General features: G+C 44.1%; 3 protein-coding genes and 1 pseudogene across 7 annotated transcripts; 3 read left to right on the top strand and 1 right to left on the bottom strand.

Moving 5' to 3' along the window:
• The first annotated feature begins 16,660 nt into the window (after positions 1-16,660).
• On the top strand, positions 16,661-20,579 carry LOC125530979 (uncharacterized). Its single transcript, XM_048695385.2, has 7 exons — positions 16,661-17,852; positions 18,065-18,394; positions 19,049-19,229; positions 19,331-19,550; positions 19,883-20,007; positions 20,108-20,146; positions 20,248-20,579. The coding sequence occupies exons 1-7, from the start codon at positions 16,753-16,755 to the stop codon at positions 20,299-20,301; spliced, it is 2,049 nt and encodes a 682-aa protein (XP_048551342.2). The 5' UTR covers positions 16,661-16,752; the 3' UTR covers positions 20,302-20,579.
• An 11,508-nt stretch (positions 20,580-32,087) lies between these two features.
• Positions 32,088-33,252, top strand: LOC125547935 (uncharacterized). Its single transcript, XM_048711666.2, has 3 exons — positions 32,088-32,503; positions 32,587-32,685; positions 32,834-33,252. Exons 1-3 carry the CDS (start codon positions 32,159-32,161, stop codon positions 33,023-33,025), a joined length of 636 nt encoding a protein of 211 aa, XP_048567623.2. The 5' UTR covers positions 32,088-32,158; the 3' UTR covers positions 33,026-33,252.
• A 946-nt stretch (positions 33,253-34,198) lies between these two features.
• Positions 34,199-36,810, top strand: LOC147978536 (uncharacterized; annotated as a pseudogene).
• An 18,927-nt stretch (positions 36,811-55,737) lies between these two features.
• On the bottom strand, positions 55,738-63,072 carry LOC125542820 (uncharacterized). 5 transcript variants are annotated; one of them, XM_048706023.2, is made up of 19 exons: positions 62,710-63,072; positions 62,435-62,457; positions 62,154-62,329; positions 61,595-61,702; positions 61,320-61,332; positions 61,113-61,240; positions 60,738-60,833; positions 60,255-60,309; positions 59,779-59,863; positions 59,278-59,455; positions 59,025-59,184; positions 58,912-58,949; positions 58,375-58,444; positions 58,198-58,305; positions 58,047-58,072; positions 56,780-57,905; positions 56,589-56,698; positions 56,331-56,482; positions 55,738-56,108 (listed from the first exon to the last, which is right to left on the bottom strand). In XM_048706023.2, exons 1-19 carry the CDS (start codon positions 62,749-62,751, stop codon positions 56,055-56,057), a joined length of 2,748 nt encoding a protein of 915 aa, XP_048561980.2. In that variant the 5' UTR covers positions 62,752-63,072; the 3' UTR covers positions 55,738-56,054. The 5 variants fall into 5 exon arrangements, with proteins under 5 accessions (XP_048561980.2, XP_087402490.1, XP_087402491.1 ...); XM_087546364.1 differs by lacking the exons at positions 61,320-61,332; positions 61,595-61,702; positions 62,154-62,329; positions 62,435-62,457; positions 62,710-63,072 and having other exon boundaries at positions 61,049-61,249; XM_087546365.1 differs by lacking the exons at positions 61,320-61,332; positions 61,595-61,702; positions 62,154-62,329; positions 62,435-62,457; positions 62,710-63,072 and having other exon boundaries at positions 56,780-57,902; positions 61,049-61,249.
• Positions 63,073-72,089: the final 9,017 nt, after the last annotated feature.

Here is a 72,089-nt window from a genome sequence, read left to right as displayed (position 1 = left end):
CTGTACGTGCTCAACAAGTACACGAACTCCATCGACATACTTGACTCACTGAATTACAGAGACGGAGACAGAAAAAAAACATGGAAAACACACCATAAGGATCACCCAGAACTAGTACGTCAATTCAACCTTGTTTTCTAATTGGTTTTACAATTCCTGCATTCTCTTGTTTAATGCCAAAACCCAACAATAACACCAAACCGTAATCACAGATTAAAAGGATGCACGCACTCATGAGGAAGCATTACGGCGAAGCGGAGCTACGAGCCAACGGCGAACCGAACTGGTCGAGGATAGCAGAAACACCTAACAGAGTTTGCGTGCCAAAACAGTAGGGTACCCAATGCGGACACTTCATGGTTCAATTTGCAGAATACTGGAATGGCATTGATCTCATAAAAGATGAGGAGGATTTTGATGTAAGTGAATAGTACGAGAGCATCAATTTTAATTTTTATAAGCAGCACTACTTGAATACTTCAATTATCTCATGAAAGAAAAATAAAAAAATATCCAATGACCTCCATGCAGCAAAGCAACGTTGATGCCGAGTGGAAACCAGAGTTCCTTTTTACAGCCATATTTGGTGAAACAAACCAAGTAAAGTGCGAGGAACTACCTGGAAGAATCAAAAAATTCAAACCAGAAACTTCAAAGTTCTTTTCCACCAACAAAGGTAAGAAAATCATTTCTACTTATCTTTTTTTTTGTAATAACCAACCCATCCCACGGTTCACCAATGTCTTTCGTATCACAAGAGCTTACATATCACATATCTGCTTCCGCTGACAGAAACAGATGAAACTAAAAGGGACAAAAGACAAAGCACCAGTCTATACCCAAAACATACTCATTGCTTCCAACACACAACGGAGGCGTCCAACCTCTTCCATCTAGTCATGAGCGACAGCTGGCAGGAGGAATACAAAAGGTGAGTTGTTTTCTATTGCACCTCAAAATAGTTGCACAGAGGCCAAAAATGATGTAAAAATATGTTTCTCACTGACTGTGACCTCCAAAATTATTTAATCTCCCTGTCGCAGCAAAACTATATTTAGACGCATCCGCACGGACAGTGAAAGCACGCAACTTACTGGAGCCCAACTGAAGGCAGTATTTGGTCCAAGACCAGCACAGACGAACATACCGCATCATATGGAAAAGAGGGTCCTCGATGACATAGCAGAAATCTGGGAAAGCAGACAAGATTCAAAACAGAGTGACAGAGTAATATTAGGCCCAAACTTTGCAGAGGTAAAATTTTAAAAAGCAAAATCTTGTCTATATTGCAACAACTACTCTTTTTATATTGTTACACAGCTCTTTTTTCTAACAGTTTTTTCATCGTAATTATTGTTTGCAACATATATTGGATTTAAAGCATCACAAAACTGGTATTAAAAAATTTAAGACTGAATTGCAAAAAAGAAAGAATCAGCTGGTTCCCATGTATCTCAAGGAAAATCAACGGAAAAAGCTCTCAATAGCAAACATGGTAACAACCCTTTCCTCCATGACAAAATCTCAAAATATGCGTTCTATTAAATTACTTTATATTAAACTGTCATCTAAGCAACAAGTATTTTGTACGCAGATATTCATTCCAATGGAGAAGGATGACCGCTATGTACTATACGTGCTAGACAAATACAAAAACAAAGTTCACATTATTGATCCTCGAGAAACGACTCCAGAGGAATTTGAGAAAGAAAAGATAGACGTAGATAAATTGGATGAAAAAGAAGCAAGTCGAGTTCTTCAGGAAAATGAAGATGCTGAAAAAGAAAGAGAAAGACAGTTTCAGGAATATCATGTTCATAAGTTGGCAATCATAAGCATTTATACATAACAATTTTTTTAGTTTTACAAGTTGCAATATAAAAACAATTAATTACAAAATGCAATATTCCTAGGTACCTAGGTTTAAAAAAGTCTTCAACACCATACTAAGACAAACAATGACTCCCAAGGGTACAAGATGGCAGATTCATACCGTACAAGATGTTCTAGTGGTAGAAAAGGGAGAATCAACATTTGTTGTTTTAAAGCTTGCATTCATCTACATTGGTGAAAAGTTGTCCAAAACCTGGAAGATTTGACAGTAAATTTATATAGATTTACTTATAAACAACTTATATGCACAAACTCTAATAATATACTTCTCTTCTCGGAAAAATTTCACAAGATGAGGTCGAAGATTGGAGGGCAGAGGCAATGTACATTCTCTTAAGTAGCGAGATGAATCAAGTCAAAGCTAGTGAAATGGATGACGAGATTAGCAAGATCTTGAGCAAAAATGAAGACTAAAACTTTTGATTTAGCCCGCGAGGCTAATTCTATCTAGATGTGACAAATTTTTTTATCAATAACTCACATTTCTATGTAATGTAGTTAGAAATTGCGTGTTCATGTTGAAAAGAGAACTATTTTGACAACAATGCCTCTTACATCATCAGAGAGTGCCAGTAAACTATAAACAACAATGCCTCTTCTTATTTGTACGACAACACTGACTCCCAAAACAAACCCTTACGCATGACTCTGGAGACCACCCTCCCGTGCCTCCAGAGGTGACAAGGCCTTTATGCCACCAAACCCTGGGTTACCATGCCCCCGGGCAATATCCACACACACACATACCATTACGCGTGACTCTGAAAACCACCCTCCCGTGCCTCCAGAGGTGACATGGCCTTTGTGCCACCAAACACTGGGTCACCATGACTCCGGGTAATATCCACACACACACATAGCCTTACGCGTGACTCTGGAGACCACACCCCCGTGGCTCCAGAGGTGAAATGGCCTTTGTGCCACCAAACCCTGGGTCACCATGCCTCCGGGCAATATCCACACACACATACCAAGAATGCCTCAACCGTGGCTAGCTTCTACGCACACGTGACTTCACATGCTTCAAACCCGTGCCTCCGCAGGCAACATACCAATGCCTTCGTAGTATACACACATGTGAATGCACGCACAGACCTAACTCGTATACAGACGTGACTGCAATTACTTCAAACTCGTGCCTTCAGCACAACGTTCAGCACAAACTTCAGCACATGCTTCAAACACATGCTTCAAACCCGTGCCTTCAGCACAACCTGCTATATAAAAATTAAACAAACAGGTTCCCTCGCGCCGGAGACGCCGTTCCACACCACGATGAACACACACTTCGACCTATGCCCCCCTTCAAGATGTTTATGAAAAATTGAACGAGCCGAAGGTTCCCTCGCGCCGGAGGCGCCATGCCACACGAGGACGTACAACACGCCGCACGAACCAGCATGCCGCACGACCAACACACCGCACGACCAACACACACTTCGACCTATGCCCCCCTTCAAGATATTTATGAAAATTAAACGAGCCGAAGGCAAGCCGGAGGTTCCCTCGCGCCGGAGGCGCCGTGTCACACGACGACGTACAACGCGCCGCACGAACCAGCACGCCGCACGACCAACACACACTTCGACCTATGCCCCCCCTTCAAGATATTTATGAAAATTAAACGAGCCGAAGGCGAGCCGGAGTTTCCCTTGCGCCGGAGGCGCCGTGTCACACGACGACGTACAACGCGCCGCACGAACCAGCACGCCGCACGACCAACACACACTTCGACCTATGCCCCCCCTTCAATATGTTTATAAAAAATTAAACGAGCCGAAGGCGAGCCGGAGGTTCCCTCGTGCCGGAGGCGCCGTGCCACACACCGCACGACCAACGCGCCACACGACCAACATACACTTCGACCTATGCCCCCCCCTTCAAGATTTTTATGAAAATTAAACGAGCCGAAGGCGAGCCGAAGGTTCCCTCGCGCCGGAGGCGCCGTGTCACACGACGACGTACAACGCGCCGCACGATTGAATGATTCTGGAGACTGCTTTTTTACATTAAAAAGTTGCTTTTCTTCTTTACTTGAAAGTTGACATTTGATAGTGTTGGTAGTCCCCGCCCGTAACTACCCCATAAATCTCCATTACCCGGATATATAATGGGAACAAAAAGGGAAACGGGAAAGGGAAACAGGGAACCAACCGCGCGAGCCGGTATTTTATTTGTTTTTTCACGCGGAAAGAAAAAACGGAAAATTCAGATAGTTCAAGGATCAAACTGCAAAACGCACCAAACCACAAACCGGAAAGGAAAAATCGGAAACCAACCGTGCAACTGGTTTTCCCTTGCGGGAACGCTCCGCGCGCGACACTTGTCACGCGTGGAGCGCTCACGAACCGCTCATTACGAGCGCACCGAAGGAGCGCTCGTTAACTAGTTGCTCCCTGCTGTGTGCCGCTCTCTGCGGCACATTCTCGCCCGCACCACAGGCGAATCCCCGACTGGACCAGCCCATGAAGCTAGTGCCGGTCTACTATAGAGCAAGCCTGTAGCACTGCAAAAAATAGTGACCTCACGAGGAATAAAACTCAGGATCTCCGGTACAAACGTTCCTGAGACTACCAGTTCAGCTAAGCCAGTGTTAATGCTACAAAGCAGTGCTAAAACTTTAAGAACCCGTTCCAGCACCAATCGGAATATTTTAGAAATTTCCAACGCAATTTTTTTTTAAAAAAGTGATTGTTTTATGAAACGGGATCATTTTTCAAATTTGTTACCAAATAAAAAAACTCCAAAAATTCCAGCACGAACATTTTTTCAAAACAGCAACATTTTCTAAAATTTTAAAAAAAATCCAATACGAACATTTGTTTAAAATTGGCAAACCATTTCTCTATCTCCTAAAATTTTTTGAAAACACGAATATGTTTTGAAATTTCTGAAAAAGTGGAACATTTTTCAAACTTGCAATAAAAATTGAAGACGCGAATATTTTTCTCAAATTTGGAGAAGATAAATTGAGAGGGAAACATTTTTCGAAATCTTGAATAAAATGATTGTGAACATCTTAAAGAAAAATATATGAACAATTTTCGAAAAACACTAATTTTTTTAAAGTTCTTGAACAATATTTGCAAAATATGATCATTTTTTGTATTTAGGCAAAAAATATGAGGAGTGTTTTAAAATTCGATGATTTTTAAAATTATAATTGTTTTTGGAAACTAGAACCTCTTTAGAAATTTCTGAACAATTTTCGAAACAGGGGAACATTTTTTCAAACTCCCAAAAAAATTAAAGACGAGAACACTTTTTCAAATTTGCAAACAATTTTTACAAAGGAAATACGTTTCGAAATCTTGGAAAAAAAGATGTGAAATTTTAAGTAAAAAATTATGAACAATTTCTCAAAAACATGAAGAAAATTTGAAATTCCTGAACAATATTTGAGAAATGCGAATATTTCTTGAATTTATGAACAAAATTTGAAAATTCGAACGTTTTTGGAAATTTGGAACAGTTTTTATATGGAAAATAAATTGGAAATAAAAAGTAACAAAAAAACAAAAACAAACTGTAAAAGAAAATGAAAATAAGAAACAGAAACAGGAAAAAAGGAAACAAAAACAGGAAAAGAAAAAACAAAAAATAAAAAACCAGAAACGGTTTAGACCGCTCGCCTCCCTCGACTGTGTTTTTTTAGCAACCCTCGACTGTGCGTTTGGTTGAGAGTTTGCCTGCGTCGCCTTGCACTGGGCCGGCTCGTTACTGTGTACTTTAATTCCGCAGAAATCTCCGGCATAGAGCTCGATAGTATAACCACCCCACCACACAATAGGATCTGATAAGGGAAACGTTTAGGCACGGTGCGCGAGTCGAACGCTTCGGCCGGTCGCTCCACGCGCAAACGCTTCCAGCGAATAAAGCTGCGACATGTGGGTGTGCGATTTGAAGGAAATATGCCCTAGAGGCAATAATAAAGTTATTTTTTATTTCCTTATATCATGATAAATGTTTATTATTCATGCTAGAATTGTATTAACCGGAAACATAATACATGTGTGAATACATAGACAAACAGAGTGTCACTATTATGCCTCTACTTGACTAGCTCGTTAATCAAAGATGGTTTTGTTTCCTAACCATAGACATGAGTTATCAATTGATTAACGGGATCACATCATTAGGAGAATGATGTGATTGACATGACCCATTCCGTTAGCTTAGCACACGATCATTTATTATGTTGCTATTGCTTTCTTCATGACTTATACATGTTCCTATGACTATGAGATTATGCAACTCCCGTTTACCGGAGGAACACTTTGTGTGCTACCAAACGTCACAACATAACTGGGTGATTATAAAGGTGCTCTACAGGTGTTTCCGAAGGTACTTGTTGGGTTGGCGTATTTCGAGATTAGGATTTGTCACTCCTATTGTCGGAGAGGTATCTCTGGGCCCTCTCGGTAATGCACATCACTTAAGCCTTGCAAGCATTGCAACTAATGAGTTAGTTACGGGATGATGTATTACGGAACGAATAAAGAGACTTGCCGGTAACGAGATTGAACTAGGTATTGAGATACCGACGATCGAATCTCGGGCAAGTAACATACCGATGACAAAGGGAACAACGTATGTTGTTATGCGGTTTGACCGATAAAGATCTTCGTAGAATATGTGGGAGCCAATATGAGCATACAGGTTCCGCTATTGGTTATTGACCGGAGACGTGTCTCGGTCATGTCTACATAGTTCTCGAACCAGTAGGGTCCGCACGCTTAACGTTACGATGACAGTTATATTATGAGTTTATATGTTTTGCTGTACCGAAGGTTGTTCGAAGTCCCAGATGTGATCACGGACATGACGAGGAGTCTCAAAATGGTTGATACATGAAGATTGATATATTGGAAGCCTATGTTTGGATATTGGAAGTGTTCCGGGTGAAATCGGGATTTTACCAGAGTACTGGAGGGGTTACCGGAACCCCCCGGAGGCTATTGGGCCTTATGGGCCCAAGTGGAGGAAGAGGAGAGGAGGCCAAGGGGCAGCCGCCCCCCCCCCTTTACTTTCCCCTCTCTCCTCCTCCCCCCCAAGTCCTAATCCAACTAGGAAAAAGGAGGGGAGTCCTACTCCCGGAGGGAGTAGGACTCCTCCGGCGCGCCCTCTCCCCTGGCCGGCCGCACCCCCCTTGCTCCTTTATATACGAGGGCAGGGGGCACCCTAGAGACACAACAATTGATCTGTTTGATCTTTTAGCCGTGTATGGTGCCCCCTCCACCATAGTCCACCTCGATAATACTGTAGCGGTGCTTAGGCGAAGCCCTGCGTCGGTAGAACATCAACATCGTCACCACGCCGTCGTGCTGACGAAACTCTCCCTCAACACTCGGCTGGATCGGAGTTCGAGGGACGTCATCGGACTGAACGTTTGCTGAACTCGCAGATGTCGTACGTTCCGTACTTGATCGGTCGGATCATGAAGACGTACGACTACATCAACCGCGTTGTGCTAACGCTTCCGCTTTCGGTCTACGAGGGTACGTGGACAACACTCTCCCCTCTCGTTGCTATGCATCACCATGATCTTGCGTGTGCGTAGGAAAACTTTTGAAATTACTACGTTCCCCAATAGTGGCATCCAAGCCTGGTTTATGCGTAGATGTCATATGCACGAGTAGAACACAAGTGAGTTGTGGGCGATATAAGTTATACTGCTTACCATCATGTCATACTTTGGTTCGGCGGTATTGTTGGATGAAGCGGCCCGGACCGACATTATGCGTACGCTTACGCAAGACTGGTTCTACCGACGTGCTTTGCACACAGGTGGCTGGCGGGTGTCAGTTTCTCCAACTTTAGTTGAACCGAGTGTGGCTATGCCCGGTCCTTGCGAAGGTTAAAACAACACCAACTTGACAAACTATCGTTATGGTTTTGATGCGTAGGTAAGAACGGTTCTTGCTAAGCCCGTAGCAGCCACGTAAAACTTGCAACAACAAAGTAGAGGACGTCTAACTTGTTTTTGCAGGGCACGTTGTGATGTGATATGGTCAAAGACATGATGCTAAATTTTATTGTATGAGATGATCATGTTTTTGTAACCGAGTTATCGGCAACTGGCAGGAGCCATATGGTTGTCGCTTTATTGTATGCAATGCAATCGCCCTGTAATGCTTTACTTTATCACTAAGCGGTAGCGATAGTCGTAGAAGCATAAGATTGGCGAGACGACAACGATACTACGATGGAGATCAAGGTGTCGCGTCGGTGACGATGGTGATCATGACGGTGCTTCGGAGATGAAGATCACAAGCACAAGATGATGATGGCCATATCATATCACTTATATTGATTGCATGTGATGTTTATCTTTTATGCATCTTATCTTGCTTTGATTGACGGCAGCATTATAAGATGATCCCTCACTAAATTATCAAAGTATAAGTGTTCTCCCTGAGTATGCACCGTTGTGAAAGTTCTTCGTGCTGAGACACCACGTGATGATCGGGTGTGATAGGCTCTACGTTCAAATACAACGGGTGCAAAACAGTTGCACACGCGGAATACTCACGTTAAACTTGACGAGCCTAGCATGTAACAGATATGGCCTCGGAACACGGAGACCGAAAGGTCGAGCGTGAATCATATAGTAGATATGATCAACATAGTGATGTTCACCATTGAAACTACTCCATCTCACGTGATGATCGGACATGGTTTAGTTGATTTGGATCACGTGATCACTTAGAGGATTAGAAGGATGTCTATCTAAGTGGGAGTTCTTAAGTAATATGATTAATTGAACTTAAATTTATCATGAACTTAGTACCTGATAGTATCTTGCTTGTCTATGTTGATTGTAGATAGATGGCCCGTGTTGTTGTTCCGTTGAATTTTAATGCGTTCCTTGAGAAAGAAAAGTTGAAAGATGATGGTAGCAATTACACGGACTGGGTCCGTAACTTGAGGATTATCCTCATTGCTGCACAAAAGAATTACGTCCTGGAAGCACCGCTGGGTGCCAGGCCTGCTGCTGGAGCAACACCGGATGTTATGAATGTCTGGCAGAGCAAAGCTGATGACTACTCAATAGTTCAGTGTGCCATGCTTTACGGCTTAGAACAGGGACTTCAACAACGTTTTGAACGTCATGGAGCATATGAGATGTTTCAGGAGTTGAAGTTAATATTTCAAGCAAATGCCCGGATTGAGAGATATGAAGGCTCTAATAAGTTCTATAGCTGCAAGATGGAGGAGAATAGTTCTGTCAGTGAGCATATACTCAAGATGTCTGGGTATAATAATCACTTGATTCAACTGGGAGTTAATCTTCCGGATGATAGCGTCATTGACAGAATTCTCCAATCACTGCCACCAAGCTACAAGAGCTTCGTGATGAACTATAACATGCAAGGGATGGATAAGACGATTCCCGAGCTCTTCGCAATGCTAAAGGCTGCGGAGGTAGAAATCAAGAAGGAGCATCAAGTGTTGATGGTCAACAAGACCACTAGTTTCAAGAAAAAAGGGCAAAGGGAAGAAGAAGGGGAACTTCAAGAAGAACAGCAAGCAAGTTGCTGCTCAGGAGAAGAAACCCAAGTCTGGACCTAAGCCTGAAACCGAGTGCTTCTACTGCAAGCAGACTGGTCACTGGAAGCGGAACTGCCCCAAGTATTTGGCGGATAAGAAGGATGGAAAGGTGAACAAAGGTATATGTGATATACATGTTATTGATGTGTACCTTACTAATGCTCGTAGTAGCACCTGGGTATTTGATACTGGTTCTGTTGCTAATATTTGCAACTCAAAACAGGGGCTACGGATTAAGCGAAGATTGGCTAAGGACGAGGTGACGATGCGCGTGGGAAATGGTTCCAAAGTCGGGATTAGTATTAGACCTAAATAATTGTTATTTGGTGCCAGCGTTAAGCATGAACATTATATCTGGATCTTGTTTGATGCGAGACGGTTATTCATTTAAATCAGAGAATAATGGTTGTTCTATTTATATGAGTAATATCTTCTATGGTCATGCACCCTTGAAGAGTGGTCTATTCTTATTGAATCTCGATAGTAGTGACACACATATTCATAATGTTGAAGCCAAAAGATGCAGAGTTGATAATGATAGTGCAACTTATTTGTGGCACTGCCGTTTAGGTCATATCGGTGTAAAGCGCATGAAGAAACTCCATATTGATGGACTTTTGGAACCACTTGATTATGAATCACTTGGTACTTGCGAACCGTGCCTCATGGGCGAGATGACTAAAACGCCGTTCTCCGATACTATGGAGAGAGCAACAGATTTGTTGGAGATCATACATACAGATGTATGTGGTCCGATGAATGTTGAGGCTCGTGGCGGATATCGTTATTTTCTCACCTTCACAGATGATTTAAGCAGATATGGGTATATCTACTTAATGAAACATAAGTCTGAAACATTTGAAAAGTTCAAAGAATTTCAGAGTGAAGTTGAAAATCATCGTAACAAGAAAATAAAGTTTCTACGATCGGATCGTGGAGGAGAATATTTGAGTTACGAGTTTGGTCTACATTTGAAACAATGCGGAATAGTTTGGCAACTCACGCCACCCGGAACACCACAACGTAATGGTGTGTCCGAACGTCGTAATCGTACTTTACTAGATATGGTGCGATCTATGATGTCTCTTACTGATTTACCGCTATCGTTTTGGGGTTATACTTTAGAGACGGCCGCATTCACGTTAAATAGGGCACCATCGAAATCCGTTGAGACGACACCTTATGAACAGTGGTTTGGCAAGAAACCAAAGTTGTCGTTTCTGAAAGTTTGGGGCTGTGATGCTTATGTGAAAAAGCTTCAACCTGATAAGCTCGAACCCAAATCAGAGAAATGTGTCTTCATAGGATACCCAAAGGAGACTGTTGGGTACACCTTCTATCACAGATCCGAAGGCAAGACTTTTGTTGCTAAATTCGGAGTTTTTCTAGAGAAGGAGTTTCTCTCGAAAGAAGTGAGTGGGAGGAAAGTAGAACTTGATGAGGAAACTGTACCTGCTCCTCTATTGGAAAGTAGTTCATCGCAGAAATCGGTTTCTGTGACACCTACACCAATTAGTGAGGAAGTTAATAATGATGATCATGAAACTTCAAATCAAGTTGCTACTGAACCTCGTAGATCAACCAGAGTAAGATCCGCACCAGAGTGGTGCGGTAATCCTGTTCTGGAAGTCATGCTACTAGATCATGATGAACCTACGAACCATGAAGAAGCGATGGTGAGCCCAGATTCCACAAAATGGCTTGAGGCCATGAAATTTGAGATGGGATCCATGTATGAGAACAAAGTGTGGACTTTGTTTGACTTGCCCGATGATTGGCAAGCAATTGAGAATAAATGGATCTTTAAGAAAAATACTGACACTGACGGTAATGTTACTGTCTACAAAGCTCAACTTGTTGCAAAAGGTTTTCGACAAATTCAAGGGATTGACTACGATGAGACCTTCTCACCCGTAGCGATGCTTAAGTTTGTCCGAATCATGTTAGCAATTGCCGCATTTTATGATTATAAAATTTGGCAAATGGATGTCAAAACTGCATTCCTGAATGGGTTTCTGGAGGAAGAGTTGTATATGATGCAACCGGAAGGTTTTGTCGATCCAAAGGGAGCTAACAAAGTGTGCAAGCTCCAGCGATCCATTTATGGACTCGTGCAAGCCTCTCGGAGTTGGAATAAACTGTTGGGGAACGTAGTAATTTTAAAAAAATTCCTACGCACACGCAAGATCATGGTGATGCATAGCAACGAGAGGGGAGAGTGTTGTCCACGTACCCTCGTAGACCGAAAGCGGAAGCGTTATAACAACGCGATTGATGTAGTCGTACGTCTTCACGGCCCGGCCGATCAAGCACCGAAATTACGACACCTCCGAGTTCTAGCACACGTTCAGCTCGATGACGATCCCCGGACTCCGATCCAGCAAAGTGTCGGGGATGAGTTCTGTCAGCACGACGGCGTGGTGACGATCTTGATGTTCTACCGTCGCAGAGCTTCGCCTAAGCACCGCTACAATATTATCGAGGATTATGGTGGAGGGGGGCACCGCACACGGCTAAGAGATCAATGATCAATTGTTGTCTCTATGGGGTGCCCCCCTCCTCCGTATATAAAGGGGGGGAGGAGGAGAGGGCCGACCAAGGGGAGGAGGCGCGCCCAAGGGGGGCAATCCTACTCCAAGTAGGTTTGCCCCCGCTTTCTTATTCCAACTAGGAGAAGGGGGGAAGGAGGAGGTGGAGAGAAGGAAGGAGAAGGGGGGCCGCCGCCCCCTTCCCTTGTCCAATTCGGATTGGGGCAAGGGGGGCCGCGCGCCACCTCTTGGCCTCCCTCTCTCCTTTCCACTAAGGCCCGATAAGGCCCAATAGCTTCTCGGGGGGTTCCGATAACCCCCGGAACTCCGGTTTTATCCGAAACTTCTCCGGAACACTTCCGGTGTCCGAATATAGTCGTCCAATATATCAATCTTTAGGCCTCGACCATTTAGAGACTCCTCGTCATGTCCGTGATCACATCCGGGACTCCGAACAACCTTCGGTACATCAAAACATATAAACTCATAATGAAACTGTCATCGTAACGTTAAGCGTGCGGACCCTACGGGTTCGAGAACAATGTAGACATGACCGAGACACGTCTCCGGTCAATAACCAATAGCGGAACCTGGATGCTCATATTGGCTCCCACATATTCTACGAAGATCTTTATCGGTCAGACCGCATAACAACATACGTTGTTCCCTTTGTCATCGGTATGTTACTTGCCCAAGATTCGATCGTCGGTATCTCAATACCTAGTTCAATCTCGTTATCGGCAAGTCTCTTTACTCGTTCCATAATACATCATCTCACAACTAACTCATTAGTTGAAATGCTTGCAAGGCTTATGTGATGTGCATTACCGAGAGGGCCTAGAGATACCTCTCCGACAATCGGAGTGACAAATCCTAATCTCGAAATACGCCAACCCAACATGTACCTTCGGAGACACATGTAGAGCACCTTTATAATCACCCAGTTCCGTTGTGACGTTTGGTAGCACACAAAGTGTTCCTTCGGTAAACGGGAGTTGCATAATCTCATAGTCATAGGAACATGTATAAGTCATGAAGAAAGCAATAGCAACATACTAAATGATCGGGTGCTAAGCTAATGGAATGTGTCATGTCAATCACATCATTCTCCTAATGATGTGATCCTGTTAATCAAATGACAACTCATGTCTATGGTTAGGAAACATAACCATCTTTGATTAACGAGCTAGTCAAGTAGAGGCATACTAGTGACACTCTGTTTGTCTATGTATTCACACAAGTATTATGTTTCCGGTTAATACAAAGTGTCACTAGTATGCCTCTACTTGACTAGCTCGTTAATCAAAGATGGTTATGTTTCCTAACCATAGACATGAGTTATCATTTGATTAACGGGATCACATCATTAGGAGAATGATGTGATTGACATGAACCATTTCGTTAGCTTAGCATACGATCATTTAGTATGTTGCTATTGCTTTCTTCATGACTTATACATGTTCCTATGACTATGAGATTATGCAACTCCCGTTTATCGGAGGAACACTTTGTGTGCTACCAAACGTCACAACGTAACTGGGTGATTATAAAGGTGCTCTACAGGTGTTTCCGAAGGTACTTGTTGGGTTGGCGTATTTCGAGATTAGGATTTGTCACTCCGATTGTCGGAGAGGTATCTTTGGGCCCTCTCGGTAATGCACATCACTTAAGCATTGCAAGCATTGCAACTAATGAGTTAGTTGCGGGATGATGTATTATGGAACGAGTAAAGAGACTTGCCGGTAACGAGATTGAACTAGGTATTGAGATACCGACGATCGAATCTCGGGCAAGTAACATACCGATGACAAAGGGAACAACGTATGTTGTTATGCGGTTTGACCGATAAAGATCTTCGTACAACATGTGGGAGCCAATATGAGCATCCAGGTTCCGCTATTGGTTATTGACCGGAGACGTGTCTCGGTCATGTCTACATAGTTCTCGAACCCGTAGGGTCCGCATGCTTAACATTACGATGACAATTATATTATGAGTTTATGTGCTTTGATGTACCGAAGGTTGTTAGGAGTCCCGGATGTGATCATGGACATGACGAGGAGTCTCGAAATGGTCGAGACATGAAGATTGATATATTGGAAGCCTATATTTAGATATCGGAAGTGTTCCGGGTGAAATCGGGATTTTACCAAAGTACCGGAGGGGTTACCGGAACCCCCCGGAGGCTATTGGGCCTTATGGGCCCAAGTGGAGGAAGAGGAGAGGAGGCCAAGGGGCAGCCGCGCACCCCTCCCCCCCCCCCCCCAAGTTCGAATTGGACAAGGAGGGGGGCGGCGCCCCCCTTTCTTTTCCCCTCTCTCCTCCTTCCCCCCAAGTCCTAATCCAACTAGGAAAAAGGAGGGGAGTCCTAAGTAGGACTCCTCCGGCGCGCCCTCTCCCCTGGCCGGCCGCACCCCCTTGCTCCTTTATATACGGGGGCAGGGGGCACCCTAGAGACACAACAATTGATCTGTTTGATCTTTTAGCCGTGTGCGGTGCCCCCCTCCATCATAGTCCACCTTGATAATACTGTAGTGGTGCTTAAGCGAAGCCCTGCGTCGGTAGAACATCAACATCGTCACCACGCCGTCGTGCTGACGAAGTTCTCCCTCAACACTCGACTGGATCGGAGTTCGAGGGACGTCATCAGGCTGAACGTGTGCTGAACTCGGAGGTGTCGTACATTCGGTACTTGATCGGTCGGATCGTGAAGACGTACGACTACATCAACCGCGTTGTGCTAACGCTTCCGCTTTCGGTCTACGAGGGTACGTGGACAACACTCTCCCCTTTCGTTGCTATGCATCACCATGATCTTGCGTGTGCGTAGGAAATTTTTTGAAATTACTACGTTCCCCAACACGAGTGTCCCAGCTACGACGTGTTGACCCACGACGCTGGCCTGCGCACGGTTGAACCCATCGCTAACATCTCCCCATCTTTCTCCGCTAATCCCGTGCCGTCCAAACCACGGCTGCTGCCGAGAATGCCATGGACGACCTCCGCACATCCTCCCTCCCCCCATCTGCCCACTTTCCCCCCTCTTTTGCAGATCTGCGGCGGCGGTGAGTTGCAACGGCGTGCGGCGACGGGGGCGAACCATGACCGGCTAGAGCTACAACCATGGCGGCCAGATGTTGGAACCAACGCAAATTTTTGCTTCCACCGATGTTTTAGCTTGCTAGAACCGTCATTAGTTTTTGCATTTTTGCTACCACCGTTTTGTGATTTTCTATAACCAGTGTCAATTTTTGCTACCATCGGCTTCTTGATTTTTCTGGAACCAGTGCTTGATTTTTCATTTTTGCTACCACTAGCGTTTCGATTTGCTGGAACGAGCTTCAATTTTTGCTACCATCAGATTTTTGGTTTGTTGGAACGACGTCGATTTTTTCCAATTTTGCTACCAATGTTTTATGGGTTTTTGCTGGAACCGCCAAGAATTTTTGCTACGACCGGTGGAATTTTTTGCTGCGACCGGCAAATTAAGGACGAGGAACAACACCAGCTCTATGACGGGTGCTGCAGCTCTGCGAGCCGCGGGGGGCCTCACCGGAGATGCGCCTCGGGGGCCTTGCTGGAGCTGCGCGGTGCTGCGAGCCGCGGGGGATCTCGCCGAGATGCGCTACGGGGGCCCGAGGAAGAAGAAGCTGGGGCGATATTTTTTTGCTCCAGATCCAACCGCCGCGCGGCTCGCATTGAGCGGCTATGGCTGGACCGGCCGCAATTTTCGGCCAGTGCGCCGGCGCCTAGCGGTTCCCCATCTGATAAGCTTCAACTCTTTCTTTCAGTTATTCTTTCCTTTTTCTATTTCTTTTTTCCCTTTTTTCATTTTTTGTTTTTCTTTTTTCCATTTTTGGTTTTCTGTTTTTTCTTTTCTTCTTCTTCCTGGTTTCTTCCCTCATTGATTTTTGTGTTTTCTTTTCTCAAATACGTGAACTTTTTCAAAATCGATGATGTATTTTTTCAATTTTTATGAAATTTTCTTTTCAAATTCTATGAAGTTTTTTCTATTTTTCAAGAACTATTTTAAAAAGTAATTATTTTGTTTCTAATTTGATGAACTTTTTTCCAAAGTCTATGAACTGTTTTCAAATTCAATAAACATTTGTTCAATTTGGATGCACTTTTTTCAAAAATTGATGAATTTCTTTCAGCATTGTGAACATTTTTAAAAATTTTGTGAATTATTTTTTTTAAATTGATGAACTTTTTTCAAAATCATTGAACTTTTCTTGAATAGGGCAATGTTTTTTTTTTGCATGTTCACGGACTTTTTCCGAAATTTGCGAAGTTTCATTTTTCTTAAAAGAAAATCATATATGAGCGGCTATGTATGTTTTTCAAGTGTTAGCACTGCATTTTGTCAGTTGCAAAGACACGCCCTAGTGGTTAGCTGAACGAATGTAGGTAGTGCAGGTCGCTGGAACGTAATTTTTGGAGAAAAAAAATCGCGCATCCTTTTTTATCACCATTTTATGCGGTGCCCCTTCGTGGGCCGGCCCAGGCCGCGCTGTAGCTCCCTAGCCCCTCTCGCAATAAGCGAGATACAGCCCTGACGACGAACGCGAGCGAGATAAGCGGTGGAGGGCCGAACAGGCCATACAACAATATAACATAGAGTCCAAGGCCTGGAAAAAGCCCACTGCAGACCGACCCTAGTCCTTGGTAGTCTATACAGGAACCTTGTCGGCGACGATTCGCTTGTTCTCCACCCCCTTCTGCCCTCTCCTCCCAAATTCCCAATCCCCTCCCCCAAAGGACTGAAACCCTAATCCCCATGCCAATCACGCCCCCCTTCGGTCTCCTCGAGCCTCTGAAGCTCGTCATCGATGACGGCCGCTCCCCTTCGATACCGGAGAGCACGCCAGTGCACATCATGGTTCCCGTCGATGCCCGGGTGGCGGTCCTTGTGTCCATCGACGGGAGCGGGAACGTCACGGTGAGCGCTCCGTCCTGGCGCATACCTATAATCAGGGCCGGAAAGTTCGAGGCCACTACCTCCTCCGGCGCGGGGCCACTGTCATTCGTTGACCTACATACTGATGGGCGCTACTCCGGCATAGATTTCCCCGTTCCCGCTGGGGCGTACAGAAGCATCGGGGAAATCATCAAGGCAACCTGCTCCGGCGCGGGGCCACTGTCATTCGTTGACCTACATACTGATGGGCGCTACTCCGGCATAGATTTCCCCGTTCCCGCTGGGGCGTACAGAAGCATCGGGGAAATCATCAAGGCAACCTGCTCCGGCGCGGGGCCACTGTCATTCGTTGACCTACATACTGATGGGCGCTACTCCGGCATAGATTTCCCCGTTCCCGCTGGGGCGTACAGAAGCATCGGGGAAATCATCAAGGCAACCTGCTCCGGCGCGGGGCCACTGTCATTCGTTGACCTACATACTGATGGGCGCTACTCCGGCATAGATTTCCCCGTTCCCGCTGGGGCGTACAGAAGCATCGGGGAAATCATCAAGGCAACCTGCTCCGGCGCGGGGCCACTGTCATTCGTTGACCTACATACTGATGGGCGCTACTCCGGCATAGATTTCCCCGTTCCCGCTGGGGCGTACAGAAGCATCGGGGAAATCATCAAGGCAACCTGCTCCGGCGCGGGGCCACTGTCATTCGTTGACCTACATACTGATGGGCGCTACTCCGGCATAGATTTCCCCGTTCCCGCTGGGGCGTACAGAAGCATCGGGGAAATCATCAAGGCAACCTGCTCCGGCGCGGGGCCACTGTCATTCGTTGACCTACATACTGATGGGCGCTACTCCGGCATAGATTTCCCCGTTCCCGCTGGGGCGTACAGAAGCATCGGGGAAATCATCAAGGCAACCTGCTCCTGCTTAAGCCGCCCCTGCCCCTCTCACTATCGGTATGTTTGGAATCGATCCTTGCGGGTTCCTTGTGTGTTTTGGTCGGATTTCTGGCTTCCATGGACGTTTAATTTTATATAGGAAGCAAAAATAAAAATAAAAATCATTTTTTAACTATCAATTGGCAGTAGCAAGGATTGTTTATTCATCTCGTTGGATCAGATAAATTGTTTCTTATACTTAACGAGTCCATCTGCTCGTTTCACTTCAGGCATGAGGATGGTCCCTCTGCGCTGCAACAGCCGAGTGACTCGTCCCCCACTACAACGTTTGAGGACTTGGAGGAGGCCATGTTCGAGGCAGCTCCAACATTTGAGGCCACTTCCTCTACCTGTCCGCAGGCACAGGCAGTAACTCCCGGGTCACCCATGTCACCCATTTTGAGCCATATACGACATGATTGGGGTCTGGAATATTACATCAGGGTTGATCACCAAGGATCATTCCACACATATCCTGACATTGGTGGCCCGTTTCAGAGCTTGCAACAAGCTAAAAATGCCATTGATCAACATCTTCATGGCCGTCGTCACACCTCAATGTAAAGTTTCTCGACTTTGCTCTAGATTTTCATCTCTTCGTATCTCCCTTCCTTGTTTATTCAAACAATGTGACATAGCAAGGTGCTTCTCTGATGTAGGCCAACAAAAGATGGCCACAAATTTTACAGCACGAATCAAGAAAAGAAATGCCACTAAGTTGGATTATAGAGAAGTAAACAATTTGATAAAGAAAATACTGGCCTACATTAAAATTTTATATTCGTGTTCAGAGGCCACTTATTGTTGGTGAAACATTTTCTTTGTCAGTATCTGTGAGTGTTATTGAAATGGTGCATAAATTATAAGGATTCTGAAATTAACAAAATACTGTTAGGTGCTATGCTACCACCTTTTATGTTGCCATATTGGTTAGCTTTCTTACCAGGCATACCATCACAGCTCTGTTTCCCCATGTACAGTGCTGATAGCCAGAACAATTTGATCCATTAACTGGTCTAAATAGTGCAGTAAGAGAACACCTAACACCTAACTGGTCTAAATAGCACGAATCAAGAACATCTGGAAATTAAACAATGGCTGCATTCTTCTGTTACATTGTGCGCTTGTGAGTTCACAAAGTACATAGTACACTTTCTGCTCTCTGCTTTTGACGAAGTACAATCTGTTAAATCTTATGGAAATGCTCTTATTAGGTGCATGGAGCAAGCTGGTGTTTCTCAAAATGAGATGGGTATACGGCAGTGTCTTTTTTGGCCCGATGGCACAAGGAAGAAGCGCACAAAATCATATATATTTAAGAAGGGCCATGAACATATATCCAGATTGGTGTGTGCTATAGTGGACCAGTATAATGAGGATCACAATCTTTTGGGGGTTTGCTCTCTGTCTTTCACCTGTCTTTATGCTGCTTCTAGGATAGCACTTCATCGTTTTCATATAGCACTTGCTTATCTGACCTGTGCTTCTTATTTTAGGATCTTGCATACAAACTCAAAGACATGGTGAGACACAAATCATTTCGTGAGAAGGATGAATGGTACCGCCATCTGAATTTCACCGCAAAGATTAAAGGAGCTGATGGCTTGGACTGGTTTGAAAAACTGTTCTTTGTTGAACTAAGAAATACAAAACAAGAAGAGAGCTATGGAGAGTGGGTAGTCAGCTGTTTTTGCATGGTCGATCCTACTGATAATGGTATTCTATATACTCTTGCCTTGAATTAAATAATTGTGAAATACAGTCTGTGGGTTGCGTTAACTTGAGCATGCCTGTTAGATATAATTTTAGTTGTATTTCTGACTATTTGTTTGATCTTTGTGTTGCATTTCCTTTGATCTTCATGCACCATCTTTTGAGCTTTATATTTACAATATGTCAAGCTGGGTATGCACATCCATAGTGGTAATGGCTGCATGCGCGCATGTTCTCTCTACCTTTAGTCATATAGCTTTGCGATGTGTGTGTCTGGTTGTCTATTTGACTATTTGGCAGTTTAGCTAACCGTCTTTTCCCTCTTGTTATTGAAGGTCATTGTGGTGGTTGTAAAAGTGGTGTGAGGCACCCCAACAAAGCTGATGCATACACTTGTGGTCATGTGGGTGCAGATGAGCTATGTGGATGCCCGGCAGAGTGGAGCGACTCCGATGAAGATGTATGTTTGATTTATTTCCGATGAAGATGTATGTTTGATTTATTCCTGTAGTGTACGTTTAACATGCTTGTGGATTTAATCACGTCTCCCTCTTTTACAGGATAGGAGCAAGGAGCGTAGGATAAGACGTATGTACAAGGTAATGATGTATCTTGTGTGATATGGTACCATTTGTAGTAACATGATGATGTTTGCTTGTAGACTGATTGTAATCCATTGCTTGTGTACTATTATTTTTAGGGCCGGAAACCTTTCGTCCTCCCTGCGTCGGCTGTACCCAAGGAGACAGCATAAGGTGATGGACTGGGGACACTGGAGATGAGGGCGCTAAAGCGGAACGGCTCTGTTCCTTGCAATGGACTGTCTATGGACTGAATGAATATTTTGTCAGCACCAACCCAACCCAATATCTAGCTGTCTTCTTACTGTTAATAAGTAGCTCAAATAAAGTCGCTGGTTGTGGCCCTGTGGATTCCTGCAGCTGTTGGGTGTCAGGGATTTGGGCGAGCTCCATGTATATTTTGGTCCTTGGACATGCAGAGCAAAGTGTTGGAGTCTTTGGGGTGCGTCCACGGCATGCTTTTGACCTTCCGGATAATTCCACGCATTATCTCCAAACTCCAACAGCCACGCAGAGTTGTGCCGCTGCACCTGTCGCCTCCTTTTTTTTAAAAAAAAACAGTAACTTTCTTCAAGCACTCCCAAGCTCCTCTCACGCAGCCTCCTAAACCTGTTTCATCGGCCCAATCAAGTGATACGGGCCATCACATGATACCCTGCTACGGGACTCTATGGTGCCTTGGATCAACATGCAAGGGACAGGATCAGCTCACTTATTATTTACACGTGCCCCCTTGGTACACTTGCATGTGCCCCCCTCGAAAACAGCCCATCTTTGTGAAACCACAACGGACCTATGCATCTGTCCCCAAGACCCCAACATCCACATCGTGAATTAATCAAACTTAAACCACATCATTTAGGCCTTGTTCTGTTACTTTACATGTGATCAATCAACACAAAAATGAATGTTGCCCAGCTGAACAAATAAAGCGTAGTACATGCTAAAATTCACTACATTTAAAGTAAGCTCTCATCAGTACAGCAAGCAACAACTTGAAACATTCGTATCTTGAGCCTTCAGGTCGCCATCAATTTTATTTCATAATGAATATATTGGCATGTGATCAGCATGAACCCATTTTCCATTCCTGTATTCACATCTGAAATTTTCGAGCATCAAAATATTTAGCAGAAATCTTGACAAAAAATCCATCTCAACAAACAATAGTACAAACTAGCAAATTGTGAGGGGTGGCAAATTGCCAAAAATTATTCATAGCATCAAACGATCGCTGGATCAGAAGCATTTCAACAAATAAAGGTGCCATCTTGGTCTAGGAATTAACATGACCTTAATATACATATATTTACAAGTGTATTACTTAGTTCACTAGTAATTTACATAACTAAACCAAACAGCTTCACTACAGATCACTTGGTGACTCCATATTCTCCTTGTACGCCATCCTATGCTGGGCAGAAATGCACACCTACATGATAACATCAAGAATTACAACAAGCTAATAAACCCTCTCAAACGATCGTACAACATTAAATATGTGAAACCGTAAACACTTCTGTGACGCCAAATACCCTGCGTGTCTGTTGCACCATCTAATTCTCCTGATCAATTTCGTTGTTTCTTGACCTATAACAGCATGTAAAAAAATCGCTTGTTACACTAAGAGATCATGACATGCTCACAAGTCACAAACAGTAGAGTTATATTCACCTCTTTTTCTTCTTTCCACTTTTGCTATGTAGTTAATCAAGAAAGTAGCAATCGACAATCGCACATGTACTGAGTTCAGTGTGCCGAGTACAAAAGGTCTGTTACCCACCCTCCATGATTGTTCTCTTGTTAGAAAACTAAACAATGCTTACATCTTATTTTACCCATAATATTTGTAGATAGTCAAAGAAGACACTATTTTGATTAGCAGGCCAGTTTATTTGGCCAGCAATTCAGCTTATTACACTGTGATAAAGTAATTTTGATCCATCAAACCTTCCTAATTCCAGCTGCTACAAAGTGAGAACAAGTACATAGATTTCAATACTGGGAGGTCCCAGCCTGACCTAGAGTTCTACTGGGATTTTCTGTTAGTCAAGCATTATTGAGCCTCATTTGGCATGAATTTTAGTCAATTACTCTAAATGCTCACTTATGCTAGGCTGTACATGAGGTTTTCAACTACTGTATGTAAGAAACATTCTATGACACTTTATAAGAAAGATTACCTCTATATACAATTCAGATGGACATATTAGGACAAGAAGTGGTGATCAATATTATAACACTGCTAGATCTCAGGATTAGATGCCAAAACCAATGACTGAACAAGAACATCACTATGTTGCAGTAATCATTCTTCTAAATCTTCAAGATTAAAATACTGATGCATATCTCCACTAAGAATTAACTTTAACATCTGTTGTGACTGAAATGCGAGACACATAATTTTATACTAGAACTAATAGTACATGTAGCTGTATCTGCATGATTTCTCCACTTCGTTCATTTGTTGACATACAATTGAACAGTTGCCCAAGAGTTGTGACACTCTAGCCCTATCTAGAAGTAACCCACCACTCACAAAAGGAAATGGCCAAACAAAGAGGCACCTTCTTGTGTGCCTATATGTAACGCCCTCGATGCGGCTATATCTCTCACGTGTCGAAGCACGACTTAGAGGCATAACCGCATTGAAAGCAATGTCGCAAGCACTGGTCAAGATATCTTCCGATATTCCGATAAATCGGCCGATTTATCGCTTATCGTTGTCTGACCGATATGATAAATGGGCTGATAAATCAGCCGATATGGCGATAAATCGGCCGATATGCCGATAAACTGGCCGATTTACCCCTTATCATGGGTCGACCGATAAGTTCCCGATAAGCGATATCCCCAACATTGATCGCAAGTGAGGTAATCTTCACACAACCCATGTAATACATAAGGAAAAGAGATACATAGTTGGCTTACAATCGCCACTTCACACAAATACATGAATAAAGAATTACATCATCCAAATACAATCAGGGTCCGACTACGGAACCAAAATAAAAGAAGAACCCCAAATGCGACAAGGTCCCCGATCGACCCCAAATGAGCTCCTCCTGAGCTGGGTTGCGTCATCTGCACGGACTCATCGGCACCTGCAAACTGATTTTGGAAGTATCTGTGAGTCACGGGGACTCAGCAATCTCGCACCCTCGCGATCAGGACTATTTAAGCTTATGGGTAAGGTAAAGGTACGAGGTGGAGCTGCAGCAAGCGACTAGCATATATGGTGGCTAACATACGCAAATGAGAGCGAGAAGAGAAGGCAAAGCACGGTCGAACAACTATGATCAAGAAGTGATCCTAGAACAACCTACGTCAAGCATAACTCCAACACCGTGTTCACTTCCCGGTCTCCGCCGAGAAGAGACTGTCACGGTTACACACGCGGTTGATGTATTTTAATTAAATTAAGGTTCAAGTTATCTACAACCAGACATTAACAAATTCCCATCTGCCCATAACCGCGGGCACGGCTTTCGAAAGTTTAAAACCCTGCAGGGGTGTCCCAACTTAGTCCATGACAAGCTCTCACGGTCAACGAAGGAATAGACCTCCTCCCGAGACATTCCGATCAGACTCGGTATCCCGGTTCTACAAGACATCCTCGATAATGGTAAAACAAGTCCAGCAAGACCACCCAATGCGCCGACATCCCGATAGGAGCTGCACATATCTCGTTCTCAGGGCACACCGGATAAGCTAAGCGTACGGGAGCCAACGTAACCCAAGTTGCCAAGGGACGGCCCCGCACGGTGCTCTGGGTTGGACCAACACTTAGACAAGCACTGGCCCGGGGGTTTAAAATAAAGATGACCCTTGGGCTGGCCTAACCCAAGGGAAAAAGAGGCTAGGTGGCGAATGGTAAAACCAAGGTTGGGCCTTGCTGGAGAAGTTTTATTCAAAGCGAACTGTCAAGGGGTTCCCATTATAACCCAACCGCGTAAGGAACGCAAAATCCGGAAACATAACACCGATATGACGGAAACTAGGGAGGCAAGAGTGGAACAAAACACCAGACATAAGGCCGAGCCTTCCATCCTTTACCAAGTATATAGATGCATTAATTAAATAAGATATAATGTGATATCCCAACAAGTAAACATGTTCCAACAAGGAACAACATCTCCATGTTCCAACATGGAACAAACTTCGATCTTCACTTGCAACTAACAACGCTATAAGAGGGGCTGAGCAAAACGGTAACATAGCCAAACAACGGTTTGCTAGGACAAGGTGGGTTAGAGGCTTGGTTCAACAATATTCGAGGCATGATAAGCAAGTGGTAGGTATCGCAGCATAGGCATAGCAAAAGAGCGAGCAACTAAGCAAGCAAAGATAGAAGTGGTTTCGAGGGTATGGTCATCTTGCCTGAGATCCCGCAAGGAAGAAGAACAAGTCCATGAAGAAGACAAACGGACGTAGACGAACGGGTCCTCACAAACGCGACGTTACCGAAACCAACCCGAAGAAGCAAACACCGGAAAGAAGCACACAACATAGTAAACAACCAACACATGAACATGATATGATATGCGGGATGCGGTATGCGATGCATATGCATGATTTGACAAGGAATGATTGAACCTGGCCTCAACTTGGAAATCCAAGTGTGCCACTGGAAAGGTGATATGATTTCAGTTGAAATTGATATAAAGATCACCGAAATCGGAGTTACGGTTTGGAAATGGCGAGCAAATCAAATATGGCACCGGTCTGCGATATACAACAAGTAGCCATCTAAATGCAACAAGACAATTATGCTACAGCACTCAAACATGGCAACAAAATACATGGCAGGGATCCATTCATAATGCTTAACAAAAGATGAACACTGAGCTACGGCCAATTCATCCACTATCAAGTTCAAACAAGTATGGCAAAAGAGCAATTGGTAAACAGATTCAGACTTAGTGAAATTAACACAAGCCTGGAATTTCAGATCAGGTAGCACACTTTGGAGCATGAAAACTAGATGCTACAGGAACTTAACATGGCAAAGTAAAGCATGGCATGGAGCTACGCAAAGAGCTTAACAAAAGTCCCTTAGTGACCTTGAGCCAAAAGGGATCAGAAAATACAATTGCAAGCATGTGAACATGGCAAAAACATAATCAGGTTACAGACTTAGAGAAAAACTGGAACATGCAAATCAGATATCAAGTAGGCATGTTTACGAGCTCGATGCACTCACTACAGAGCATGGCATGACAATATAAGCACACAACCATCAAGAATACACATTATATAAGCTAGACATGGCAAGAACAACAACATAGCATGCACGGATCAACAACAACATCCTCGGCAAAATCGCTAACAAGTAGACAATCTGCCCAGATTCATGAAATAGCAAAAGTAGAGCTCGATTGACTCAAGCTAGGGTGCTCCATAATTGCAAACAAAGACATGGATGGATAGAGAACTACAAGATTAACAAAACATCCTTACTGATCATCCTCAAAAGAGGCACGGATCATTAGGAAATAACATGAACATATGGCATATTTAAATAAACAGATCAAGGACTTGGTGAAAATGCTAAGTCCCTGAAATCAGCATTAACGAATGCACCACTTTGCAAGCTTGTGCTAGTCACCACACACATCAAAAAAATACATGGGTTGCACCTCTGGAAAGATGGCAAAGCATATAACAAAACACATATAGAGCTCAGGGGCATATCATGTTGGGGAACGTAGTAATTTCAAAAAAATCCCTACGCACACGCAAGATCATGGTGATGCATAGCAACGAGGGGAGAGTATGATCTACGTACCCTTGTAGATCGCAACGGAATCGTTGACACAACGTAGAGGAAGTAGTCGTACGTATTCTTCCCGATCCGACCGATCCAAACACCGTTACTCCGGCACCTCCGAGTTCTTAGCACACGTACAGTTCGATGACGATCCCCGGGCTCCGATCCAGCAAAGCGTCGGGGAAGAGTTCCCTCAGCACGACGGCGTGGTGACGATCTTGATGTTCTACCGACGCAGGGCTTCGCCTAAGCACTGCAACGATATGATCGAGGTGGAATATGGTGGCAGGGGGCACCGCACACGGCTAAGGAACGATCTCAATGATCAACTTGTGTGTCTAGAGGTGCCCCCTGCCTCCGTATATAAAGGAGCCAAGGGGGAGGGGTGCGGCCAGCCCTATGGAGGCGCAGGAGGAGTCCTACTCCTACCGGGAGTAGGACTCCCCCCCAATCCTATTCCAAATAGGACTCCCAAGGGGGAAAGAGAGAGAGAGGTGGCCGGCCACCTCTCCTAGTCCTAATAGGACTAGGGGAGGGGGGAGGCGCGCAGCCCACTATAGGCAGCCCCTTTCACCTTTCCACTAAAGCCCAATAAGGCCCATATGACTCCGGGGGGGTTCCGGTAACCTCCCGGTAATCCGGTAAAATCCTGATTTCACCCGGAACACTTCCGATGTCCAAATATAGGCTTCCAATATATTAATCTTTATGTCTCGACCATTTAGAGACTCCTCGTCATGTCCGTGATCACATCCGGGACTCCAAACAACCTTCGGTACATCAAAAATGCATAAACTCATAATAACTGTCATCGTAACGTTAAGCGTGCGGACCCTACGGTTCGAGAACAATGTAGACATGATCGAGACACGTCTCTGGTCAATAACCAATAGCGGGACCTGGATGCCCATATTGGCTCCTACATATTCTACGAAGATCTTTATCGGTCAGACCGCATAACAACATACGTTGTTCCCTTTGTCATCGGTATGTTACTTGCCCGAGATTCGATCGTCGGTATCCAATACCTAGTTCAATCTCGTTACCGACAAGTCTCTTTACTCGTTCCGTAATACATCATCTCACAACTACCATATTAGTTGTAATGCTTGCAAGGCTTATGTGATGTGCATTACCGAGAGGGCCCAGAGATACCTCTCCGACAATCGGAGTGACAAAACCTAATCTCGAAATACGCCAACTCAACATGTACCATTGGAGACACCTGTAGTACTCCTTTATAATCACCCAGTTACGTTGTGACGTTTGATAGTACCCAAAGTGTTCCTCCGGTAAACGGGAGTTGCATAATCTCATAGTCATAGGAACATGTATAAGTCATGAAGAAAGCAATAGCAACATACTAAATGATTGGGTGCTAAGCTAATGGAATGTGTCATGTCAATCACATCATTCTCCTAATGATGTGATCCTGTTAATCAAATGACAACTCATGTCTATGGTTAGGAAACATAACCATCTTTAATTAACGAGCTAGTCAAGTAGAGGCATACTAGTGACACTTTGTTTGTCTATGTATTCACACATGTATTATGTTTCCGGTTAATACAATTCTAGCATGAATAATAAACATTTATCATGATTATAAGGAAATAAATAATAACTTTATTATTGCCTCTAGGGCATATTTCCTTCATATCATGCACACAATAATCATGGCAAAAATGACAAATATTTAAATGGAGCAGCAAATCTGACAATTAACTCAAATAGCACTTTTCCAACAGCATTTCGGGCATCAAGATGAACTCAAATGAAAATGATGCAATGAGATGAAATGATGTGCTCTCTGAGACGAACATTTTAATATGCTAAATGCCCAAAACGGAGCTACGGATGCAAAGTTACGGCGAGATGAATATGGGCATTTGAAACATGGAAATCTCGGGGACTTAGTAGAAATTTGGACCTCTCTGAGAAAAGTCAACGGGCGGACGAGGTTGTGCGGGACAACGAGATCCAGGCGCGGGGTCGAAGCGTTTGGTTCGGGCACCCGGTGGATCTGATCCACCCGGGCTGGATCGGATCTGGCGAAGCTCGCCTCTCCGGCGACGAGCACGAGGGCGGCGGCGCCATTGCCGGCGTGGGAGCAGGGCGGCGCTCTCCGGAGAAGCTGCCGCGGCCGGATCCGGGCATGGCGCTGCGCTGCGGCGGCGGCGCGCGGGATGAGGGCGAGGACATTGTGCGGAGGAGGGCCGGAGCGGAGTGCAGCTCCGGCGAAGTTGCGCCGGCGAGGCGGTGGTGAAGAACGCCGGCGACGAGTGGTGGACGGCGGCGGGGCGGCGAAGGCACAGGCGGGCGGCGCGCGGAGGCTCGGGCACTCGGGCCCGGACACGGCTCGGGCAGGCCGCGGCGGCGAATCAGTGGATGCCACGTGGCGGTGGACGACGGAGCGGACATGTCCGTCGGCGGGATATGTGTCCGGCGCGCGAGGAGAGGGAGGGGGCTAGGGTTAGACCGCGAAATTTCGGAGGGGATCACTTATTTATAGGTAGAGGGAGCTAGGAGAGTCCAAATGAGATGCGGTTTTCGGCCACGCGATCGTGATCGAACGCTCTAGATGATGAAGAGGGTTTAGATGGGTTTTGGGCCAAATTGGAAGGGTGTTGGGCTGCAACACACACGAGGCCTTTTCGGTCCCTCGGTTAACCGTTGGAGTATCAAACGAAGTCCAAATGATACGAAACTTGACAGACGGTCTAACGGTAGTAAACCAAGGCCGCATGGCAAGTCTCGGTCCAACCCGGAAATGTTTAACCCCCACACATGAAAGAAAGGTAGAAACGACCACCGGAAGAGAACGAAGCGCCGGAATGCAAAACGGACAAGAAGAAAAATGCTTGGATGCATGAGACGAACACGTATGCAAATGAAATGCACATGATGACATGATATGCAATGCATGACACGCAAGCAATGACAACGCAACAACAGCGAATAACTGGACGACACCTGGCACATCGGTCTCGAGGCGTTACATATATGTTCTTAAAAATATTTCCTAGTGATAATGCTTTTGCACATCAATACTTATTCAGAGTCTTTCATGCAAGGTTTCCTATCATTAAGGGCTACATTGTGGAGAACAATTGAAAAGCAAATCTTATATTCTGAAAAAAAGATGTCCGGACGAACACTGAAGTTGCTGCTGCCACACCTCTTTACGTAGCTGCCGACTGCTACTGCCTACTGTTACATCTTCCTTACTACAGGCAACTATTTTTGCTTTATTTAGTTTAACTGTCCTAATGTGATGACATATTGGTTTAAATTCTACTCCCTCCGTCCCAAAATTCTTGTCTTATATTCGTCTAGATACGGATGTATCTAATGCTAAAGCGTGACTTGATACATCCGTATCTAGATAAATCTAAGACAAGATTTTGTGACAGAGGAATGTATGGATACCCACAAATAAATCCATTATTTAATGAGATTATAGGATGAACTTATCATATAGAGATTGGCTTTTCCAATATGTGTTGCACTTAGTGACGAACGAGCCGCGAGCAAGCATGGATTACAACTCTGGGTTGGTCCAGAACTTCCAATGTGCGCAACACTGCAGTTGGAAGACTAAGTCGACCGAGACTTAGCAAAACCGAAAGAAAAAAGGCAACACAAACTTACAAACTCTACACTATTAAAGTCTACTCAAAATTAATGCCGTTGGAATCGAATTCAAAATGTAGTGTTATGTAGTAGGAACTGCCATTATTAAATATTCTTTCTGTTTTAAAATAAGTGTCTTAACTTTGTATTAACTTTAATACAAAGTTGTACTAAGGTTAACACACTTATTTTGGGACGGACGAATATATGGTTATGCTTCAACATATCAATGTCTTCTTTCTTTTTAGCATGTTTTTTTATCACCAACTATCTGCATGGCCCAAATCCACTTAAAATTGGACACGGAGAACGCGACTACAGCCTGGCGCGGCGGAGCGCACCGTTCCGTCTAGTACTCCCTCCATCCGGAAATATTTGTCGTAGAAATGAATACAAATGGATGTATCTAGAACTAAAATATATTTAAATACATTCATTCCTCGGACAAATATTTCCGGACTAAGGGAGTACTTGATTAACTAGTTGGGAAAGTCGTCGTGCCCGTGAAGCAGCCATGTGTTACAAAGAAGAAACAGAGAATGAGAGGAAGAAATCGGTAGAGTGGTAACTTTTGTTTCTAGTCTTCGTGTAAATTTTTTAATCAGTATAAAGATGAGTATATCAGACATGGCTGGCACGTGTTTGCCATAGGAGAAATGGTTATCTACTCCTCCGTTTCTAAATATAAGTCTTTTTAGATATTTTAATATAAATTATATATGGAGCAAAATGAGTAAATATACATTCTAAAATATTTTTTATATATAAAAATACACTTTAAAATATGTCTATATATATCTATTTTTAGTCCATATTAAAATCTCTACAAAGATTTATATTTAGGAACGGAGGGAGTATGTCACAATAGTGCACTGCCCAAGCTATTACACATTAGTTGATTTTTGCCCAAAAGGGAAAGGCACAACGCTTTGCTGGACCTATATAGAAATAAATATAGGATTGTTTTGCTGACACATATAACATTGTTCACAATAGAGAACCGAAACCCTGCTGATCAAGTTCAGAACCTGAATCCTTCTGTGCAAGGGCAAGAACTGATGAACTACTGGACCATTTTAACCAGAGGTAGCTCAAAATGGAGCAGACTTTACTGAAGCTTTCAAAGTCTGGACTCCTTAACCGAAGCCGTGCTGATCAAAAGTCACAACCTGAATCCTCATGTGCAACAGCGATGAACTACTGGACCATTCTAACCAGAAGTAGCTCAAAATGCCGGATGGGTTAAAATCCAGATGTTGGCCAACCCATACAGACCTCCGCTACACCTCAGAGAAAGAAGAGAAAAACAGAACACATCCCAGGTTCACCAATCCTGATGATCAAGAACAACCAGATCATCTTGATCCAAAATCCGTGTACAACATCAGCATCCGTGTGCACACTGGCGACCGCACCCTCAAGGCCTTCCCAGCAATAATCGCACATTGACGTTGTCCTTCTCGGCTCGGATTATGCCCTTGTGCTAGAGAACTTTGTACTCTGCCTCAATCCTGGCATTGTTCCAATGTTTGCAACGCATCTAAAAAAATTGTTCAAAAAGTTGGTTCCATATGGTATGATACATACATGTACCTCTGGAGGCGTGGCTGGTAGAGGTTTTTCTGCATGATGCCACCCCCTAGTGTCATCCACTTATCAAGAGGACATTAATAAGATTGCAAGGTTGGCTCAAGACATGACTGAATGGATCAAGTGCATGGTGGATTCTAAATCACTGGATGCGCACATCATACCTAAACATGTGCAGCTGATGCCCTCGTGTCCTAAAAAATTCAGTGGGTGAAGATTTGCTGCAGCAAAAAGACACAAGAAAAATATTTCAACAAACAAGACTTCACTACAAATCTCACTCGGATTTTTGACCATGAAAAATCAAACGTTTTTAATGACAATTTGTTTTGCCGAGGATAATAAATATAGTAAAAAATTATTACACCAGTTTTTCCTAGGATAATTAATACACCACTTTTCCAAAAAATAAAATATAAGGAAAATAGCCTCGAGTTCTTTTCGAACTTTGGGGTCGTTTTCGTGTCCGGGCCAAACTATTCTTCATGCTCCATCTGAGCGAGTGAAGGCACCGGTCACAGAGGGAGAGAAAGCGTTGGAACTTCGAGCCACCCTGCAATGGCGTCGCCAATGTGGTCAGTCACCTCGTCGGTTTTCAGCCGGTTTCGCTCATTATATTTCAGCCTGTTTTTTGTCGGTTTCCCAATGAAAAATGACATGAATTTTATAAATGTTCATGAATTTTAAAATGTTGGAAATCTTAGAAATGTTCATGATGTTTAATAATAATAATTCCTGAATAAGAATAATACACCCGATTTTCTCTAAAATAATTAATATACAGCATTTTTCCACAAAAAATAAAATATAAGTTAAATACGCCTCGGTTTTTTTCGAACTTTTGTTTTGAGAGAAATCAGTTCTTTTCGAACTTTTGTTTTGAGAGAAATCAGTTCGTTTCCCTAAAAAAAACTCTGGGGTCGTTTTCGTGTCCGGGCCCAACTACTCTTCACGCTCCATCTGAGCGAGCGAGCGAGGGCACCACCGGTCAGAGTCACACAGGGAGAGAGAGCGTTCGAACTTCGAACCACCCCGCAATGGCGTCGCCGCCGGCGACGTGGTCGGTCACCGCGTGCCTTACTTACCGCGGCGGGCTGGAGATCCGCGCTGCCGCAGAGAACATTCTCCCCGGCTGGGGCCACGGCGGCGAGCGCCTCTCCTTCCTCCTCCGCCTCCGCCGCCGCCTCCGCCTCGCCGTCACCTCCCAGTGCGGCCGCGCGCCCGCGCCCGCGCCCGCAGATCCCGACAAGAAGCCGCGCGGCCTCAAGCTCCTCCGCTCCCTGCGGACCGGGCTCCCCTGCATTTGGCGCCGCAAGAAGCCGCCGCGCGCCGCCGCGGTGGCCAAGCCGGGTTCTCGCTCTCAGGCGATCCCCTCTCTGCTGGTTCGTCCAAGATAATGGCTCTAATTACTCGGTTAGTGTATCCAGTTGCTTATTCTGACATTCTTGTTCCTCTTTGCGAGCAGAAGGATCGAGCTTTGATGCGGCCGGCGACGACGGTGGCGCTGTGCTCCGTCGCCGCGCTCGCCGTCGCCGCGGCTTCCGTCGCGGCGCTTCGCCTCGTGGTACGTCGCTACACCCCTGCACTCCTGGCTCGTGCTGCGATCTGTAAACGGCCATGCTCTTCTCCTGCATTGGTGACGGCAAGAACCAAGAACATCATCTGAATCTGGTTCAGAGTTCTGACCGAATCGTGCGTGCTCCTTCTTGCAGGCCGGGTTCTTGATACCGAGCGCGAGCTGCGGATCATGGAGATGCTTCTTGGCGAAGAAATTCGTCAGGTTCTTGGGGCCTCCTCTCTTCGAGTGGATCTCCAAGATTAGCCTGAAATTTGTGGATCCTCCAGCTCTCGGCGAGTGGCTCGGGCTCCCGAAGCTTGGACTCAAGTGGCTCTTCAACAAGTAGGAAATGTGTTTACTGAGATTGTTTAGCACAGAGCAAATGACAGCGGGTGAGCTAGGTCTAGTTTGATTTATGATTATGAATTACAGATGATTGCAGAGCTAGGTATAGTTCTGGCTGAAGAACAACACAAATAGAAGTATTCAGGTACAGGGTCTCATTAGACTCTTCAGTGTGACCTGAATGTGTGCATTGTAATGCTTATTCATTGGGAGAGCAAATATCCACAATGTCTTGCGCGAGTGGGAATCATTGGGAATGTTGAACTTCAGACATGACAGACAGGCGTGCTACATTTGGCATACCTATAAACAGACCACAACCAAAATTCAGGAAATTACAACAGAAATTCATCAGTAACAAATCAACAGAGCAACTGATCTTCTTATCTTACATAGAACAGAAATGTTATCAAGATTCAGGTTCGCAGTTCGCTGCACGCGAGAAAAGCAGACACGTAGACATGGATAGGTCTTTCTTCCTCTGGTTTGAGGGGTGCCAACACACGATCTACCTTTGAAAGTGCGTCTTATACCCCTATTGGATTTGGTAATTAATGATAGGGCAATTAAAAGAACTAAGGACAGTCCAAAGGCTATATATCATATGCGTTAATTTTTTTGAGACATAATCATATGCATTAAATATGAACTTAGCTACAGATTGGGCTCTCCTAAATGCATTGTACTATCTTTTTTTAGCGGCCCAATGCATTGTATCTTAGGCTGGTCATAGTGGGGAGTAACATATACTAGTATCATGCATATGATACTAGTGTATAATACTACTCCCTCCATTACAGTTTATTAGGCGCAACTCAGAGGGATTTGGGACCTAGGTGTTTTCTAATTGGAAGGAAAAACGGAGCCAGTTAGCTGTAGATGCGCCTAATCAAATGTAAAATTGACGCATAGTACTCCCCGTCCATTAAACTGATTGCATGCACCGGTTTCCTTCTTTTCCCCCTGGCGTTTCCTACTCTGCATGCACCGGACCGAGTACTTTCCTTCCACATGCATTTCTTCCGCGCGCGATTTCTACGCCGCGAGTTTCCTTTCGCGCGCGATTCCGCGCCTGATTTTCCTTCTGCGCCGCGCGCCGCGCGCGAGTTTCCTTCTTGGCCGCCTGATTTTCCTTCTACGCCGCGCGCAGTATAAGTAGCTATGGCGATGGATGTTCACGAACAGACGGCGCTCATCTTCGGCTTCCTCCTCTTGGCCTCCTCGGTCCAATGGCACGGACGCAGCAAGATGAATCAGATCGCCGGCTTCCTCCTCTTGGCCTCCGTGGGCTGTCTAGGGTTGCTTTCCAACCGAGAGCGCAGCCGCCCGGAGGACTTCCTCCTCTTGGTCTCACCGGACGAGCGAGAGTTCCATCCATCTCCATTGGCACGGCTGGGTTCGACCATCTTCCTCCTCCAACGACTTTGCCTCGACGGCGCGTCGGCCTCGCACGCCCATCTCGCCCTCCGGCACCTAACGAGGCCGGTTCGTCGAACTGGAGTGGCTCCGTCGGCAGGGAAGGTACAGACAGCGGCGGCGGGGCCGGGACCGCAAGTTCTACGTTCGTGGGCTTCACGTTTGGCAGCGGCGGGATCTCGTTTGGCGGTGGCGGCGGGATCTCGTTCGTCGGCGGGGCAGGTACAGGCAGCGGTGGCGAGTCACTAGGCTTCACGTTCAGTGCAGCCATCATAGAAGGTAAACACTAATGTTCTACCAGCTCCTATGTTCGTCGGCGGGGCAGGTACGGCGCGTCGTACTGTGTTTGCGTTTAGTGCACTAGTGCATGCGTTTAGTACCAGCTCCATGCACTAGTGCATGCGTTTAGTACCAGCTCCAAGCACTAGTGCAGGTACGACGCGTCGTCCTGTGTTCATGTGTTCGTCGGCGTTGCCAAAACTGCAGATCGTTACCAAAACTGCAGTGTTTGCTGCAGGAGTACTAAAACTGTTGTGTTCTAAAGCTGTTCTCTTCTCACGTTTGTGTTCTAAAGGAACTGGTGGACACAATGGTTTGGATGTGATGAACGGAGAGAACGCAACTGGTTCGGGCATTGGCTATCGAGGAAGTGGATACAACCCAAATTTTGCCCATGCCGACGAATACCCTCCTAGTCAAGAGGCTGTACAAACCCAAAAACAACCAATCGATTTGAGTAAGCATATTTACAACATAGTTTTGTTTCCATATTTTTTGTTTATCTAATTATTTTTCCTACGAATCTAGATGTTCTGTCGAACAAGGAGACAAGAAGACAGTACAATACAGATGACAAGCGTCACATATATGCTGAGATCATTAAACGTAATGGTACGGGTATAAGGTTGAAGCATGGTGTTTCTAAAGCTGTTGCACTAGCTTGTGATTGTCCTAGGAGGATAGTGCAAAGGGTATGGCGGGAGGCTAAAAAAGGTGGCGGCATTACTGGGGTCAAAAACAATCGGAAGCTCAAATCAGGAAGGAAGAGGATTAATTTCGACATAGATGCATTGGAGGCCATCCCACCTGGAGAGAGAACAACATTAGAACAAGTTGCTGGACATTTGAACTTGTCAACTACCACTATTTGGCGGAGGTGAGCGTTATACTATCAGATTGTTGTCAATTTTCTACATGTCAACATTCTTTTATTATATGGAGGTGAGTGTTATCAACGAGATATTTTTGATATTTTGTTGTAGGTTGAAGATGAAGGAAATTAGACGAATAACAAGTGAATTGAAGCCTTCTTTGACTGCTGCAAACGAAAGGGCTCGTGTGGAGTATGCTCTTATGCATCTTGAGCGAAGTAGCCTAACATCCCAAGGCGGTATTAATCCCACATTTAGGGCTGATATGGATGTGGTTCATATAGATGAGAAATGGTTTTATCGCACGCGGAAGACCCAGAACATGTATTTGAGTCATAGAGAGGAGGCACCACACCGGAAATGTAAACATAAAAACCACATTCAAAAAATTATGTTCTTGTCCGCAATGGCTAGACCAAGGTATGATGCTCAAGGCAATTGTGTATTTGATGGCAAGATTGGGGTTTGGGCTTACACAGAGTGGGTGCAAGCAAAAAAGAAGAGTCAAAATAGGTTGGTACTTGTTCTTGTTACTACTCCTACTTTCTGCTAAATTTTTATATGCACATTATTTACTTGTTCTTTATTTCTATATTCTTAGGTTGAGGGGAGCATGGGAGTTGAAGCCCTGTGATAAAGTGGACAGGGAGAAAAGTCGGGAGTACTTAGTGAAATACGTACTGCCGGCTATAAAGGAAAAGTGGCCTGAGAGTGATAGATGGAACACCATCTACGTACAGCAGGACAATGCTAGGACTCATATAAAACCAGATGATCCACTTTTTTTGCAGGAAGCTGCAAGGGGTGGTTGGGATATTAGGATGATATACCAACCACCTAATTCTCCTGACACAAACATATTAGATCTTGGTTGGTTTGCCTCAATTCAAGAAATGTTCCATAAAAAGATGCCCAAGACTCTACCCGAGATTGTCGCAAAGGTCTTGCACCGATTTGAGTATTTTATGTTATTTGTTCAAGATATCTACTCCCATAGGTTAATGTTATGAACTGATTGAGTTTTTTAATTTTATGTGTAATAGGTTAATCAATCCCTTGCTGAGTACCCCCATCAAAAGCTTAATAGGATCTGGTTGAGTCATCAAGCGTGTATGAGAGAGATCATCAAGCACAAGGGTTCTATGCACTATGCAGTTCCTCACTTGAAGAAAAAAGCACTAGAGAGACAAGGATGTCTCCCTGTTCGTTTGACAGTTGACAGAGAATATGTTGAGCAGGCAATTGAGCACTTGAACTCAACATGAGATGTAATGGCAGATTTTCAGTAGCACTTGAACTCAACATGAGATGTAATGGCAAATTTTCAGTAGCACTTGAACTCAACATGAGATAATACTCCTACTAGTATTGCGAATGTACTGTTTTGAACTCAACATGAGATAATACTCCTATATGCAAGGGGCGGCCATCAGGTTCATAGATCATGCAGTAGCTTTTTTTTTGCGCAAATCCTATGGTATACTTCATTGCTATTCCCCTTGATTACTTTGTGAATAATCCGCAGGTTCACTCATACACTTTTACATATTCTATCACCAAGATAAGCTCATAATAAGATTATATAAAACCATATTCGTACTCACTTTCTTACATAAACTTGAAGCATATAAAACCATTACAACTCACTTTATTTTCATCATCCGGCGAATCTAAACTTGACTATCCGGCACATTATGCGCTTTCTTTTCGTCCTCTAGATAGATAGATGGGTTGCGACGGCACCTTATGCATACCCCTTCTTTGTTTATCGCCACCGTAGTCGCACAATCTTTGCACCAAAAGTTGTCACATAGGCAAGGATTTCCGCAAGCCTCGCAAGAACGCAAATCTTTTGGTACCGGGAGCCTACATCCTAAGCAAAGGAATATGGAAGGCTCACCGCGGATGCCACACTTGAGGCACAAAGCCGGATGAATGCACACCTCGCAAGTTGATGTCGGGTTGGAGTAGGTTCTGTGTGACACATCTTGCACGAGGTTAGCGGTGCGGACGTACCTAGCCGAAATCCTTGCATCTGTAGCGTCGACATTGGTTGCACGATCCACTCTATGAAAAAGATCCTGGATGTTTTTATCAACCCTCTGAAATTCATCCTCTAGTTCTTGTACTTGGCCTTGCGTGATCTCCACATCGCCATCCACCTCGACATGGACGGCATCCACCTCGCCCTCCACCTCTCCTTCTCCATGGACGCCCTCCACCTCTCCTTCTCCATGGACGCCCTCCATCTCTCCTTCTCCATGAACCTCAACTTCCTTCTCCATTTGGCTTCCACCTCGCTGGTTCAAGGAATAGCAAAGCAAATGGCTCTTCTTTTATACACCAAGGAATGGGGATGCGGTGTGAAAAGGAGATCAAAAGCTGCTGCATGCAAATCCTTCTCCATTCACACCTCAACAAAAACTGACGTGTTCCCACTTGCATGCAGAATTGGAAGGAGAAAGGAAAGAGAGCACCGCATGCACCAAACGCCACAATTAATTCTGTGATTAATGAAACACGCCTTAAATCTCTCCTATTCTGAAAAATCAAGGATTTGGAGATGCGCCCAACAAACAAAAATGGAGGGAGTACATCCATAGTGCATAGTATAATAAAGTAGTATCATAGATGGTCTCATTTATTGCCATGCATGACACATAGTAGCATAACATTTATTATGTTACGGTATCTACCTACTATGTTACTATGACCCTCTCTCTCTTCTTTAATTTTCTGCCACGTAAGCATGTTTTCGAGTCCCAAGTATATGATACTCCACTATGGCTAGCCTTAACCCACCATTCTAGGTAGAGAGAGAAAAAATCACCACAATGTATTGTATCTTTGGAGTCGTATCTAAGTGATATTGCATTTAATTAGTTTATTAAGGATCATTTCTTCATCTCGCATTGTGGTCTAGTTATGGGGAGAAGAAAGAAAGAGAAAAATAAGGAGATATGCCACAAAAGATCAGAGCATTAATTACACTGCGCAGAAAAAAATGAGCTAAGAGTCATATCTTAGGCTGGTTGTAATGGGGAGTATCATATATACTAGTATCATGTATATGATACTAGTCCATGATACTATATCTGTAATGCATAGTACTCCCTCTCTCTCAGTTTACAGGGCGTGTGCGTATCTCTAGGTCGTCAATTTGACCAACCTAATACAAGTCATATATTACAAAAAATATACCAATATAAACTTCAGATGTTCTACTTTCAAAAGGTATAATTTTTGTGTTATATAGTTTATATTAGGATGATAAAATTGACGACCTAGGTATACGCGTAGGACTTGTATACTGTGATGGAGGGAGTATCATATGTTGATATCTTAGAGGACTACATTTATTGCCATGCATGACACAAAGTAGCACATCATTTAATATGATACAGTATCATGATATGATAAGTTGGCACACATGATACTACCTATGATACTCCCATTACGGGCAGCCTTAGCTGAGATACAACTGCACTCTCTTTCTTCTTTAATTATAGTGCCACATCAGCATTTTGCCTATGATAACTTGTCAAGAGCCAAGCATTGGGAGTGCCCTTATCGTTGTTTCTACAAGATCTCTCATTTAATGTGTTTTGTGAGAGAGAAATATAACTTGTCTTGGTTTTAGTGCTTTATACCGAGATAAAATATGACAACACCCTCTTTCCTCATTAAATAAGAAGACACATCCAATTTTTGCTTATGTGCCATGATTAAGATATAGTCCAAGGTGGAGCAATGAGGCTACCCTAACCAAGGCAGATGGTGAGTGATCGAATGATTTTTCTAGTTTGCAAAAGTACTCAATTAGTGTTCTCGTTTTAGTCAAAAAAATCATGTTTGCCGATGGATTAATTGCAACGCATGCATGAGTGACGACCAAGATCTTTTAGGCCACTTCCAATGCATAGGTGCTTAGATAAGGCGTTAAGCATATTAAAAAGTTTAGCAACTAATGTCCACAACACATAGGTGCTTCACTTGTTAGTGCTAAGCTCCCCTTATTTAATGTATTAGCAACTAAACTATTCCATGCATTGGTGGATTTCTTTCATTTAATTGCTTTTGCCTAGGTTCGCGTGCTTGGCATTGGTTTTTCCTGGGGTCACCAAACTCACCTCTCTCCTCTTTATTACCTTGCCACATCATATTTTTTGCCTACATGGCAGCCTTAGCACCTGTACAAGGTGGAGCATTGGGGAGGGCCTTACATGCACTAATGAGTTTTCTCTCCTTGCATGCAATGATTTAATGTGCCTCAAAATTTGAACATTTGATGGGGATCAATAAAAATGAGGCTAACAAAAAAAATTGAGATAGACCCTCTAAATCACAAGGGAGGGAGTACCTTTTCAAAATTATCTCACATTGGGTTAAGGACAACCATACTATCAAGTGGGAGATATTACTCCCTCCTTTCCGGTTTATAGGGCTTATCTCAAAATTTTAGTTTTTCTATTTTATAAGGCTCAATTTGGTTGTTCCCCATCACATGTTCAGACTTCAAGGTGCATTAAATCATTACATGCAAGTATTAAGAGAAAACTGACCAATGCATGCACTTTATGCATGCATGCATTGCAATTAATGTATTCGTAAACATAATTTTTTGAAGAAAACAAGAGCATTAATTGGGTGCTTTTGCAAACTACAAAAAATATTCCACCACTCATCATCCACCTTGGTTGGTGAGATTTTTGAATTGAGCCTTATAAATCGGAAAGGAGGGAGTATCAAATATTCAGGCTTGGTGCACACGAAAAAGCATCCAGGCACGTATACATGGATATGTCTTCCCTCCATCAGATTGAGGGGGGCCAACCTGCAATCTACCATATCTTAACAATCACATGCGGAAACATGTGACATGCATGAAAGCTTGAAAGTGCGTCTTATATCCCTGTTGGATTTTCCAATTAATGACAAGGCAGCTAACACTAGTGCAGAACCGGGCAATAGCACCGGTTCGTAAGGGGCTTTAGTGCCGGTTCTTACTAAAATAAAGTAGGTAGTTCTATATAGTAATATTTTGATTAGATCATCAAATCTCATATACCTAAATTTTCTTACTAAAAATAAACGTGTTCTATTAATTTTCATACTAAAAATAAACTAGTTATATTAATTCAACTAGTTCAAATAATCTCATATATATACCTAATTAATATCTAGCTATACTAATTCAACTTGTTCTAATTCATGTAAAATATATTTGACATTAATATTTAACATCTTTTTCATATAATTTATCTAACCATTAACATTCTAACATTATTATTGTTGGGGAACGTTGCAGAAAACAAAAATTTTCCTACGGTTTCACCGAGATCCATCTAGGAGTTTATCTAGCAACGAGTGATTGGACTGCATCTACATACCTTTGTAGATCACGCGCGGAAGCATGCAAAGAACGGGGATGAGGAAGGCGTACTCGACGTGATCCAAATCACCGGAGATCCTAGCGCCGAACGGACGGCGCCTCCGCGTTCAACACACGTACGGTCAGCGTGACGTCTCCTTCTTCTTGATCCAGCAAGGAGGAATGAGAAGTTGAGGAAGATGGCTCCAGCAGCAGCACGACGGCGTGGTGGTGGTGGAGCTGCAGTACTCCGGCAGGGCTTCGCCAAGCACTATGGAGGAGGAGGATGTGTTGGAGAGGGAGAGGGAGGCACCAAAGGCGTGGGTAAAAAGTCCTCCATCTCCCCACTATATATAGGAGGGCCAAGGGGGGGCGCCGGCCCTAGGAGATCCAATCTCCTAGGGGGGTGCGGCCAAGGGGAGGAATCCCTCCTCCCCAAGGCACCTAGGAGGTGCCTTCCCCCTTTGGGACTCTTCCCTTCTTGAACCCTAGGCGCATGGGCCTCTTGGGGCTGGTGCCCTTGGCCCATACAGGCCAAGGCGCACCCCCTACAGCCCATGTGCCCCCCGGGGCAGGTGGCCCCACCCGGTGGACCCCCGGGACCCTTCTGGTGGTCCCGGTACAATACCGATGACCCCGAAACTTGTCCCGATGCCTGAAATAGTACTTCCTATATATAATTCTTTACCTCCGGACCATTCCAGAACTCCTCGTGACATCCGGGATCTCATCCGGGACTCCGAACAACATTCGGGTTACTGCATATACATATCCCTACAACCCTAGCGTCACCGAACCTTAAGTGTGTAGACCCTACGGGTTCGGGAGACATGTAGACATGACCGAGATCGCTCTCTGGTCAATAACCAACAGCGGGATCTGGATACCCATGTTGGCTCCTACATGCTCTTCGATGATCTCATCGGATGAACCACGATGTCGAGGATTCAAGCAACCCCGTATACAATTCCCTTTGTCAATCGGTATGTTACTTGCCCGAGATCTGATCGTCGGTATCCCAATACCTCGTTCAATCTCGTTACCGGCAAGTCACTTTACTCGTACCGTAATGCATGATCCCGTGACCAGACACTTGGTCACTTTGAGCTTATTATGATGATGCATTACCGAGTGGGCCCAGTGATACCTCTCCGTCATACGGAGTGACAAATCCCAGTCTTGATCCGTGTCAACCCAACAGACACTTTCGGAGATACCCGTAGTATACCTTTATAGTCACCCAGTTACGTTGTGACGTTTGGTATACCCAAAGCACTCCTACGGTATCCGGGAGTTACACGATCTCATGGTCTAAGGAAAGGATACTTGACATTGGAAAACTCTAGCAAATGAACTATACGATCTTGTGCTATGTTTAGGATTGGGTCTTGTCCATCACATCATTCTCCTAATGATGTGATCTCGTTATCAATGACATCCAATGTCCATAGTCAGGAAACCATGACTATCTGTTGATCAACGAGCTAGTCAACTAGAGGCTTACTAGGGACATGTTGGTGTCTATTATTCACACATGTATTACGATTTTCGGATAACACAATTATAGCATGAATAAAGACAATTATCATGAACAAGGAAATATAATAATAATGCTTTTATTATTGCCTCTAGGGCATATTTCCAATAGTCTCCCACTTGCACTAGAGTCAATAATCTAGTTACATTGTGATGAATCGAACACCCATGGAATTCTGGTGTTGATCATGTTTTGCTCTAGGGAGAGGTTTAGTCAACGGATCTGCTACATTCAGATCTGTATGGACTTTACAAATTTCTATGTCTGCATCTTGAACATTTTCACGAATGGAGTTGAAGCGACGCTTGATGTGCCTTGTCTTCTTGTGAAACTTGGGCTCCTTGGCAAGAGCAATAGCTCCAGTGTTGTCACAGAAAAGCTTGATCGGCCCCGACGCATTGGGTATGACTCCTAGGTCGGTGATGAACTCCTTCACCCAAATTGCTTCATGCGCTGCCTCCGAGGCTGCCATGTACTCCGCTTCACATGTAGATCCCGCCACGACGCTCTGCTTGCAACTGCACCAGCTTACTGCCCCACCATTCAATATATACACGTATCCGTTTTGTGATTTAGAGTCATCCAGATCTGTGTCGAAGCTAGCGTCGACGTAACCTTTTACGACAAGCTCTTCGTCACCTCCATAAACGAGAAACATTTCCTTAGTACTTTTCAGGTATTTCAGGATATTCTTGACCGCTGTCCAGTGTTCCTTGCCGGGATTACTTTGGTACCTTCCTACCAAACTTACGGCAAGGTTTACATCAGGTCTGGTACACAGCATGGCATACATAATAGAACCTATGGCTGAGGCATAGGGGATGACACTCATCTCTTCTATATCTTCTGCCGTGGTCGGACATTGAGCCGAGCTCAATTTCACACCTTGCAACACAGGCAAGAACCCCTTCTTAGACTGATCCATATTGAACTTCTTCAATATCTTATCAAGGTAGGTGCTTTGTGAAAGACCTATGAGGCGTCTTGATCTATCTCTATAGATCTTGATGCCTAATATATATGCAGCTTCTCCAAGGTCCTTCATTGAAAAACTCTTATTCAAGTAGGCCTTAATGCTGTCCAAGAGTTCTATATCATTTCCCATCAAAAGTATGTCATCTACATACAATATGAGAAATGCTACAGAGCTCCCACTCACTTTCTTGTAAACACAGGCTTCTCCATAAGTCTGCGTAAACCCAAACGCTTTGATCATCTCATCAAAGCGAATGTTCCAACTCCGAGATGCTTGCACCAGCCCATAAATCGAGCGTTGGAGCTTGCACACCTTGTCAGCATTCTTAGGATCGACAAAACCTTCCGGCTGCATCATATACAATTCTTCCTTAAGGAAACCATTAAGAAATGCCGTTTTGACATCCATTTGCCATATCTCATAATCGTAGAATGCGGCAATAGCTAACATGATTCGGACGGACTTTAGCTTCGCTACCGGTGAGAAAGTCTCATCGTAGTCAACCCCTTGAACTTGTCGATAACCCTTAGCGACAAGCCGAGCTTTATAGATGGTCACATTACCATCCGCGTCTGTCTTCTTCTTAAAGATCCATTTATTTTCTATGGCTCGCCGCTCAACAGGCAAGTCAGTCAAAGTCCATACTTCGTTTTCATACATGGATCCTATCTCGGATTTCATGGCTTCCAGCCATTTGTCGGAATCCGGGCCCGCCATCGCTTATTCATAGTTCGAAGGTTCACTGTTGTCCAACAACATGATTTCCAAGACAGGGTTGCCGTAACACTCTGGTGCGGAACGTGTCCTTGTGGACCTTCGAATTTCAGTAGGAGCTTGATCAGAAGTATCTTGATCATTATCATTAACTTCCTCTCTAGTCGGTGCAGGCACCTCAGGAACATTTTCTTGAGTTGTGCCATTTTCCGGTCCAAGAGGTAATACTTCATCAAGGTCTACTTTCCTCCCACTTACTTCTTTCGAGAGAAACTCCTTCTCTAGAAAGGATCCATTCTTGGCAACAAAGATCTTGCCTTCGGATCTGAGGTAGAAGGTATACCCAATAGTTTCTTTAGGGTATCCTATGAAGACGCATTTTTCCGACTTGGGTTCGAGCTTTTCAGGTTGAAGTTTCTTGACATAAGCATCGCATCCCCAAACTTTTAGAAACGACAGCTTAGGTTTCTTCCCAAACCATAATTCATACGGTGTCGTCTCAACGGATTTCGACGGAGCCCTATTTAAAGTGAATGCGGCAGTCTCTAAAGCATAGCCCCAAAAAGATAGCAGTAAATCGGCAAGAGACATCATAGATCGCACCATATCTAATAGAGTGCGATTACGACGTTCGACCACACCATTACGCTGAGGTGTTCCAGGCGGCGTGAGCTATGAAACTATTCCACATTTTCTTAAGTGTGTGCCAAACTCGTGACTCAAGTATTCTCCTCCACGATCTGATCGTAGGAACTTGATTTTTCTGTCACGTTGATTCTCAACCTCACTCTGAAATTCCTTGAACTTTTCAAAGGTCTCAGACTTGTGTTTCATTAAGTAGACATACCCATATCTACTCAAGTCATCAGTGAGGGTGAGAACATAACGATAGCCACCGCGAGCCTCAACACTCATTGGACCGCACACATCAGTATGTATGATTTCCAATAAGTTGGTTGCTCGCTCCATTGTTCCTGAGAACGGAGTCTTGGTCATTTTACCCATGAGGCATGGTTCGCACGTGTCAAATGATTCGTAATCAAGAGACTCTAAAAGTCCATCAGCATGGAGCTTCTTCATGCGTTTGACACCTATGTGACCAAGGCGGCAGTGCCACAAGTATGTGGGACTATCATTATCAATCTTACATCTTTTGGTACTCACACTATCAACATGTGTAGCATTACGCTCGAGATTCATTAAGAATAAACCATTCACCATCGGAGCATGACCATAAAACATATCTCTCATATAAATAGAACAACCATTATTCTCGGATTTAAATGAGTAGCCATCTCGAATTAAACGAGATCCTGATACAATGTTCATGCTCAAACTTGGCACTAAATAACAATTATTGAGGTTTAAAACTAATCCTGTAGGTAAATGTAGAGGTAGCGTGCCGACGACGATCACATCGACCTTGGAACCATTCCCGACGCGCATCGTCACCTCGTCCTTCGCCAGTCTCCGCTTATTCCGCAGCTCCTGTTTTGAGTACAAATGTGAGCAACCGCACCGGTATCAAATACCTAGGAGCTACTATGAGTACTGGTAAGGTACACATCAATTACATGTATATCACATATACCTTTTGTTTTGTCGGCCTTCTTGTCCGCTAAGTATTTGGGGCAGTTCCGCTTCCAGTGACCACTTTCCTTGCAATAAAAGCACTCAGTCTCGGGCTTGGGTCCATTCTTTGGCTTCTTCCCGGCAGCTTGCTTGCCGGGCGCGGCAACTCCCTTGCCGTCTTTCTTGAAGCTCTTCTTACCCTTGCCCTTTTTGAACTTAGTGGTTTTATTCACCATCAACACTTGATGTTCCTTTTTGACTTCTACCTCTGCTGATTTCAGCATTGCAAATACTTCAGGAATGGTCTTTTCCATCCCCTGCATATTGAAGTTCATCACAAAGCTCTTGTAGCTCGGTGGAAGCGACTGGAGGATTCTGTCAATGACCGCGTCATCCGGGAGATTAACTCCCAGCTGAGTCAAGCGGTTATGTAACCCAGACATAGTGAGTATGTGCTCACTGACAGAACTGTTTTCCTCCATCTTACAGCTGAAGAACTTGTCGGAGACTTGATATCTCTCGACCCGGGCATGAGCTTGGAAAACCATTTTCAGCTCTTCGAACATCTCATATGCTCCGTGTCTCTCAAAACGCTTTTGGAGCCCCGGCTCTAAGCTATAAAGCATGCCGCACTGAACAAGGGAGTAGTCATCGGTACGTGCCTGCCAAGCGTTCATAACGTCTTGTTCTGCAGGGAGAACAGGTGCATCACCTAGCGGTGCTTGTAGGACATAATCTTTCTTGGCAGCTATGAGGATGATCCTCAGGTTCCGGACCCAGTCCGTGTAGTTGCTGCCATCGTCTTTCAGCTTGGTTTTCTCTAGGAATGCGTTGAAGTTAAGGACTACGTTGGCCATTTGATCTACAAGACATATTGTAAAGATTTTGGACTAAGTTCATGATAATTAAGTTCATCTAATCAAATTATTCAATGAACTCCCACTTAGATAGACATCCCTCCTATAATCTAAGTATAACATGATCCGAGTTAACTAGGCCGTGTCCGATCATCACGTGAGACGGACTAGTCAACATCGGTGAACATCTTCATGTTGATCGTATCTTCTATACGACTCATGCTCGACCTTTCGGTCTTCTGTGTTCCGAGGCCATGTCTGTACATGCTAGGCTCGTCAAGTCAACCTAAGTGTTTGCACGTGTAAATCTGTATTACACCCGTTGTATGTGAACGTTGGAATCTATCACACCCGATCATCACGTGGTGCTTCGAAACAACGAACTGTCGCAACGGTGCACAGTTAGGGGGAACACTTTCTTGAAATTATTATGAGGGATCATCTTATTTACTACCGTCGTTCTAAGCAAACAAGATGCAAAAACATGATAAACATCACATGCAATCAAATAATAATAGTGACATGATATGGCCAATATCACATAGCTCCTTTGATCTCCATCTTGGGGCTCCATGATCATCTTGTCACCGGCATGACACCATGATCTCCATCATCGTGTCTCCATGAAGTTGCTCGCCAACTATTACTTCTACTACTATGGCTAACGCGTTTAGCAATAAAGGCGTGGGTAAAAAGTCCTCCATCTCCCCACTATATATAGGAGGGCCAAGGGGAGGGCGCCGGCCCTAGGAGATCCAATATCCTAGGGGGGTTGCGGCCAAGGGGAGGAATCCCTCCTCCCCAAGGCACCTAGGAGGTGCCTTCCCCCTTTGGGACTCTTCTCTTCTTGAACCCTAGGCGCATGGGCCTCTTGGGGCTGGTGCCCTTGGTCCATATAGGCCAAGGCGCACCCCCTACAGCCCATGTGGCCCCTCGGGGCAGGTGGCCCCACCCGGTGGACCCCCGGGACCCTTCTGGTGGTCCTGGTACAATACCGGTGACCCCGAAACTTGTCCCGATGCCCGAAATAGTACTTCCTATATATAATTCTTTACCTCCGGACCATTCCGGAACTCCTCGTGACATCCGGGATCTCATCCGGGACTCCGAACAACATTCGGGTTACTGCATATACATATCCCTACAACCCTAGCGTCACCGAACCTTAAGTGTGTAGACCCTACGAGTTCGGGAGACATGTAGACATGACCGAGATAGCTCTCCGATCAATAACCAACAGCGGGATCTGGATACCCATGTTGGCTCCTACATGCTCCTCGATGATCTCATCGGATGAACCACGATGTCGAGGATTCAAGCAACCCCGTATACAATTCCCTTTGTCAATCGGTATGTTACTTGCCCGAGATCTGATCGTCGGTATCCCAATACCTCGTTCAATCTCGTTACCGGCAAGTCACTTTACTCATAACGTAATGCATGATCCCGTGACCAGACACTTGGTCACTTTGAGCTCATTATGATGATGCATTACCGAGTGGGCCCAGTGATACCTCTCCGTCATACGGAGTGACAAATCCCAGTCTTGATTCGTGTCAACCCAACAGACACTTTCGGAGATACCCGTAGTATACCTTTATAGTCACCCAGTTACGTTGTGACATTTGGTATACCCAAAGCACTCCTACGGTATCCGGGAGTTACACGATCTCATGGTCTAAGGAAAGGATACTTGACATTGGAAAACTCTAGCAAACGAACTATACGAGCTTGTGCTATGTTTAGGATTGGGTCTTGTCCATCACATCATTCTCCTAATGATGTGATCTCGTTATCAATGACATCCAATGTCCATAGTCAGGAAACCATGACTATCTGTTGATCAACGAGCTAGTCAACTAGAGGCTTACTAGGGACATGTTGGTGTCTATTATTCACACATGTATTACGATTTCCGGATAACACAATTATAGCATGAATAAAGACAATTATCATGAATAAGGAAATATAATAATAATGCTTTTATTATTGCCTCTAGGGCATATTTCCAACAATTATCTACGTAATTTATCTAACATTAATCTAAACAACAGAAAATAGAAAATAAGTAAAAATTAACAATGTGTGTGTATGTGTGTGTGTATGTGTGTGTGTGTCTGTGTGTGTGTGGTGGGTGGGTGTGTGTGTCTCTCTCTCTGTGTGTGTGTACGTACGACCGGGGGGGCGGCGGCGGCAGGCGACGACGGGGGACGGGCGCGGCGGGCGAGAGGCGGCGGCGACGTACGGGCGCGGCGGGGGCGACGGGCCGGGCGGTGACGGCGACGGGCGGCGGGGGCGGCGAGGGCGGCGTGCGATGGGGCGACGGGCGCGGCGAAGAAGTTTCGATCGAGAAGAACTACTGGTGGTCGATGAACTGATTTTTTTCGTAGGTTCCATATATATAGGAGGGGTCTTTAGTGCCGGTTAGAGCCACCAACCGGTACTAAAGGTCAATTTTCGCCAGGCCAAGGGGCGGGAAAGGGCCCCTTTAGTACCGGTTCGTGCCATGAACCGGTACTAAAGACTCCCCCCCTTTAGTACCGATTGGAGCCACCAACCAGTACTAAAGGTTGTGTGCTGCCAGCGGCGATGCACAATGTTTAGTCCCACCTCGCCGAGCGAAGGGCAGCCGCACTGGTTTATAAACCCAGCCGCGGCTGCTCCTTCAAGCTTCTCTATATAGCAGGCTTCTGGGCCTAATTAACTAGGGCGCGCTGCCCTGTGAGTCTGCTGGCCCTTCTGGGCCTGCATTTGCACACCCTAGGTCTGCCAGGCCCACTCGGCAGCGCGCCAACAAATTTTTTATATAGCGGGAAACGGCCCCTTTAGTACCGGTTCGTGCCACCAACCGGTACTAATGGTTGTGCGCTGCCACCGGCGGTGCACAATGTTATGCGGGTGAAATGATGATACCATGCTAAGTTTCAACATTTTCATAATTCATTTTATAGTGATTTTAAATTTCACGGTCATTTCGCTCTCTAAACAATTAGGTAAATGATCGAAAAACAACAAATGATGTCAGAACATGTTGGAAATTAATGACGTCGCTTTGAATGCTGCATACTGAACACAAAAGAAGTCCGGAGTTCAAATAAGTTTAAAAAACATTGAAGTGGCCGTGTAACAGATGAGTTCTCGTCCGAAACCCTGATACTCCGAAAGAGTTTGTCCAGTTTGTACACGAAGTGCGTCTAGTTTTTGCCGTGACCCTCTCTACTCTTTCGTGCGTGCTATGCGGGTGATATGACGATACCATGCCAAGTTTCAACATTTTCAGGATTCATTTTGTAGTGATTTTCAATTTCACGGTCATTTAGCTCTCTAAACAATTAGGTAAATAACCGAAAAACAACAAATGATGTCAGAACATGTTGGAAATTGATGACGTCGTTTTGAATGCTGCATACTGAACACAAAAGAAGTCCAGAGTTCAAATAAGTTTAAAAACATTGAAGTGGCCGTGTAACAGATGAGTTCTCGTCCGAAACCCTGATACTCCGAAAGAGTTTGTCCAGTTTATACATGAAGTGCGTCCAGTTTTTGCCGTGACCCTCTCTATTCTTTCGCGCATGCTATGCGGGTGATATGATGATACCATGCCAAGTTTCAACATTTTCAGCATTCATTTTGTAGTGACTTTCAATTTCAAGGTCATTTAGCTCTCTAAACAATTAGGCAAATGACCGAAAAACAACAAATGATGTCAGAACATGTTGGAAATTGATGACGTCGCTTTGAATGCTGCATACTGAACACAAAAGAAGTCCGGAGTTCAAATAAGTTTAAAAAACATTGAAGTGGCCGTGTAACAGATGAGTTCTCATCTGAAACCCTAATACTCCGAAAGAGTTTGTCCAGTCTGTACACGAAGTGCGTCCAGTTTTTGCCGTGACCCTCTCTACTCTTTCGCGCATGCTATGCGGGTGTTATGACGATACCATGCCAAGTTTCAACATTTTCATAATTCATTTTAAGTGATTTTCAATTTCACGGTCATTTAGCTCTCTAAACAATTAGGTAAATGACCGAAAAACAACAAATGATGTCAGAACATGTTGGAAATTGATGACGTCGCTTTGAATGCTGCATACTGAACACAAAAGAAGTCCGGAGTTCAAATAAGTTTAAAAAACATTGAAGTGGCTGTGTAACAGATGAGTTCTCGTCTGAAACCATGATACTCCGAAAGAGTTTGTCCAGTTTGTACACGAAGTGCGTCCAGTTTTTGCCATGACCCTCTCTACTCTTTCGCGCATGCTATGCGAGTGATATGATGATACCATGCCAAGTTTCAACATTTTCAGGATTCATTTTTTGGTGATTTTCAATTTCACGGTCATTTAGCTCTCTAAACAATTAGGTAAATGACCGAAAACAACAAATCATGTCAGAACATGTTGGAAATTGATGACGTCGCTTTGAATGCTGCATACTGAACACAAAAGAAGTCCGGAGTTCAAATAAGTTTAAAAAACATTGAAGTGGCTGTGTAACAGATGAGTTCTCGTCTGAAACCATGATACTCCGAAAGAGTTTGTCCAGTTTGTACACGAAGTGCGTCCAGTTTTTGCCATGACCCTCTCTACTCTTTCGCGCATGCTATGCGAGTGATATGATGATACCATGCCAAGTTTCAACATTTTCAGGATTCATTTTTTGGTGATTTTCAATTTCACGGTCATTTAGCTCTCTAAACAATTAGGTAAATGACCGAAAACAACAAATGATGTCAGAACATGTTGGAAATTGATGACGTCGCTTTGAATGCTGCATACTGAACACAAAAGAAGTCCGGAGTTCAAATAAGTTTAAAAAACATTGAAGTGGTCGTGTAACAGATGAGTTCTCGTCCGAAACCCTAATACTCCAAAAGAGTTTGTCCAGTCTGTACACGAAGTGCGTCCAGTTTTTGCCGTGACCCTCTCTACTCTTTCGCGCATGCTATGCGGGTGATATGATGATACCATGCCAAGTTTCAACATTTTCATAATTCATTTTGTAGTGATTTTCAATTTCACGGTCACTTAGCTCTCTAAACAATTAGGTAAATGACCGAAAAACAACAAATGATGTCAGAACATATTGGAAATTGATGACGTCGCTTTGAATGCTGCATACTGAACACAAAAGAAGTCCGGAGTTCAAATAAGTTTAAAAAACATTGAAGTGGCCGTGTAACAGATGAGTTCTCGTCCGAAACCCTGATACTCCGAAAGAGTTTGTCCAGTTTGTACACGAAGTGCGTCCAGTTTTTGCCGTGACCCTCTCTACTCTTTCGCGCATGCTATGCGGGTGATATGATGATACCATGTCAAGTTTCAACATTTTCAGGATTCATTTTGTAGTGATTTTCAATTTCACGGTCATTTAGCTCTCTAAACAATTAGGTAAATGACCGAAAAACAACAAATGATGTCAGAACATGTTGGAAATTGATGACGTCGTTTTGAATGCTGCATACTGAACACAAAAAAAGTCTGGAGTTCAAATAAGTTTAAAAACATTAAAGTGGCCGTGTAGCAGATGAGTTCTCGTCCGAAACCCTGATACTCCGAAAGAGTTTGTCCAGTTTGTACACGAAGTGCGTCCAGTTTTTGCCGTGACCCTCTCTACTCTTTCGCGCATGCTATGCGGGTGATATGATGATACCATGCCAAGTTTCAACATTTTCAGGATTCATTTTGTAGTGATTTTCAATTTCACGGTCATTTAGCTCTCTAAACAATTAGGTAAATGACCGAAAAACAACAAATGATGTCAGAACATGTTGGAAATTGATGACGTCGCTTTGAATGCTCCATACTGAACACAAAATAAGTCCGGAGTTCAAATAAGTTTAAAAAACATTGAAGTGGCTGTGTAACAGATGAGTTCTCGTCCGAAACCCTGATACTCCGAAAGAGTTTGTCCAGTTTATACACGAAGTGCGTCCAGTTTTTGCCGTGACCCTCTCTACTCTTTCGCGCATGCTATGCGGGTGATATGATGATACCATGCCAAGTTTCAACATTTTCAGGATTCATTTTGTTGTGATTTTCAATTTCACGGTCATTTAGCTCTCTAAACAATTAGGTAAATGACCGAAAAACAACAAATGATGTCAGAACATGTTGGAAATTGATGAGGTCGCTTTGAATGCTGCATACTGAACACAAAATAAGTCCGGAGTTCAAATAAGTTATTAAAAATAAAAAAGAGGTGCAATGCTGGTTAATTTGCTTCAAGCCATTCGGAATAGTGTAGACTGCACTGCACATAGCTCAGTGCAATCTATGCTATTCCGCAAGGCTTGAAGCTAATCAACATGCAGGTGAGCATTGCAACTCTTCGTCATTGTCTGTGCACTCACGGCTTATAAACCGCTCATACTGCCTCTCTCTTGGCGAGGTGGGACTAAAAATCAGCTTACAAAGAAACTCTAGTACCGGTTCATGGCATGAACCGGTACTAAAGGTCTTCGTGGGGGCCCCAGCCTGACCATAGCCTGACACAGCCTCATTAGTACCGGTTCGTGGCATGAACCGGTACTAAAGGTTACCCACGAACCGGTACTAATGATGCCCGCCCGCCTAGCCGTTGGAACCGGCACTAATGGTCACATTAGTGCCGGCTCAAATTCAAACCGGCACTAATGTGCTTCACATTTGACCCTTTTTCTACTAGTGTAAAAGCACTAAGGACACTACCAACACACTATATCTTTTGGCTAGTATATGACATGCATTAAATACGAACTTAGATAACAGGTTGTACTAGTGTCATATTGTTGTATCTACAAGAGTTTTTATTTAGTGTGTTTTGCGAGCAAAAAGTATAACTTGTCTTGGTTTTAGTGCTAAGAGTTATTCAAAATTAATATATTACAACACTCTCTTTTCTCATTAAATAAGATGACACATGGATTTTTGCTTATATGTCATGATTAAGATATAATCCATGGTGGACCACTGAGACTACCCTAATACAATTTCAAGTTTATCTCACATTGGGTTAAGGACAATCATACTATCAGGTGGGGCATACACAAATGTTCCTTTTATCTTATAGCAAAGATATTATCAAGATTCGGGCTCGGTGCACGCGTAAAAGCATTTAGCCACGTAGACATGGATATGTCTTTCCTCCTTCGGATTGAGTGGTGCCAACCAACGATCTACCATATATTAACAATCACGGGTTGAAACATGTGACACGAACTGAGGGGTGCCAACCCACAATCTACCATGTATTAATAGATTGTATTAGTATCTTATTGTTGTATCTACAAGGGCTCTCATTTAATGTGTTTTGTGTGAGAGAAAATATAACTTATCTTGCTTTTAGTGCTAAGAGTTATATTGAGATAAGATATGACAACCCTTCCTTTCCTCATTGAATAAGATGCCACGTCGGATTTTTGCTTATGTATCATGATTAAGATATAGTCCAAAGGTGGAGCAGTGAGACTGCCCTAATACCTTTTCAAGTTTATTTTACTTTGAGTTAAGGAACAACCATATATACTTCAAGTTATCGAGCAAGGAAGATGCAAATTAACTAGGGTTGAGCTCTTTATTGTATTATCCTAAATCAAATCCCTGAGACTTTCACTCCTTCCACTCAAATGTATTTTTCACTTCCTCGATACTTCTGAGTATTTCTACTCGGTACCAATGATCCTCCGAGGGATGAGTGTTCTTTGATGAACTCAGTCCTTTGCTTCAAAACCGCCAGGAACTTTTCTCCGGTACCATTGAGTTTTGTTTTCTTTGAGACCATTTTTATTAGCTCTGATACCTCTGAGTGCAACATTTTTGGCATTTCTGAGCACCTCTTGATTTGCTTCAGCTTTGTGTCTCAATATAGGTCTAATACTCTCGAACGAAATCTCTTCTTAGCCATTTTCGTATCGATTCCCTATGAGAACAATTGTGTCGACCCCCTCCAGCACTTTCGGGCAAGTTCTATATTTTGTATAGATGAGCTACCTTTGTCCAAACTTTTTGGTTTAGATACCTTCTGGTATTTAGATCTTTGAGAGGCTCACCTCTTAGGGCAGCTTATGTGAAAACTTCCCTTGCACGACTATGGCAGGTTGGTACACTCTATACGAAAAAGTGTCTAGAACCTCCCCCCCCCCTCCCGCGCCCCCTCAGCCCATGATGAATTTCTCTTACTACTTGGTTCCACGTTGAATTTAGTTGTGCACTTCTAAGAACTTGTATTTCCCTTTGACCGCTCAATTTTGGAAGTGTCTAATAGTACTGAGGATTTTTTTTCCGGCACTTCCGGGCTAGTTAGTTTTGAAGAGTAACAATCAAATTTCTTCTTTCCCTATAAATTAACCCCCCCACCCCTTGGGTGGGTGAGATCAACTTCACCGAGCATTTCCCTGGGGAATGTAATGAGGTTGCTCATGAACTTCCTAGGAACAAATTTTCTCTTTTTCTTTTTTGGCCTGAATTCTCCCCTTTGTTTCTACCCAAATGTATGGGTGGGACGTGGATCACAGTGTCATTCTTCCTACAATGATAAACTTTGTAACACTTCTTTTTTACGCAGACGATCCACAACAAACAAAAACCCATCAACTTGAAATAGGTGGTACTGTAACCATTCTTGCTAATCAACAAAGACAGTTGAATGGCATTCCATAAAAAGAAGTGTATGCAGCGACCCTTTGTTCTTTGCCAAACGAGACTAGAGTGAGACCTGTGGATGAATAATTGCTTAAAGTTTTGAACATGTTAAATGAAAGCTGAAGTCCGAGGTCTTATTTTTCTGAACAGGCATGGCTTGATGATTGTGCGTGATTGATCTATAAAAAAAAATGCTGTGAGCAGGGGAGTTTAGTACTCCTATATGCTTGTTTATTTTTGGTACGTGAGGCAAACAATGTTTTTTTTGTTACATTCTTATTACTCGAAATGGAAATTAAGTTAATTTCTTCTTCATTTTTCGCTCTTCGAAAAATGCAAGGCTTGAATATATGCTGTTGCTGGCTTGCTACACTCTCGATATTCTTAAGAAGTCGAGGTAACAAAAGATCCCATTCCTGAAAAACAAAATCAACAGAGCAAATGATCCTTTGATCTAGTGAAACGGAGTATCCACAAGATTCAGGCCAGGTGCACGCAGAAAAAAAAATCTGGGCATGTATGCACTAATTAGAGTGGATATGCATTTGCTCCTTCAGTTTAAGGGGAGTCGAACGACTATAGGTACACCCCACCCACCTGATTTGTCATCTCCTAATAATCACAGGTTGAGGCAAGCATCCCCTAACAATTACATGTTGAAACAGGCATCTCCTAATAATCAGAGGTTGAAGCACGCAACATGGACGAATGTTGTGCATGCTTCACCGCATTGCGATGCTGATTTCGTGAACCCCACCAGTGGCACTTACACAGGATCTTACAAGAGATTGTGTTACTAGATTATTTTTAGCTGTTTAGACACTCCTTCGCAGGACAGTTCCATCCTCCATCGTCCTGAAGTGCGTAACCTGAATCAAAAAGAACAAATTTCAGAAGCTAATCAACTGCTGACAGAGGGCGGACAATGGCATTTGCAAGAATTGTCACATGGTTCGAGCATCAAGTAAATTTGCATATCAAGTTTCACCCGGAACAGAAATGTCACATATAACCATTTGAGCGCATATATGTTTTTTGGAGGAAAAAGATGCGTCATATGCCTGAATACGACCGAGCTATTTATCCTTTACCTTATCTAGCTTGTCCTTCATTGGTGTTTCTACCACTATCTTCTGAACACAAAACCGTCGGAGAACACGATGTTCAAGCATAACCTCAAACTGAACATCACTGTTGCTCGGTGACACGCCTGATATTACCTTCTTCTCAATCCCCACCTTCTCTAGAGATCAGCAAATATAACGACACACCGATGAGAATACATATTTTTGTATTCTAATGGTTATTATAGAGTTAAAGCAAGGGATATGGTGGAATGGACAACAGACCTGCCATGAAAGGAGACTGGAACATTGGATTGGCCTTGGTATGATCTCCAACATCATGAATAATGTTTCTAACATGCAATGGAGCTTCAAATTCAACACCGGGATTTTCTCTGTTAATGGAGAATGAAAAGAGTATCCGTGTAAATCCATGAAATGAGTTGAGACTGATATTTGAAGGGCACGCTACTTACATTGTTTTTACACAATCAACTTGAGCATGAATTTGGAACATTCCTCTTGAGGCTTCCTCAAGACACAAGTTTGCAGGGAGTTGCGTTGCTGCTGCTGATGTTCCATTCTGCACCCCAGGATAGTTGGTCACTTCCGAGCCATCAGAACATGTTTCAGCTTCACTCATCTCATTTCTGAAATCTCCAGAAGATTTAGATCTTTGTGTCGACGTCTTTGTTTCTGGCTTCTCGAGCCTCTCAGTCCCGCATTTATTCTTCTCATCATTTTTTCTTGCCAATAGACTACTCAGCTCAGTATCGCCCTGAAAAGTGTCATCACTAACATGGCCATCTTCCCAGAATGAATGTAGTCTGGACTCCTGAAAATCAATACCAGGATCAAACCCTTGCCTTCGTGAATCCTTGCCAGACTGCTGAGAACATGTAGTGTGTTGACCAACCACAGTTTCGTTTACAGAACTCACAGAATGAAATATGTCTGCATTTGATTTCTTGAGTGAGTCAAAATTATCTTCTTTCTTCTTGTCTGCCTTCTGTCCCAAGAAAGTACACATATCAATGTTGCTCGGAAGGTCCGTGGCACGGAATGGGTCTGAAAACTCCGTTTTATTGCCAAATATATCTGAAACAGGATTCTGCCAATGAATCTCGTCATACGCACTGCCAGGTCTGTGGAAAACAGGACGAACTTTTGATGTAGGTCTCCATTCAGTTGATCCCACAGTTTGAAATCCATCCATATCTGGAATAGAATCAAAAGGTGTATCCTCGCGCATTACAGTGCAACTCGGTGGGTTGTTTCGTCGAGTGCTACCCTTCAGATGGGAGATACAAGAACCCCAGTCAGCAAATTTCTCCTGAAGTGATAAACGGCAGCTTGGTTCTTGGGTTCTCTGTTGGTCCATTGCCTTGTCAGGCCAATAATCTGCTTCAAGATTCTTCCGGTCTATCGCTCTTTTGTGGTATTCTTCTTCATCCCTGAATACTGACATTTCATCTAGATGTGCATCGATATTTGGAATATCAAACTTATCCAAGCTTGTATGGAAGTCATCCTTCTCGTTCATATTTTTCTCTGTGCATTTTACAGACAGTGTTGGTTTGTTGCTCGATATGTCCTTCACTGCTATGGAAGTGAACCAAAAAGAGGAAGACAACTTAGTTTAAGTGCACATGCATAACATTATACTCTGTACAACTCATCAATCATCAATGTCAAGAGTCTTTGCTGGAGAAAAAACAGAATCAGATAGCAAATATCACTAACCTGCAGCACATGAGCTTGATTCTTCACTGCAGAGAATAATTTGAAAGGGTCAGCAAGGGCAATGCCCCATGATTTGCATGGCACAGGATACGAGCATTAAGAAAAACTGAACCCAGTCAAACATGACAGCCAAGGTTAATTTGCTAATTACCTCAATGGGCTCTTCCTTTTCTCTGAATCATCATCTACCATGTCAGAAGACCAAGCAGAAGGGCCAAAAGTGATGTTTGTGCTGTGTATTTTCTTAGACGATGGTTGCCTGGCCAGAATTTTAACAAGATCAAATTGATGTGTAAATATAAATTCCAAGAGGATTTGTTGTTGTTACCTTTCCCAGTCAAACTGTAACATATCATTGTCATCATCCAGTAATGACTGATCAGAAAAGAGGTCATGCCCTGACGCAATTAAGAAACACAAAAGGCTCAGATTTTTTTTTAAAAAGAATGCACTAATTAGTCACAGTGCTATGGAAACTGCAAGTGTCCTGCTAGGCAGGCCAATGGTAAAAAAAATAGGAGCTAGGAAAACAAAGCATATCCAGATTAGGCTGGCCAATGTTTCTCAACTGTACTTTAAACATGCTACTAGGTGGCTGCTGAATTAACAAAAGGTAAAGCAAGCTGTAATAAAACAGCATTCAACAACTCGCCAAACTATAGAACAGCAGATTCAGATTTACAATGCTCGCTACCAGTACAGGAAAAATATGAAATAAAACCATGATACTTCAATATTATTGTATGAAATAATACACATTCACAATCCAGTAGTTAGAGATCAATTGGGGAAGTACAGGAACAGTAATATGGAACTCTGTCTGGTGCATTGAAATAAGGAAAACACTAACACAGATAATTCTGACCTGAAGTCTCAAATCGTATGCTAGTTCTTGTTGAATTTCTGCAACAATAAAATAAATTATTCATAGCCCCTTAGAAGTTATTAGTCGTATCTTGATATAAGTGGAGAAATAACCTTCGCTCTGGAGTGTATCTTTCTTTAAAACCATAGTCGACTGTATCAAAATGTTCCGCTCTTGGAGTAGGAAAATGATCGTCTGAATTGAATGATTCTATGTTCCACAGTTTATCAGAATTTACATCAGGTAGACTGTCATATCTTCTACTACAATTTGCTGTCCACAGTAGAAAAATAGAATGTGATATTTTCTTAGGCCACAACATTTGAGTGGCCATACTCGGTAATAAGATGACGCAGCAGAACTTACATTGCCAACCTTTTGGAGCTTGAGGATTACAGAACATGTCCTCATCCCCACGATAAAGATTATCATTGGAGTTATAACAGTTTGCCCTCCTTACATAGCTTGACTCATCCACAAGACTACCCATTTTGTTTGAAGTGCTTCGCTCTCTCATCATGCTAATACCATACATTAGAGAATCCTGTTGAAATGATAGAAAAAAAACATTTGAAAGCCATTACGAGCTAGGGAAGAATAAAAAAAATTATAGCTACTTCCTCAAGTAATTCAATCAAGAACATAAGCAACATCAGATGTATAATTGAATTCTTTAATACAGATCTAACAAAGTATGAATAAAATAGAGCAGCGGCTACAGGTGAGAGCAGCAACCCACCATAATTTTTGGAATCATGTTTCTACTTTTCTCTAGGCTTTATATCTGTTTTGATGTTCTTTTCTACTTATCTTACAAAACATTTGTACATGATCCCAAACAAAAGATGAGGGATCTGAGATTCTCACCAATCCTTTTGTGGTATCAAAAGGGATGGACCTTCTTGATTTATTTTGCGTGTACCGCGAGGCCTTTGGTGGCAAAGGTAAAGTCCTGCAAAAACAAAATAATCGTAAGATAGCTAGGGGCACAGCGTTGGGCTGTGAGAAAAGTTCAGACATTATTATTTTTATGTTAGGCAAGAAGCTTTATCCCTTAAGTAGCGACACGATGCGGAAACTAGACCATTTGGACCAAAGCCAACTAACCGGACCACTTCATTATTCTAGGTCTCAAGGGCAAGTTTATATCGCACTTGGTGATGAATTTTAATTCCGGCAATACAAACTAGAAAGACAGTTTTTCATTGTAAGGAATGGATTTCCTTGAGGTAAAGAAATTCACAACAGTTGACTCATTTATTGCACTGAAAACTGCCTATCATTTGAACTTCTTTACATCGAATTAACTTCATAGATGAAACAGTCATTTAACTCAAAGCAACCTTTTGGTGAATCTTGGTGACTGGAGAGGAGTTTCCATCTTGACATGGCCAAGGCCTGAAACCAGAAGCATAGTTATGTCTATTAGATCACCTTCTTATGTTGTTAAAATAGGAAAACAACATGGACCCAGAATTCATCAAGGCTAGTAAGTCAAAAGCCACAGATGTAGTATCATGATGCTCATATGAGTTCCATAATGAAAATACATTAACAAACTTGGAAGTCTTAACAACTCTACTTGACATGAGAAAAACAGTCAATATGACCTTGTAAATCATAACAATTCCTTTTGTAGACGCTAAACCTAGAAACAAATGTAAACACATAAATATTCCTTTTTCTTTCAAAAAAACACAAGAATGTTCTCATGGAAACCCGGGAAAAGTACATATAACAATGCACACAACCATAACACAATAATCCAGATTAAAATGTTCGTAGATAAAACATAATTCTATGCATCAAATGTTTTGAAAATGCACCTTTAACAGAAAATGAAACATGAGATTCACGGGCAGGTTGAGCGGTAGATTTATCTTTTGATCCCTCGTATCTGACCAAATCAATTAGTGAAATTTCTGCAAGGACAAATCATAGTTAAATAATAGTTTCAACAATACACATCAAGTGAATTAATCTCAATTATGCAATTTACATTCATAAATCAATGCTGCATTCCGAAAGACTAAGAAATGCTGGTTGGATTAAATAATTGTTCACCTAACTAAGCACACCTATTAGGGCTTGTATTTTTCATTAAAGAATATCTTTCAGATACTTGCAACGTATAAACCTGAACCGTGACTCAGCCGGTAGGGCCACAAAAAATTGACTGGCAGCAGTGAAGGAAACATCACCACCACTGTTGAGATCCACATTTTGATTTCGCTTCTTGGCACCATAGTTATTGGATGGATGAGCAAGAGGATCTTCATGAGGGTTAACAGCAGCTGCAACATCTTGATGACCAACGGGTGATGACAATCTGGCAACATACAAGACTGGTATCTCACAACACTAGATCAATTAAGCACACTCTTATCATACTGCATTGAGATACTGACCTAGGCTGAGAACCTGCAAAATAGCAGCAAAAATTCACATTAAACTCAAATTTACCTAAAAAGCATATTGCACACTTCAGCAGTTAATAGCATGTCTCATTCTACTTTTGACAGCTGCCTATTCAAGAGAGAAACATATAAACCCAGTTCATATGATGTGAAATTTGTGGATGCCATTGATCTTGTTAATATATCTGTGCTAAGCATGCAATACAATATAGCAAGAAAAGCATAATGAATTCCCTCATCTGATGTACTTATAGCTGTACTCTTACTTGTTTCCTTCGGATCAATATTATATGAAGAAGTGATCTTCTTCAGCGCCTCTAGAGGGGAAGCACTAAAATTTGCGTTGTCCAAATTTGGAAGAACACTACCTGCATCTGAAATAAGAGTAAAAGGGTCATACTAAGAGATATCAAGAGGTTAAAAATACGGCAGGCATTCAGGTTCATGATGAAGTATGCATCATTAACAAAACACCATGCAGAACAAAATAAGACAGAAAGTGCATTGTAAAAGTGCGTCTGTTAAATAATACCATTGTTGAGTTTACATTTATGGTTTTGGCCAAGGAGCAGCTCACTAGTTCTAATGCATAGCTAGAAGAACATTGTTCTCAAGTTTCTTCTATTCCTGAAGGAAACCAGATCCATTGTTGTTGGGTTCATATACTTGAAATTTTCTATCTGACTAGAGTGACATTGGTCAGCCTACTCGACCAGATTCTCTGGCATTGTGCTAGAAGAGCAGCAGGATCAACCACAGAAAACATTATGTGTAGCAAGTTCACTTCAAAGACTGCAAAACATGTACAGAAAGTCAGAAACTCACTTTCAGGGCCGTTGCGGTGATTGACTGGAGCTGCCAAATTGTTCAGGCTTAGGATGTCAAGCGATCGAGGCGCCTGATCACCAACAGCTTGGCCGCCTGCGCCATCTACGCCATCCTGGTTCTGCAGCCCTGCCGTCTGCTGCTGCCGCTTCTTCTGTTCGAAGTACTGCCTCTGCCTGCCCACCATATTTGTTCCGACAATCAGTCACAGCGACAATAAGAACACTAACCGTGCCGAAGCAACTTTTACAGCTTGAAATCGGTGAGCCTAACAAGGTTACCTGCTCTGTGTCGATTTCCTGGACTGCGCTCATTTCAGGGACGAACACGCCGAACGCAAAGCCGTCAGGTTCCCAAAAAATCAACCAAATGTTAGCACTTCGTTACGAAATACACTGCCGCATGCTACGATTATTAGGCCAGCCAGCAGCCGCCGTTGCAATGTTGCGGTGCAGAAACGACCCAAATGCAGATTTTCAAACAAAACAACCCAGTAATGCGAAATCCCCAAAATTAAGCGCGGCGTAAACGGGGGGCGGGGGATCCGAGAACTCACGGCGTACACCTGCCTCCTGGAGCCTCCCGTCCACTGCAGCATCGCGGGGAAGCGGCCGAGCTACCTCCCCGGGTGGCACGGGAGGGAGGGAGGGAGGGAGGCGCGCGTAGGGCGCGGAGGCGGAGGGAGGGGGAGGGGGCGCGCAGGCGGCCGGCGCGGAGGGAGAGTGGCGGCGCTGCGGCGGAGAGTAGTCGGTTGGGGATGCGGCGTCGAGGCCGCGGCGCCGCAGGCGAGCGGGGACGGGGAGGCGGCGTCGGGTTTTGGCCTTTTGGGAGCAGGAGCAGCGCGAGCACGGCAAAGAGGAGGAGGCGCGGAAGAGAAATGGGAAGAGGGAGAGGGTGGCGCCTTGGCACTCCCGCTCGGCATCGGGGTGATTGGGTGGGAAAAGCATTCGGTGATCCCGATTGTTTTTTATGCCAAAAAAAGAGAGCAAAGATGAATTTCAAAGTTCCAAATGGCGGCCTACTATTCATTTTCTGTTCGGTCAGCCTACTACTCAGAATGGGAACACCAATTTGGTTCAAAAATTATTAGTAGGGAAGGGACCTCAAATGTTAATCCTGTTTGGTCGGCTGTGTGGAAATTGGAAGTCCCTAATAAGATAAAAATCTTCATCTGGCGAGCTCTTAAAGATGTTGTTTCTGGTATGGCAGTTCTCGCTTCTAGGCATATTAAAGTCTCAGCAGAATGTCCTATTTATCGTTCTGGGCCTGAAGATATTCGACATTTGTTGTTTACTTGTACACGTGCTCGGCAAGTTTGGAAGGCACTTGGCCTTAATACAATTATTGATCAAGCTTTGGCAGTGGATCTTTCAGGCTCTGTAGTTTTGGAAGAAATTCTACAATTGCCACACAGGAAGTCACCGGTGTTAGGACAGCTAGGCTTGCAAGAAACAGTGGATGTGGCCTCATGGTATATATGGTGGGAAAGGAGAGAAGCATGGAAAGGCGAGAACGTCGAACGACCTCTTAGCTCAGCTTTCGCTATCCAAGCAGTAACGGCAGACTATGCAGAGAAGTCTCCTCAGGAGCAGGCGAGAAGAGTAGGCTGGGAGAAACCACTTATTGATAGTTACAAGTTAAATACTGATGCATCTTTCTTTGAAGATGGTACAGGATCAATGGTTGTTGTTGTGCGTAACAGTCATGCGGAAGCAGTTGCCGGTGCTGCAGAGATTTTCAGTTATGCCTCAAGTGTTGTGTCTGCAGAAGCAATGGCACTTTACCTTGGTCTTCGACTAGTACGTGATATTGGATGCTCAAAAATCACCGTGGAGTCAGACTGTTTAGAGCTCGTTACTGCTTGCAACGGAGGTTCAGAGATACTGGCATCATATACTGCTATTTTATATGATGCTTTCCAACTTGCATATGAGATATTGTCGATTATAACTCAAAAGAAATGATTTGGTGGGATGATGTTTCGCCTAATTTTCTATTACCTCATGTACCAAATGATGTAACACTCTCAAATTTGCAATAAAGTGCCAAGAGGCTTCCTTTCAAAAAAAAAGTTCCAAAAGGCGTCGGTGAACACAAAATCAAATCTGCCTCACATCGACTATACATATGTATGTGACAATTTCATCAATCTTAGGATGATGTGACCGCTCAGTTTTTCAAAGAAACTCACATGATATGGTAGGATGTGTATGTATGCGTTCATATAGATGAGTATATATATGCGTATGTATGAGTGTCCGCATTTGTGTCTGTATTGTGTAAAAAAAATCATCATGCCCCCAAACCTATCATTTGAGGGCGGCATGCTCTAGCCACTAGGAGTAACAACACAGTGTATCCATATCTACCATAGTGACTTTTATACATAACAGGCTCGGGCAGCCCGGTCCAAAAGTGCACCCAGCGTGTGCTTCTCGGCAACATCAACCTCCTCTTCCTCCTCATTGCCCTCACCCTCTCCTTCCACGCCCGTCCCTGCCTCTAACGTGACGCTTAGCACTAGGCGAAGGAGGAGCTGTTGCTCGTGAAGTCGGCACAGGCCCGGTCCCGCGGGAGGGGATTCCGCCACAAGGACGCGCTCGGGGGTGTCCTTGGCGCTTGCCGCCGCATTGCTTGTGCTTCTCGCGCTCCTCTCAGAGAAGGGGCATGTCGGCCACAAGGCTCGTGGGCCGCGGTCCAGCGTGCCTTCCTCGCGGCGCAGCTCCTCACACACCTCGTCGTCGCGTGGACCATTGTCGGTGCCAAAACCGGCCGATCTCGGGTAGGGGGTCCCGAACTGTGCGTCTGAGGATCGAAGGTAACAGGAGACAAAGGGGACAAGATGTTTACTCAGGTTCGGGCCCTCTTAATGGAGGTAAAACCCTACGTCCTGCTTGATTGTATTTGATGAGTATAGGGGTTACAAGAATCGATCTACCTCGAGATCGTAATGGCTAAACTCTAGATGTCTAGCCTATATGGATTCTGATGTCCTATGGACTAAACCCTCCGGTTTATATATACACCAGAGGGGTACAGAGGCGGTTTACAAGGGAAGGAAACAATACGTCCGGTCTCCAATCTTGCCCTCCACGCATCCTGGAATCATATCCGAACACGGGGAACGATCTTCCGGTCTATCTTCACGGCCCATCATCCCGGCCCATGCTCGAATAGGCCGAACACTTGAGGACCCCCGAATCCAGGTCTCCCTCAATAGCCCCTGAACTTGCCTTCAATGCCAACGTGGTATCCGGCTTATGTCTTCGGCTTTGCAAGGCGGGTTCTTCATTACACTTCGGACCAACAACAATCTGGTTCTGACCTCTATGTTTCGTCTTTATGAGCTCTTCCTGTTGTCGCTTCAATTTCCGCGCGCAGGGTGAATATGAACGATCCATTATTTTTTGTAAATAAGCCCCTCATCGCGCTCGAACGGCATCTATATAAGGAGATTTAGATCCCCAAATGCCATCTCACATCACACAAAAAGAAAACCGTCAAGATTAGCTACGAAAAAGCCTTCCAACATGGCCAGTGCCCCAGGCTCCTCTTCGCGCCCCCATGGCCCTCAAGAGGGTGATTGGCAGAGTTGCTCGGTGCCTCATCTTCAGCTGAGTCGACTTCAGACGCAAGGCTATCTTCCCCTCGCATATCTAGTCCCCGTTCGAGCGGGATTGGCCTCAATCGGCAATGATGTGATGGATGAGAACTTCCCCAACCCCAATAAGGAGGAGAGGGTGTGCTTTATCCCATTCCTATTGCGGGCCCTAGGATTTCCAATCCATCCCTTTCTCAGGGGCCTATTGGAATTTTACGGCATCCAACCGCACAACCTCACCCCAGGTTCGATTCTGCACATCTCAGGTTTCGTTGCCCTCTGCGAAGTGTTCTTAGGCATCGAGCCCCATTTTGAAATATGGAGGAAGTTCTTTTGCCTTGTTCCCCGCCATCGAGGAGGCTCTATTTTTGAAGTGGGCGGCACCGAAGTACCTCATAGGAACTCCCAAAGAAGTATACCCACAGTGGTCTTTGGAGTGGTTCTATATGGATGACGTCCCACTGTCGGACCCAGTTCGGCACGGCCTTCCTGAGTTCTCCAACGTCCCTTTAAAGAAGCACTTCAACTGGCGTCCCTGAAGTCCCAAGGAGGAGGACAATGCGGAAATTAAAAGGTTGGTCAGCAAGGTCGGATTACTTGCTCATATCGAGCTCACGATAATCGAGGTTATGGCTATCGCCATAAAAAGATGCGTCCAACCTCTCCAATCCAAAGTAACTCCCTTATGGTGCTACAACGAAGAAGACGACGCATACCGCTATAGACGCAAGGGTCCCGACACCCCTGCCGAGCTAGCCATGATCTTGGCAGATTTGTATAAGGGCAAAAAGGAAGACTTCCTCCGTTTGAACTGCAGGGAGGGTTACTCCATGTACAACCCGATCGAATGGGTAAGATTTCGACTACATGTGCCGCTTTATTGTTGTGACAGGATGCTAACCAAGTTTTGTCTGTTGGCATTTATGCAACAGTCATGGAGGAAGATGATCAAGGACATTCGCTGCCCGTCCCACAACCAGAGGATCACGATCGCGACCAAGACCTTGGTTTTTGTGAAGATCCGAATATATACATAGAATTCGAGGACGGAGTATATTACCAAGTGAGCCTTGACGACTCGGAAGTAGCCATTACAGCTGACTACCCCCGCCCCTATCCCTTCTCCATCATAAGTACTCAGAGGGTTCTTTTAAAAGGAAGTCCCTACTTGCACCTTTATCCATTATACTGATCCGGATTTTAATAGGACCGACGCTCGGCGAACCATACCTCCTCAAGGGCAGCCCCTACGCAAGGTCATCATTCAAAACGAAAGGGGATTGGGAGCGCTGCAGAAACCTCACAGTCTTCCAAGCGGTATGTCTGTTTAATACATGCCTGGGCATGAGTCCGGATTGTTTGAAGTTTCCTTTTTATCCTTGATGTCAGGAGAAACACGTGGCAGACGGTGGGAAAACGCCCTGCTAGCCAAATGTCCGCCAATCCAGTGTCGGACTCATCAACTAGGACGAGAACCGATGCAATACCAGGTCCGAATCCTCATGAGGACTCGGACGATGTGTCAATCATGAATTCCGAAGTGGAGAGCGTGATGAATCACCGTCGATTGAAGGAGACCATTGATAAGCCCCAAGTGCAGGGAATCATCATAGCAATTTCCAAAGGTGGAAGTGATAAGTATGGAGTGTCGAACCCACAAGGAGCTAAAGGTAAGATCAATATTCTCTCAAGCCCTATCTGCCACTGATACGACTCTACGTACACCAAACGTTTGCTTCCAACTAGAAACGAGAAATAAAACTACGTTATGAGCATGAAGAGGATAACTTTGCATGATATCGGAGAGCTAAAATATAAAAGTAGGTGCTGTTATCATAAAGTTAGAATATATTACTAAATATTATAAATACCGAGTGTGGAATAATGATGGGTCGGTGTGCGGAATTGTCCTAGGCAATTGTTAACAAGACCGATAGTCATCATTGTAATTTCATATGAGGGAGAGGCATAAGCTAACATACTTCCTCTTATTGGATCATATGCACTTATGATTGGAACTCTAGCAAGCATCCGCAACTACTAAAGATCATTAAGGTAAAACCCAACCATAGCATTAAAGCATCAAGTCCCCTTTATCCCATACGCAACAACCCCCTTACTCGGGTTTATACTTCTGTCACTCAAGCAACCCACTATAAGCGAATCATGAACGTATTGCAACACCCTACAGCGGGAATCCCTCACGCTTGCGCAACACGGAGGGCAGAATAGGACAGCACCAAAATAAAACATACAACTCGTGACAATTTAGATCATCAATCAACCCAAAGACAAAGGAAATCTACTCAAAACATCATAGGATGGCAACACATCATTGGATCATAATATGTGGCATAAAGCAACATGTTCAAGTAGGGATTACAGCGGGGTGCGGGAGAGTGGACCGCGTAAAAGAGATGAGGATGGTGATGATGATGGTGATGTTGATGAAGACGATCACTGCGGCGATGATTCCCCTCCCGATGGCACTCCGGCGCCACCAAGAGAGAGGAGGAGAGGTTCTCCCCCTTGTGCTCCTCCTCCATGGCCTCCCCCTGGATGGGGAGAGGTTCCCCCTCTGGTCCTTGGTCTTCATGGTGATGATGGCCCCTCCGGGATCCTCCTCCATGCCCTCCAGTGATGATGGCCCCCTCCGGCAAGGTGCCAGAGAGGGCCTAGATTGATTTCTCGTGGCTACATAGGCTTGCGGCGGCGGAACTTCCGGTCTAGATTATTTTCTGGGTGTTTCTATATTTATAGAAATTTTTGGCATCGGTTTCACGCCAGGGGGGTCTCCGAGTCGTCCACGAGATAGGGGCCCACGCCCAGGGGGGTGGGGCGCGCCGCCACCCTCGTGGACGGCTCGGAACTCTTCTGGCCCAACTCTTTTACTCCGGGGCTTCTTTTGGTCCATAAAAAATTATCAAAAATTGGCACGTCAATTGGACTCCATTTGGTATTCCTTTTCCGCAATACTCAAAAACAAGGGGAAAACAGAAACTGGCACTGGGCTCTAGGTTAATAGGTTAGTCCCAAAAATCATATAAAATAGTATATAAATGCATATAAAACATCTAAGATGGATAATATAATAGCATGAATACTTCATAAATTATAGATACGTTGTAGACGTATCAACCATGCGCGCTCCGGCCTTTTTCGAGCAAGAGTTCACCGCACTCAGCTCGGTGGATGCATACATCCGAGCCGCTCAAGACGGACTTGTCGGAGTCACTTTGTTGTTCTCAAAGGATATATACAGGTAAAAGTTTATGCAATTTTAATAGGCATATGCCAGTAGCCCCCGACACTTGAAGCGGTGAGGCAAACCGATTTAAGGATCGATACTACATGCAGGTTCTTAAAGAGAAGAACACTGCGCTAGCCCAGGAGCTGAAAATAAACCAAACGCAGCTGAATGCTGTCACCGCCGAACTGGCAGAAATGAAAAAGGCCGCAATGAACACCTCCAAGGAGAAAAACACGAGGTGAAAGAAGACAAACAATCCGAAGAGATAGAGAGCTTAAGGGCTCAGTTATCGGCTGCGCAGAAAGAAAATGAGAGGCTAAAGGGCGGCATGTTCGGTATGTCTTCCTTTCTTACTGAAAACCACCCTAGGGGCTTTATCTTTAGTTCATAATTCGGTACGCTGTGACTCTGTTGCTGCAGGACTGTTAACTGGTCGACCGGAGGAAGAAGTATCTAGATTTCAAGGCGACGTGCTGAAGGAACTATCCGTGGCACATGCTCGGGCCCGGAAAGCCATGAGGAGTATGGTGAAGGCGTTATGGCCATCTGATACCTCTCCAGAAAGTATGGAGGGCCTGGCAAACTTGTTCAAGGGTGCCCGGCGCCGGTTTGAGCTATGAAAGACATCCGCCTGCCGTGAAGGCACACGAGAAGCCTGGCCATGGTGAAAACGTATTTCACCAAGCTGGATCCAAATCATATGGCCTGAGTAGGACCACAGGGACCAGACGGGAAAGAAATTCCCATGAATTTGGTGTATAACCAAGTAATGATAGCTGCGAAGTATTCGCAGGAAGACTGTAGGTTAGACAGTCTTATAGATGGAATAGATAAGGAATAGGCATTTGATTTGATGTATTAATGTACGTTATGATCGACCTGTACCTTTATCCGAACATGTGAAAAAATTGTCATTGCAGGCTTTCGGCTTTAACCTCCGAACCAAAATGTTAGAGTGTTTCCGGATACTGTTTGGAATGAAAAGAAGCATTCACTCCATCCGGAAACCAGACAACCCAGTTATTGTGCTCGAACAGACAAAAAAAATTAGTTCGGGATGTATGTTATATTACACTAGCTGATGCCCCGCGCGTTGCTGCAGGATTTTTTCATGAATTTTGTGTGAAAGGTCATGAACCAAATTTAAGTAAGAAACTACACAACTAACTTCACATTCTGCAGAGATGGCAATCTACACTAAGGTAAGATAAAGAGGTGAACACATGAATCAAAGTGGAAGCTTGCAAAAATGTGCACATGATGTCTATACATGTAGCCCCACATCATAATATATTTGTAGTTTTGTATACAGTGGCCTATACAGTTTGTTAGTCAATGACCAGAACTGCAGATATGCCACGGTGATAAAGCTAATAACACGTTTTTTCTAAATGTACGTACTGATTTTGTATTTCTACGAATTTGTCAGTCAGCGACCAGAACTGCATGTATGCTGCAACAGCACATACACGTTTGAGATCATTGGCCATGTGCATCTGCATCTCTAAACCTGATATTATGGTTCAGTTTGAGGTCTCACCTACGCATCTATATTACACAATCAAGTGAGCTGGACATCTATTCATATAGCAACGCTACAACAGCTCTAAACTCCCAAGAGAAAGAGTCTAATATATTTCCAGAGTTATATAGTTCAGATTGTGCAGTCAGCAACCAAAAATAGATTTGCCTGCGGCTATGTATATTTGCCAATGTTTTAAATAGCGGTCTATGGAAAATAGCGGCGGCCCTCAAAATCAACTACAGTAGGCTAAAGCGGGCTATAGCGGGCTATTTGTAAAGACGACCATTTAGCGGCACAATGCTAAAAAGGCTATAGCCGGAGCCATAGCCGGCTATTTAAAACTATGATATTTGCTAACCAATCATTTGTCCACTTTTCTCTGTTTTTAGTTTGGAACATGGCAGAACGATTAATTCCCTGTTTTAGTTTACACAGAAGTCTGAACTATTGCTACTGAAAACAAATCGAGAGAGAGCAAGGAGAATAGATGCTTAGGCATCTTCGAGTTGGGCTCGCGGACCTTGATGTTGACAACTCCTCCAGCTGGAACCGGAACTACTCGTCCAGATCGGGGCCGCAACAGGGAGGCCGCTTGTGACTCGTCCGAGGCCGCCAGCGCCAGGAGAGCCCGAAGAAGAGCGACGGCATGCGCATAGAATGATTCGGCTGCGCTGGTCAACGTTCTAGATGGGCGGCAAGGGAACCATGGATCGGCCCACATCCCATCGCCCTGAGAGGCATCGAAGGGGAGTCATAGCGGGAGTGGACTGGTGCTCATATCCGGAGGAGCGCCCTCACGCGGAGATTACCATCCGGCCGCCGCACACGCAAGGTTTGGAGAAAAGATTATCCTGTGGGGAAGAAACGGAGGTGGAGAGGGAAGCGGACGGACTCGTGCTTTGACGGGGAAATCAATCGGGAAGGAAACCGAAGTGCATAAGGAAGCGGTGCGGTCAGGCCTAGTGGGCCTTTGGCAGAAAAAAAACATGGCGGCGTGTGATTAAGAAATGAAAAAGTATTTCTCATCAGAAAAGCAATGTTTGGAAAAATCAAAGATGATAATGCTGATGTGGCACATATGAGGTGGATAGAGTGCATGTCAAGAAAAATATGATTGTGGGGATGAGCTATTTAGGTATTATAGATATGTAAGAAACATTTTTTAAGGAGAATAGTTCCGTTAAAGGTTCCTTTTCTTGGGCTAGCGTGTTGAAATTATACACGCCGTGGCTTTGGTCCGCAATACGGAAAAACGTCTGCTTGTTTAAAGAGTTACCAGAATGTAACAATCTGTCGTTTGGTTGCCGACCAATTATTCTCTTAAGAACGCAAGCTTTCGACTTCACCCGTCTGAGGTACATGTTCGGATGACCCGGTTGTAATAATCGCAGAGGCGCTCCCTGTACGCCCTAGCCGGACAATCGGGAACGTAGGGCATAAACACAGAAGCAAGGCAACCCAGCTTGACAAAAACTTAAGTCATAGAGATGCATATAATGGCAAAAAAGGTATATAAGAGCAAACAACACATATATTGTGAGCTCCATGCTCGGAATAATA

Source organism: Triticum urartu, chromosome 3A (assembly GCF_056163025.1).
Source record: "Triticum urartu cultivar PI428250 chromosome 3A, HENAU_Tu73, whole genome shotgun sequence".
NCBI lineage: Eukaryota > Viridiplantae > Streptophyta > Magnoliopsida > Poales > Poaceae > Triticum > Triticum urartu.
Note: the sequence above shows the minus strand (reverse complement) of the source record. Positions and strands in the feature narration are given on the sequence as shown.

Coding starts and splice junctions, on each gene's coding strand:
- LOC125530979 (XM_048695385.2), top strand. CDS start 16,753: ATGCCAATCACGCCCCCCTTCGGTCTCCTCGAGCCTCTGAAGCTCGTC. Junction 18,395..19,048: donor GGCCGTCGTCACACCTCAAT/GTAAAGTTTCTC, acceptor TGCTCTTATTAG/GTGCATGGAGCAAGCTGGTG. Junction 20,008..20,107: donor GGAGCGACTCCGATGAAGAT/GTATGTTTGATT, acceptor CCTCTTTTACAG/GATAGGAGCAAGGAGCGTAG.
- LOC125547935 (XM_048711666.2), top strand. CDS start 32,159: ATGGCGTCGCCGCCGGCGACGTGGTCGGTCACCGCGTGCCTTACTTAC. Junction 32,504..32,586: donor AGGCGATCCCCTCTCTGCTG/GTTCGTCCAAGA, acceptor CTTTGCGAGCAG/AAGGATCGAGCTTTGATGCG. Junction 32,686..32,833: donor TCGCGGCGCTTCGCCTCGTG/GTACGTCGCTAC, acceptor TCCTTCTTGCAG/GCCGGGTTCTTGATACCGAG.
- LOC125542820 (XM_048706023.2), bottom strand. CDS start 62,751: ATGCTGCAGTGGACGGGAGGCTCCAGGAGGCAGGTGTACGCC. Junction 57,906..58,046: donor ATCAAGCTCATGTGCTGCAG/GTTAGTGATATT, acceptor TCACTTCCATAG/CAGTGAAGGACATATCGAGC. Junction 56,699..56,779: donor GTTGATTGTGTAAAAACAAT/GTAAGTAGCGTG, acceptor CTCCATTAACAG/AGAAAATCCCGGTGTTGAAT.